This window comes from Chamaea fasciata, unplaced genomic scaffold (assembly GCF_029207755.1).
Source record: "Chamaea fasciata isolate MVZ Bird 193981 ecotype frontalis unplaced genomic scaffold, bChaFas1.0.hap1 SCAF_7, whole genome shotgun sequence".
Taxonomy (NCBI): domain Eukaryota; kingdom Metazoa; phylum Chordata; class Aves; order Passeriformes; family Sylviidae; genus Chamaea; species Chamaea fasciata.
The window spans coordinates 43784487-43856575 of NW_027094092.1; the positions used below are offsets into that span (position 1 = coordinate 43784487).

General features: G+C 34.8%; 1 long non-coding RNA gene across 3 annotated transcripts; it reads right to left on the reverse strand.

Annotated features, from left to right (window-relative positions):
• Nucleotides 1-5165: 5165 nt before the first annotated feature.
• Nucleotides 5166-52876, reverse strand: LOC136291791 (uncharacterized). Of its 3 annotated transcripts, XR_010721726.1 has the most exons (10): nucleotides 52791-52875; nucleotides 49353-49540; nucleotides 46041-46145; nucleotides 42586-42641; nucleotides 40315-40375; nucleotides 31297-31423; nucleotides 15322-15400; nucleotides 15179-15220; nucleotides 7591-7683; nucleotides 5166-5467 (listed from the first exon to the last, which is right to left on the reverse strand). It is a non-coding gene; the product is annotated as an uncharacterized lncRNA (long non-coding RNA). The 3 variants fall into 3 exon arrangements; XR_010721725.1 differs by lacking the exons at nucleotides 31297-31423; nucleotides 40315-40375; nucleotides 42586-42641; ... (1 more) ...; nucleotides 49353-49540; nucleotides 52791-52875 and adding an exon at nucleotides 24093-24182; XR_010721727.1 differs by lacking the exons at nucleotides 5166-5467; nucleotides 7591-7683; nucleotides 15179-15220; ... (4 more) ...; nucleotides 46041-46145; nucleotides 49353-49540 and adding exons at nucleotides 50821-51967; nucleotides 52265-52347 and having other exon boundaries at nucleotides 52791-52876.
• Between the last annotated feature and the right edge of the window lie 19213 nt (nucleotides 52877-72089).

Here is a 72089-nt window from a genome sequence, read left to right on the forward strand (position 1 = left end):
CCAAGTTTTTGACATTCCAAAGGCACAGTCCTTGATGCCCACAAATATAATTGCTGACATAGCTGTAGACGGCTACAACACTTTTGCTTACCCTCTGTTCAAACTAATGGCAAAACAGCAGTAGACTGCAATGACAAACCTCATATCCTGAGCACTGTGGAAAACATTTATCACTGGTCTAAGGCTTTTGGAGACAACACCTACATATATTTGGTTCAGAAAAAATTCTCCATTTTCTAAATTGAGAAATTAAGGAGGTAGTTAACAATATACCAAAATATTGATTATTATTACACTGATTGTTATTAATCAGTGAAATGCTGGTATATTTCAGCAGCTGATGCCTGATGTCTGAAAAACATGTTAAACATTTAGAAACAATATTTTCCTGCATCCCTTTCTTCAAATGGAGCCTACAAAAGAGTAATTTTTTTGTATAGTTTTGATTCCCCTTGTCTAAATATTTGTTAAGTATTGTCATGTACTGCTTAACATCTGCCACATTTGATTTCGGACACAGTTCTGTTTCAGTGATGAGTGAAAAGCTTCCTGGAGGTATATTTTTCAATCATTAGTATTAATAAGGAGCTTGGGGATGAGTGCCTGCCTGAGCATTGGAAGCTCCCAATTTTGTGTTTAATAGGGTTCTTGCTCAGAAATGCAAAATTTGACAGTAATTTTAAAGCAGACCACTACAATAAACAGTGTTCATTTTGATGTTTTCCATAGTTTTAAGACCCTTCTTACAGGAGTTACGTCTCCCCAAGAACAGCTGGTTTTGAGTTATCTATTATCTTTTAGTCTCAAAGGTCAGCTCCAGACCTAGGAGACATCTGATAGCTACCCCACTGATATGGAGAGAAATGGCAGTCTCTTGTGCAATGCCTGTGCTTCACAATAATGTCACGTGTTTCCCTTGTTCACATTTTAAAAAATGCCATTCTTATAACTTCTGGAATAGCCCTGCATAGCACACCTAATAGCATGCACACGGGAGAAGAAAATACCTCAAAAAGTACATGTGAAAATGTACTAAGAACTAGGATATTAAAGGAAACGTTTTAAGTCAAAATATATCTGAAATAGCTTGTAAAAGTATATGGGTATATGGTTCTAAAAAGCACTGAGCTACATCATATCTGTGGTTTTTTTTAAACTGTGTGACCTCTTTGTAACCACCTTTATACTTCTCTGCTAGTACAATATTGTATATTTATATAAGGGATTATTAATAGCACATCTGCAATGTAATCAAATGCAGGATTCAATAACAACATAGAAGTTAAAGTACCATGTTAATATAAAATTCCTTTTCAATTTTGGTCAGCCTAATTGACAGCTTCCCCTTGTTCTCTTTTTCATACTTTGTTTAAAATAACATATTTTTTCAGTTACCACTATGGCAAGAAAAGTGAGGAAGGAGAGACATAGCAGAGCAGGTTTATTTTGGTAACATTCTTGTTCATTTGGAAGAAGATTGCATTACATGCAGTTTGATCCCCAGATAAGAATGTTCAAAGAAACAGAATCAGAGGCCAATTATGAGCCTCCAGCCTTAAATCTGAAATCAAGGACTGTGTCAGTTTATTTAAGAAGAGAGCTTTTTAGTAAGTGAGCTGTGTTTGAGGAGTGATGCCCAATTAACTAATTGATCGGATAGAAAGCTGAAGCCTCTCATAAAAGAAAAAGGAAAAGCAATCACTTTGGAAAATCTTGCCACTTCCTCCTGTGATCATCCTAATTAGCTTCTGATAAAAATGATAAGTGAAGGAGGTAGTAGAAAGGACGGATGTGAGAAACTAAGAAGCACCTTGGAGCAGTTGGAATGTGCCAAATATTTTAACCCAAGGTGTAACTGCTTTTTATTTCATCTAAGTGCAATGAAGTTTAACGGAACAGAATTACATTTGACTTCCTTTACAATAACTGAAGCCTTGTGGCAGATTTTTATAAACAAATATTTAAAACTATTTTATATTTTATTTTATCATTCATTGTATTTAACCCCAAGCTAACTATTCGGTGAAAAATCTAGAATTGTTTGGTGGTTTAATTATTTAACTGTTTGGGCATTTGAAAATGTCCATTGTAAATGTGTTGATTAAGTTCCACATGAATAATGAATTCTTTCAAAATTCTTTAGCCAAAGTAAAGTGTACACATACACAGCAGTATCATCAGTTTAGAAATATGACTAGTGATTTTTTGACAGCCAAAAAAATGAAAATGAAAAATAAATTGTTCAGAAAGGAAAATAACAGAAAACAATGAATTGATAAGTCTTACCTGGGAGGAAGCAGGACAATTAAGGTTCTGAGTGTTGAGTGCTTTGGCCATTAAAGTTTACAAGTGTTAATGGTCTTAAAATGCCAATGGAAACACAAGATTATGATTGCAAAACCCTGGTGTTTACATTTCACACCAATAGTGTCACTGTTCATAGTGGAATGTGATGACCTTGATGATGAAATACTGAAGTTCCTTCCTAGGGCTTGGACTTGAGGTTGAAAGCTGAGAAGTGTAGATTAATATGAAGAAAACACATGCAGGTCAATTAGCTTGTCATGCTCAGTGTATTCACTTCAATGTACCTTCATAAACCATAATGCATTTTAAAAAAATCTCTTTTAAAACCTTATCAGTGATTTCAAGTGTTGCAGAAAAAAAAAAAAAGGACATAAAGCCCTACCTTTTGTATGAGTTGTATCATTTCAGAGTTCAGCCACATTTTGTATTTTAGTTCAAGTGAATCACATTAAACAAATGTGGTCAGATGATGAAATATCAAGATGGAATCTAAACACCAGTAGGCAGCATGCAACACTAACTTGGAAAATTTTTCTCTGCACCTTCAATTCAGAAATTCCTTGCAATTAAAGACTGAGTCATAATTTTACACAAGTATGAAAAATTATGTGTAAAATAATTTCCCTTATATTGCGGCTTACTTTTAATGTATGTGGCAGCTTTGCTTTGGCAGACTCCCTATAGCTGCAACATTTGTTTTCAGTTTTTGCTCACCAGTGTAAAACTGAAATTATTTCTGTCAGCTTATCAAGGAACAGTTGTTTTCCATTATAATTTTCTTTAATGCATCTGGAAGATTATTTTATATTGCTGTATTTTCAAAGCTTATCTTTTTGTGTAAATGTTTAAGTATGCATTTATGAACATCCTGAGAATGGTAGTAATTATCACAAACCATATTCTCTTCCTCTTTTTCTCACTCTATAAAACACTTTCCTCCAAAGAGAGCTGCACAATATTTTGTGGAATTACTATGGGCTAAGTTCCTACTCACTGAAAGCAAGGGATCAGTTCTGCTTCTCAAAGTATGTTGTGTATAAAATACACCAATATATGTTCATGTTTTTAATTAGAGATGTACAGAAAATCATGCTATGAAAAGCCCGTGTCCATAAAGGAGACATATTGATTTTACAGTCACCTTACACCAAATTCAGAAGGTCTCTGTTTATGTTCTAGTCTCTTAGTCTTATCCTTCCACCCAGCTTTGGAAAGCCAACACAGCATGCTTAACAGCTAATTAGGGGCCCTGACCTGAAATAAGAGAAAGGTTTTGGGTCAAGAAGGGGATCAGGAAGAACTGAAAGACACAGCATCCTTTTCTCGCCTGTGCCTTCCCCATCCACTCTACCCCCACTGAATTCTTGGAATGGAAGAATGACCATTTTTTGTGATTTTTTTTCCAGTATCATGAACTCTATCACCACACTGACTCCATCATCTTCTTTCATCCTTCATCCATTTGTTTGCTTCTAGATAAAATTGCAAAGGAAACAAGCACTATTTTATTCAGATTTATTGAATGTATGTAAGAATTGACAAAAGATTCCCGGAGATCCATACTATTTGTAAATTCATAAATCCTGTAAGACTGTACTGACAACATAAGTCATAACTGTCTTACTTTTTTCATTAATTATTTGATATTGCTATAGGAAATGTAAATCAGAAAATGATAACACAGTGAGTTTTAGATACTAGTTTAGATCACTTGTATATATGCTTTGTAATAAAATGTAATTTTTAGAGCTATGAGAGACCTTCTCGGCCGTTCCTTTCAAACTAGATATCTGTGATTTTTATCTAATTTTTGCATAGATACATTGAACATTGCCTAAACTTTTGAGTCATGGGTATAGTTTCTCAATTCAGATTTTTGTAGCAAAGCCACAGTGCACCTGATTACCATTCTGTCCTAGAAGCAGAAGCTACAAGCATATGTTTTTCAGGATATGAATGAAGAATCTCCTAGATTTACTTTAATCGTTTCCACTAAAACTCTTTTATACGCTTCAGTTTGCATTTCAAAGCTTCTCTAGAATAGAATTACATAAATTTAAAAATCTTATTAGAGGGATTAAATTATAAATTATTAAAAAAAAAAGAAAGAAAAAAAACCCAATTGAAACACTATGCTGCTTTTGCCCACTCTCATCAGTGTTAAAATTGTTAATCTCTGCAAAGGGAAAAGACTATGTAACTTTGTGAACAAGAAAGAATTGGAAACATTATAAGAACAAGAAGGAATTGAAAAAAGTCTTATTCAGGAAAAAGTGAAAGATCTGGTTTCCAGAAAATTGAGTGTTTTCAAAGTGTGAATTTAACTACAGTATTTGCAGATCCTTAGCACAGGGAAACCTGTACTGATTCTTTAAGGCACAGACAACAGCAGACAGGTCTATCTGGGCCAGTTTTTCCATGCCAGAAATAATAGAATTGTGAAGGTGTGTTTGTTTTTTTTGTTTTTTTTGTTTTTTTTTGTTTTTTTTTTTTTTTTTTTGTTTTTTTTTTTTTTTGTTCTATGAGAGAAATTAGACACTTACAGTCGAGCTAATAAGGTAACTGATGTGGAATATTCAATGACACAGTAAATGCTAAACAGAAGCATTTGAATCATTTTGTGTCTTTAAAAATCATTTCTAATTAGTACATGATGACTAATGTTTTTGCTTATTAATTTCCCCAAAATGTCTTGTAAATTCATGTTGTTAATATCTAGAACTGATGCAACCCTTACTTAAATGTCAGAGATGTGTCCACAACTCTGAAATAAAACACCATCTTGTAAAAGAATATACACTAGAGAAACAAATGATTTTAGATACAAGACTTATGAAGTAAAATATTTAATTGTTGGCAATGATAAATAAAACTACATTTTTTGTATGATCTGAAATTTTCCATTGAAGTGAAGATGGCCCACAGAAAAGAACACAAATCTCCAAGGCAGCCTAATTCCTCTACTTTCTAATGAATTTCGTGCTTAACTTCACACTTCAAATGTTAAAAAAAAACCTGTGTATGTGTTACTTAGCACTATATTTATACATATGAAAGTAAAACTAATACAATACAGTTTGCATTGCATATAAATTCTTCTTCATAGGCTGTCAGTACATCCTTAAAGATGCATTCAGTAGGTTGGTTCTCTCCTATGAATCTGCAAAGGAAGTGCTTTGGTAAGTTTCTATATTCCTTTCAGGAATATGTGTTACTCAAAATATAAACATATACAAATGTGTATTTTGAGTGTAAAACAACACATAGATAAAACAAAGAACAATTTTCAGTAAGTGATTCCACAGTGAATAAGAGTCTTTCATTCAGGAGTTTGAAACTGAACTAGAGCAAAGAATAGGGGCCCAGAATTTTTAGATGGAAAGGGAAAAAAGTAGTAAACTGCTTTGTTTCTAAAATGTAATTTGTTATTTTAAATTCCAGGTTCAGACATATATCTTTATCATTTATGTTCACTTTCAAATACTGTTGCTAATGAAACAATTGTCTGAATCCATAGTTCAGCTACATTGAAATATTGGAAAGATAAGCGTAAATTTTACATTTTTTTATACAATGGAAAATTATTATTTGTGAGTAAGGATATTTGATTATTTTTGGATTATCTATGAAGTTGTAGCCTTACAGTTTGTTTACTTTGTCACAAATTCTAGCGATGAAAGTTTTACTTAGATATTATTTTATATATATATATATATATATTTGGGAATAAAAGAGCAGTTGTCAAATTTGGTACTCAGGGGAAGTTAGCTTGAATTCAATCCTCTAAAAAATGAGCACCGACCAATATTTCTGGTTGCCAATTTCCCCTTCTTCAAGATGATACCAAGACTGAGTTAACAGTCAAGTGTTAAACCCTTGCTGGTTTTTTTTCATTATTATTATTTTTAAATGGCAAATGAAGCCTAACTGAAAATTTTATTGTTTTTATGTCCGCTTCCTACATGCATTAGCTCAGGAAGTGATAAAGCTGGAGCAATTACCTATGGCCTTTTCCGTGACTAATGCCAAGTGATTTCCTGAGTAGTTATAGACAATGGATCAGGAAATAAGCCTCGTGACCAGGAAGGTTTAATTATTTTTACAGTTTTTTCTTAAAACTAAGAGGCCTAAAACAATGGATGCAATAAAGTACCATTTAGTTCATTATTGTAATGCCTATAAGTAGTGATGGACAAAGATAAGTGTCTGAAACATCCATTTTAGTTGCAACTCTCTTGTCTGGTATTGATACTTCTGGTCTCAATTATTATTCATCATGGCCACTTGCACAAAAAATTTCAATATTTTTGGTTAAAGTACACCAATATATACCTTACAAAATGCATATTAATCATATGCAGAACAATAAACATACATTTCTATCTGCCCCACAACACCAATTTTCACAACCAAATAGAAGTTTTTTAGCAAAGCTTTTTGCTGTTGCTGTCATTCTTGAAGTCAAAAAAATATTTTCTCCTTGACTTCACCTTGAAAATTTTAAATAAAATCCCCATCAAAATTTAAGAAATCTCCCATTTTCTTCAATGGGGTTTGATGCTGGAATCATTTGGGCTGGAATACCAGCCCACGCCTCTTAAGCTTCAAATGATATTTTAGCTACTTCTGTTCATAACAGAAGTGAGGAAAATAGACCTGGGAGAAAATTTTTAAAACATTCCAAGTATTGTGATACACATAGCACAATTTAGTAGTTAGGATTTACTTTTTTTGTAATTTTAAAGAAGGAGGAAAAACTTTATAAATACATAAAATCTAACCTTTCATTTAAGCTAATAAAAATGATGAGCAGAATGGCTAGCAGAATCTAGTGGAACTCTTCTATGAAAATGTAAGCTATAGGAAGAAAGAACTAGTAAAACGTCAAGCCTGACTCCCATGGGACTTAAAGAATAAATTATAACTGGGAGCAGACAGCAAAAAAAAACATGTAGTAAAATTAATTAACAGAAAGGAACTGTATGTCCTCTACATGAAATAAAAGGATGATTAATGTGAAACTGTCCAACTTCCTTGCCTCAGTTTCCCTGGAAAGGTTTTAATGACATAGAATGAGTTTAATCTCCTTGTTTGAAAAATACTTTGAAGTATTTTTTCTTGGTTGGTTCTGTAGAAGTGCAAGTTGGTGTGAATTTTGGAAAAAATATGTTATTTGCAAAACCACATGGATAATTTTTTTTTTTGAACTGACTAGTCTGGGGGTTTGTTTGTTCAGATGATATTGTGCTCAATCTAACTCAGTGTTGCTGCTGCCTGACTCACCGGTCTCTGTTGGAGTTTTTGAAGATATGATGGAAGTAAATGGCAGTAAAGAGAATGCATAAACACCTTGACTATTCTTGTAACTCCCCCTCCCTGCCAAACAAAAAAGAAAAAATATATCATCAGTACCGAAGTTGTAGTCTTCTTAGTGTTAGGCCTTAAAACATCAAAAAAGAAGAAAAAACGCTATTTTCTTCACAGTGAACTCTGTTCTCAGATCAAGATGTGTTTTCTTTGTTTTTTTTTTACTTTTAGTAAACGTGTGTCTACTTTTACAGCTGTTTCTTTGAACTATTATATTTAAACTTAAATCGCACCACATGGGATTTCTGTAAAATTAAATAAATTCAATTTTCCTATAGAAAATATATCTTCATGTGTATTATAGATATGCACACAATATAATTTTTATTGAAACTATTATATATATAGTTGCATATATTACAGCTTGAAGGAAAATAGCCTTGTAAAGAACCAAGTTTAGGCCATTAAAATTTAACAAATATCTCATGCACTAAATTTACAATCTTTCTTGTATATTTGTGTTAAATATTAATATTTTTGCCTTGCAGGCTTGCGAATTTATCAACACAGAGAGGATGGACATGTCTGAAAAGTTTTCTGTCTGAAATAAAGATTAAAGATAACTGAAAGTTTAGGAAAGCACCAACTGTTTCAAAAGGTATGTTTCCAGATATTGACACCACAAAGAAATGATGAAAACATTTGAAACAGCAATGTATGTCTAGAATTTTTTCATGGATAGCATGACAATTAAATATGCTCTCAGAGAAAGACAGGGCAAGGGATGGTTCAGGAAAATTGTGATCAAATCTGTGAGTACTAGGATACAATAAGGACTTTATAGAGAAGACTATACAGCAGCAGAAGACACTATTTCATTTCACTTTCCCTGTTGTGCACAAGAAGTTTAATTTACAATGAATGTGAAATAATGGAATTTTCTACCTGTCTAGTAACCAGAAATAAACCAAATAATACCATGAAGTCTGGTGTCTTGTATTTGGATTGTATTGGTACCTGGTTTAGCACAAGATCCACTTAATGCTTATTCCATGCTTCCACAACATTGCAGGTAATGTTTCCCAGTTTGAACTCTGTACTATTTCATTAAAATTGAGATATGTCACAAAGTAATTTTTTTTTTCATTTTGACAATAATTTCTGTGAAATAAGTATGTGAAGTACCTCTGTCTCTGCCAAAGTTGTCCATTTAGCCAACAGTCTTAAACTCTGTCATATAGAGGTGAGAGCTGACAGACAGATACAGAGAAAGAGAAGGGAACAAACTATGATCTCATTTCCTTCAGAGAACAGACCATAAATGAAAAAAGCTTTTATAAACACTATCTCAACTTGCCTGAACCTATAGAAAAGTTCAGATCAAAATCTAGGCAAAACTCATGGCTGGATTGTATTTATTTTGAATTACTCCACTCATTTTCAATATTGTTTTGAAGCAAAAATTACTTTGAGAAACCCCATGCAGTATTTCCTATGGCTAAGCTTCCCAGGGGTTAAAGTTTCTACAATCTTGAGCAAAACATTTAAATGTTCAGTACTTCTGTCAGCACAATACATCGATTAAAGGTCCAAGCAGTGTCAGTTGCACTTGTTTATTTCATATATTATATTTATCTTTTCCTGGATTTCAAGTACCTTCTTATCAGCTCTCTTATCCTTTGAAAACATCTGTACATAATTGTTTCAAATGAACAGAAACTTACAGCAATATCTATTCAGTTGTCAGACAATCAAGGTCATACAAGGTGCAAAAATGCTTATCTATATGAGAACAGGCTGAAATCACCCCTTACATAACCTCAGTGACTCCAATTACAACTTTCTTTCCAGTGGGGAAAATACTTGGAACTTGAAGTGGATTTTTCAAAGGCATCTTTTCCAAGATCCTTGGCTATTGTGCAGACAGGAATGCATGATTTAGAAGAGACCACAGGAGAGCTGTGATTCCTTAGCTTGGAGGTTTATGCATTTTTCAGGGGGTTTGGTACTTCCTTATCGTCTAAGGACTGAATCCAGTTGTATCCATCAGCTGTACTGTAAATTGTATTATAAGTTCTGGGATCACAAATCAGAGCAAGAGACTTGACCCTTCCCTTCCCTCTCCTTCTCCCCCTCCTTCCCCAAAGACTTACAAAATAATTCAGAATTCTGCTCAAATCTACAGGATATACCATGTCATGTTTAGTAGAAACGTTGCAATATTTGATGGCTTTTAGCTTATTCACAGCACTTAGCTCACAAATGGATTTTAGCATCTAAAGTCATTTGCTGTTTTCTAAAATTGTACTTGAAGCAAATATTTGTTTTCACTCCATTTTATGAATATAAACAGAATTATAAACCAATAAAGATCAATATACATGCTAGGCAAAAGGTAAATATGGGACACATTCTGAAGTGCCTTTGCAATTCTAAATCCTCAGGTCAGACCATTGTAGGAGTATCCTACACCTCCCTCCAGAGCACATGGAGAATTTTCTTCTAGAGCAATACAGACATGCAGGAGAACATGTTTAATATGTACTTAGAACCTGAACAGGGCATGAACTTGAAACCTGGAGCTGGTGTTTGCCACGTTAACTTTAAAAACCTTGGTTTAGATTCAGCTGACTTACTAAAACAAATGGAAAATTCCTCTATAACTAGTCGCAAAAAATTAGAATATAAACTGTTTGGAATCAGGACCCAAAAAGCAGAAAGGGAAAAAAATACGTAAATGGAGATTACTTCAGATCACATTAAGTCATGTTTTGAAGGTGTTTGAAATGAAAATGTTAGCTAAAGTTTTGAATATATTTTTGAATCCTAGCTAATATGGAAATTTGAAGTTTACTTGTCACATCTTTCTGTAATGAAAAGGAAGTTTGATCACTAAATTTATTTGAATTAATCTAGTTTGATTATGTGTCCACATCTACAGCCATTTCAGCATACATAAGTACATGAGAAAAAACTGTACAGAGAAATTTAGCAAAAACAGAGGAAAAAGTCAAAAATTAAGAAAGCTGTTCACATAATGTGATAGAACTTAAATTGTGAATTTTTAAGCCACATAAATGAAGAGCACAAATTATTAATATTTTTTCCCCCTTATGCTTTTCTGGTGATCTCTTCAATCATTAACAATCTTGATTAACCTATTTATAGACCAGGAATAGAAAAGTTCAGACATGATTAGAAAGTAATAGACTCGTTCCTGACAGAAAAGTACTTAAAAAAAATCTCAAACCAAAACACTGACAAAATCTAACCATGAGATAAAAATATCCATGAAAAATAACATAAAATCTTAATTCTGTTTAGATCTTCCAGCTGACTTTCATGGCCTTATGCCACCGAAAAATAAAATACATCTTACATATCAAAAAGATAACCCAACTTTTTTTCTGGTTCCTTGAAGTGTGAGAGTTTAGAAACTCATACATAGATTAAAGAAATTGTCTTGGAACAATTTAGAAGAAGTTTTTTCTGTCCTGGGAATCCTTCCAAGTCTCTTTGCTCTTGTAAATTCAGACTCCTATTATCCAATTTTTCACACAAAGTTTTTGTTCTCAGACATGGAACCCATTTTTTTATATGACTTCCTGGTCATTTACATAGTTTTGCAATTGAAGATCTAATCCAGTCCTCCAAAATATTCTTATTGAACTTACTTCTTTAACTACTCAGTTATTTGCCAGCTTCCATAATTTCTGCTTTACTTATACACAGTTTATGCAGCTTCTTAGCCTCACTCAACATTATTAACATAAGGCCCTATGCGGCGGTGTGTGTCTCCTTATGCCAGGCTGGCCCCTGACACGCTCCCACAGGATAACGGTGGGATCTTTTTGGCCAGCTTCGTTCTGCCTCTTAGCTATGGTGGAGGGAATGAGAGACGGGACTCTCGGAGGTTTATGTGGGAGTCAGGCTTTATTGAGGGGTATCCTCGCCCTTGGCCCAGAGCCTCGGAGAGACCCAGAGCCTTGGGTGGCAGGGGGTTTAATACAGGAGGTGGAGACTCGGGGTGGGTACATACATAACCAATGGGGAGAGAGAGGAGGGAAGCCATTAACAGAACTGACAACAACATAGACTTATCACCAAAGAGGGAGGAGAGAGCCCTCCAGCCAGCCAGTCACCTGGAAGCTCCTGTCGAAGCTTCCAGACCTGTGGGACAGGCCCCGGGTGACTGGCAGGGAGGGGGATTCTCCCTGAGGGATGACAGACAGTTACACAAGGCGGGAAAGGGAATCCAATGGGGTGCTGTAACTGCGGAAAACCAGGAGAGGCAGAGGGAGGTAGAGGGGGAGGTTGTGACATGAGGGAGACTAAAAATAGGACTGGGGTACAGTGAACAGTGAACTGAAGTACATGAAACCAAAGTACATAAAACAACTGTAATAACTTAAAACTTATAAAATCTCTTGCACCGCCACATCCCTAATTCTTTGTAAGCTGTATCATTCTGGATTCTGTCTGCTCATCATTCCAAAAAAAAAAAAAAAAAAGGTCAGCAAAACTAGCAGCAGAATCAAAAGGAGATTCAGCTCCAGACAGAATTGTGTAAGATATCTCTTACTTTCCTTCTGAATTGTGCAGGGCCTTGCACTCATCTAAACAATTTTCAAGCCATTCATTCCTTCTGTTTTTCTTTTCCAAATTAAACATCCCTTTAGTGGTTGGTATTTTAATAAGTTACATTGAGGTAGTTACAGAAGATAATAAAGTCACATCTCAATCTTCTTTTAGATAAGAGAAATGAAATCCTGAAGTCTCTCACTCCCAAGAAGTTTTTACAGCTCTCAGAGAAGGTAGCTGCTTCCTACACTTAAAACAATCTTTAGATGCAGTCCCAAATAAGTCAAATTATCTGTGACAGTTATCCATAAAAATCAGAATCGTGATGAAACTCCACAATTAGGCTTCAGCCACCCATATGGGAGTTCCATTACAGAAGAATCACCTTGTTCAAGTCAGAATTATTATGCAAACTCCAAATGACATGGTGATTGAGAAAATGTGTATTCCTGTCCTATACCTTGCATATACTCCTCATCTTGTCTGCATGACATCAAGGCAAAACACACTGAAAAGTTTATCTCCCTCTTCTAGGCAATTTTCTCACCACAGCTTCTTTACTTTACACACCTTTCCTCCTAATATCTTCAGATACTCTATCTCATTTAAGGCCTTCTGCTCTTCAAAAGAAAGAAGCATCTCTAAGTCCAGCATGCCTTAAATCCCAACCCTTTGGCTTGAATTCATATAGAACTTTAACACTCATTAGAGGTGCCAGAAATATATTTAGATACATTGAGAATATGGATAAAGGGAGAAGTTATAAAAAAGAAGTGTTGCTCTTGGTTAAGGTTTTAGACATTTGGTATTCATGATAATCCAGTACAGTAAAATATGTGACTATGATCTGTTTCTTAGGTTACTGGACTTTGCATGAGAATTTAGTGATCCAATTGGAGAAATGCACAGGATAAAAAACTTATAAAAGCTTCAAAGTTGCCTGAAACATTTTGTGAGATTAATTGTTTTATGAAGTTTTAGGTCTGCATGACTTTCTAATACAGGATAACAGCACAATGAAAGGGAAAACAGCTATCAGAATTAGGCAGCAGTGGCAGCAATACCACTAGCTCTTCCATTGTCATAAGGCAAGTTCCATCATTTAAAGGAGCTCAAAACCTAACTTCAGTCTCTTTTAAATCTACCTGCTCTGCCCTTACTGGATAGACAGCTGGTAGCAGATATTTGTGTGTAGAAATCATGGACAGAAATGGGAGTCTTCTTTTTATTTTAGACCTGAGAAGAATTACTAAGAAATTTATTTTGCTGAAGAGAGGAGAACTATGTGGGTGTTTGCACATTTATCAGAAAAAAAGAAGATGTGATGAAAGACATGAGAATATATGTGAAAGCTTGTGCAGGGGAAATGTCTAAAATGAAGCTGAGACGTAGTTAAATCTCTTACTAAATTTACCGAAGATTAAAAAGAAAAAAATATGTGGTTGAACTGAATAACAGAATGCAACTGAATGCAAGTCACTGCTTCACATGTTTCCTTTGTATTCTAGTTTTCATCCCTAAGTTTTTGCATGTAAGCAGAGTTTCTTCTTGTCATGGTTGTCCAATTATGCACACTGAAAATAAATAAATAAATAAAATTGCATGTAAAGAAACCATTTCTAAACAGTTCTGGTGTTTGCAGCCATTGAATAGGCATGTGTGTGGTTCCCTGAAAGAGCTTTTTCTCCCAGAGTAACCTAAGAAAACAACCATTCTGTTAAGCAGTATCTTAAATTAGTTAGGGAAACATATGGTGTGCCCTCCTATAGAGGCTATATTTTGACTGCAGCTTTCTGATCCAAGTTTTGGCATGAAATATCTGCTGAAGGACATACAAGGTCTTAACATGAAATACAAGTTGTAATATGCTATCAATAATGATTTACAGCTGTGAATGATTAGATATTAGGTTTATCAGGGTAGGGTTTTTTGTAATTCGGAGAAATATTTTTCTTATGTAAAACTCAAAGTAGAATAACATCTGTTTTGGGGGAAGGAAACATTTTTCTGAGTCAGTGTTGGTGGGAGATGAAGCACATAGGTGAGGTAAGTGGAAGCAGAGAGAACCCAAGGCATTCTAAAAAATATTCACACTTCATATATTATACACTTTCATGTGAGCATGTTTACTTGTCTTTTCACACAGCTTTAAGTTGGTTGCAATGGCTTTCTCTAACAAAACTACTGCCATTGGGGAGGCATAGGTACAGGCACTTAAGTGGAGATGTTCATTAATACTTAATTTCTTTCAAAAAAACCAATACTGTATTTTCAGTTTACAATATTATATTGTCCAGCCATTTCTTCCTTTAAAGGAAATCCCAATGCTGACACATCTTTTCTGCTATGTTACAGCAATTAAATACCATAAGTAAATTTTTGTGGGTTTTTTTTTCCTAGTTGACAGGGTGGTAATCAGTCAAAGGTTAGACTCAATAATCTTAGAGGTCTTTTCCAGCCTGGATGATTCTTTCATTCTGTGATATGCAACTTGCACCATCCCTTCTTTATGAAGGTGCATGAGATATCAAACATAATTTTCTGCTCAATTTCCAATTAACCAGAGTGAGAACATAACTCCTGCTGATTTCTACGGACTGGAACATGTGCCAGAGTCAGTATCGCTTGATTCTATGCTGATTTGTCAATGCCTCATGGTGCAGGTTAATTAAAAACTACACATTTTCAATACATCTATCAGAAAAGGGTACGGCTAAATATGCACATTCCACAATGGAGCTCAGAGTTTTGTACGCTAAGATTAAGATTAACAAAACCTTTACAGTGGAATTAATTCAGATGCTGAAATGCACTACTAGGTGCTCCTGGATTTATTGTGCAACAACTTCGCATCATGGTAGAGTCTGCACCTGTAGCCAGACCATTCTTTCAGTGGTGCTTTAAAAGCAGCCATGGCAGAAGAATTTTGAGAAAGTGGAGAAAGAGGAAGCAAGAGCTCTAGATTTCACTTGAAAGTACTAACCTGTCGTTTTCTTGACATGAGCAGGAGCAAAACTTGCCTTTGCTAGAAAGACAGAGAACAAAATCTTAACTGCTTGTAGCAGACAAGTATTCTGAGCTAAAAATCAGCTTTATCTATGAGAAGAGGTAATAACATCTGCTTACATGAACATTTGGATGCTCCTGTTTAATGCTTCAGTGCCATCTTAGTTATTCAGGGCTTGTGTGTCTTGCCCATTAACCCCTGTCAGAAGAAGGAAAAAGCATTGCCAGCTAAATGAATTAAAAGGGAAATTTATATCTTCTGCTGCTTGGATGGTGTATAAGCATATAATCATACACACATATACACCTACACATCTATATTAAATTTTTGCTGTTAACATTTGTTTGCCATTTTTCTTTACTTAAATTTGTGCGAAGTTTACTATAGTTTACTTCGAGATAATAGTCTGTTGAGACATCTCATACACTGAAATTGCTATTTGGCTTATATAGTTGAAAGTTCTGTAATGTGATAATGCATCCCTTAAATCTCTTCAGCATTCCACCTTAGGGCTTAATCCAGTTGAATTGTATGCAGAGTGCTAATTGACATTTTCTGGTTTCATGACCCTGGTCAAATGTTTTACAATAATTACAGCAAACAACGTAAACTTGCTGTATAAGCATAATCTCTGCTGGCGTCACAAAGACTGGCTGCTGCCTTTTGGAGACTTCTAAGACAATAGAGACAGATATTTTTGTTCAGTAACTGTTTTTCACTTTTCAGCTGACTATCCTCCAGTGGTGTTAAAACACTTTGTCCCTGCTTGATTTTGTTTTCTTTGGTGTACCGTAACTAATGATGTTTCTACACTCATTTAACATATGCAAATGCATGTCTGCAAGTTGTTTGTAGTGACTGCTGCTATGAGGCTAATTTCTGCACATAATTGATAGGTTCAACGTACACCCATGGCAGTCAGAGCAGAGTTGCTTAGCAGCAGCCACTGAACAGGATTCTTTCACAAGGTAGTTCCTTAAACAATAGATTTAAGTATTGTGGTTTAAATAGAGTAAGTTTAAAATTTTAAAAAGGCAGTTTGAGGTAATTTTTATCAGGTTTTGGCAGAAGAAGTAGATACCTTCTTCTACTACCTCAAAATAATGCCAAGGCATTTTCTTTAGGTTTAAGAGCAGAAAATCCAACCGTGATTGAAGTTAGTCTTCAGTAACTTTGTGAGACTTTTCTTAAGTGATGAAAAGGACTGTGAAAAAGATCCATATTTAGCTTGAAAACCTACTGAAATGTGTTTCATAGCTAGCTTCTCCTGGTATGAGTTCTTTTAGTATTTTGACTCTAAAGTTAGTAGCAAATATATTTCAAAACTTCTCAAAAGTGGGAGTTCTAAAAGTCTTTGTACAGTTCTACTTTATTAGGCATTTCATCAATAATTCATTATCCAACTAATTGTTCTGATCCTAATGATAATAAATATTAGAGAGCATTTCAAGAGGAAAGTCTGCTCTACATCAGGAATGAATGCTTTAGTCCTGTAAAAATGTCCTGGTTTACAATTGTCTTTTCTGTCCATAATGAAGTTAAGCATATGAACTATAGAGGATTTAAGAAATCCTGTTGTCAGTTAGTTTATTTTGACTATACTACTAATAATAGAATATACATTCTGTAGATAAGTTTGCTTATTTTCATGTAAGTTGCACATTGAACTGATGAAGTTCTGCAGCATGATAGTGTTGCAGTTCTTATAAGGTATGTCAGGTCTTCCTTGTGATGTACTTGGACATAAATTTTAGTGTAATAAATGCTTGTTTACTTAGGTTGCCCTTTCAAATTACTGGTGAAAATAAGTGCTTACTCTGACCTTGGGCAGGTACAATGCTGGTAGCCTGTTCTGCCCCCTCAGACTTGCTATTGTGGAGCATATGCAACAGAAACAGCAGTTAGATCCTGATCTAGCTCTGAAGTAATTAAACATTTCAGCAGCTGTTTTCCTGCTTATTACATGCAAAGTTTAACTCTTCCTTAGCTGGAATTTAGAAGTCTGAAGAGACTGGAACACAGGTAATCAGATTTTGCTAGACAAACTCATGCCAATGCAATGCTTTATTTCTGACCAAGACTTTGTATCAAGTACACTCTAAGAGAAAAAAAATTGTATAATGGTCAAGTAAAACTGCATAATGATCTAAGTTTTCAATCTAGAGCAGCTGCCTTGAAAAAAAGAGTTTCTTCTCTCAGATGTTTAGCCCATAAGCATTATTACAAAGGATATTACTTCTCCATAGTAAAGCTACAGTCAGTTGCAGAATATCTCATCATGGCATAATTCATTAGAAAATGTTTCTGGGTGCTGATACTTTTATGGAAATCACTGATAGATACATACTATGAAGCACAATACAAATTGTTTGTCTAATTACAATAGCAGTTAGATAAAAGGGAAAAATAAACAAGTTTTGCTGTAACTAGGAGTACAGAACAGGTAGGCAGCAGATGAAACACAGCTATACTCTCCTCTCTCAGTCTGCTGCTTTCAGTCTCCATTTCTTCCCTCAACACTCATCACTCCTAGGCTATTTCTTCCATTAACTTCAGTAACATTTTACAGTAGAATGAATATTATTGGCTTAACACATGAATCTGCCCCAATAGGCACACATTCATGGGTAAAAAATGTTTGACTTCTGTTAGATAATTAAACTTAGGCAAAGATACCACATGCGAGGTAGTGTGCAGACTCATTGAAGTCTACAGATGAGATAAGAGGTACTGGCTTAGGGGCACCCAATCAGAATGATTTAGAAACTAAGTTATGTTGATATGGGTTGAAATTAAGGAGAAAAATTTGCTTTACATGGGCATGAAATTTTTCATAAAAGAGAAGACAAAGATTCAGACCCTTCTTGTCAATATCAAATATATGGCATGCACACTCATCATAATACTTGCTTATGGTTCTACAAATAATTTTCTTGGCACTCCACAGCTTCTCCACTCTGTAGCCACACAGCCCTTTTTCCTTCAAACTGGGCTTTTATCTGCCCCTAATACTTTCATTGTCCAATTGTCCTGTGTTTACTTTAACACTATGATTGGTTTCTGTCTTTTTCTTCACTTCCTCATTTCCTAAGGAAATAATTCCACTTGAGAGGAAAAAAGTTGCAGGATCACTAATATCTATCAAACAGCAACAAGCTTAGGCTAATTTATTTCCTTAATAGTATTAATGGCGTGAATATCCTGGATTGCATCACTCAGTGAGACTCTACAAGAACAGAGCAGAGTGGGGTTGTAAATGGTGTTACTGCTTTTTTCCTAGGTTTTAGACCTGCACAACAGCTACCCTTATTAAGAGTTGGGTTGGGGCCTGGGAAGGGGGTGGCATTGGGGTCTTTTCTTTGTTTTTGTTGTTGTTGTTGTTTGTTTTGGTTTTTTTTTAACAGATATCTTGGACAAACCATAGAGATCTAAGCATTTATGAGCTGCACAAGTGAAGTCAAATAGTTTTCTATGTGGATCTTGCCTGACAACTGGGATTTTAAAAGTTATAACTGGTTTCCATATCTTATGTTTACAAGGGTATGGATACTGTTTGCAAGATGATAAATGGCAAGTTTGCCCTTATTTGCCCTAGGTCCTTGCCATGGATGATGTATAAACTAAACCCAAGCACACTCAGTCACAAGACAGTTTGACAAAAGGAAGAAAAGTACAAACAAGATTTAACCCTAACTTGTTGGTTCCCATAGATGATGAACTGACCTCTGTGACTTTGAAGTGTAAAGTTAGCTAAGCAGCTGTTATCTATTCTTTGTTCTAGACTCCATTATTTTTATTCTAAATCCAGTTTCACACCTCATCTTTCTGCCACTGACCCATTAACAAGATAACTTTGGTCAGGTGTATTGCACTACTGTCAATGCATCACTATTTATCATTCAAGAAAAAAACAGGAATAACAGACACACAGTCACACAGTGCATCAACAGATTTGGAACTGCTTTTACTTTCCAAGAATAAACCTATCCTGTTTCTCATCTGAGGCACCCAACTGCTGATCAGTTTCATGGCTTATATTTCAGTCAGTAAATGCACCTTAGAGCAAGTTGTATTTCAGTATTAATTTGGAGAGCATATTTCAACAATAATAAAATTAAGACAGCCACAGACGTGATTTTTTTTTTTTTTTTGCCTCTTTGCTGGAAAACAATTCAATATGTTTCCTATTCCTTCAACAGGTAGGTACAGTTTGTACCTGAGCACAGTTATAGGTTTCCTTACAATCTTCCACAACTCTCAAAGGGAAAGTAATCCTCCTAAAGCAAAAGAAGCAATGTTTTCTGGTTTTTGTTTGTTCTTTTAATGTTTGGTTGTTTTTTTTTTTTGTTTATTAATGTAATTCAAAATAGAAATGCTCCCACATAGTTAAAAATATATGAAAAACACCACTTGCAGGTTACTTCAGTACAGATCAATTTAATACAGAAAGTTACATTCCAAAGTGGAATTAAAATATGTGTGGCAAAAAAAAGCTGCCTTTTTTTTTTTTTTTTTTTTTTTTTTTTGTGTGTGTGTGTGTGTGTGTGTGTGTGTGTGTGTGTGTGTGTGTGTGTGTGTGTGTATGCAAGGAATTTGTGAGTTTACCTTACAATTATAATGTTGCTGCTCTGGAAGGGGCCTGGTTTTATTGTGAAGCATTATGGGAAAGCATCAGAAGTGGCAGAGCAGATTGTTCTTCAAGAGAAGGCAGCCCAGGAATTAATGACATCACAGCAGCAGAGGCACGAATAGCAGGGCTGCAGTCCCACCATCCACGAGCAAGATGAACAGAATAGGTCCAGTGACAACAGAAAGGTGCAGTCAGTCCATGAGCACCAGGCTCAGCCACACTCACCAGGCAGCAAGGCGAAACAGAGTACAGCTAGAGCACAGCTCAGGCACGGCGAAAACTCTGAACTTAAATGCAGTTTTTGGGTCAATAGACAAATTATGTGTGGGTGGGGACCCCAGAAGGGCAGTTAGGGCCTGCTCCTACATGATAGATCTTGACAAGTACACGAATAGGAGGTGTAAGCAGTTAGGAAATACATTTAAAGGACCTGTACAGCTGACCCTGTTCCACCCTTTTTGAGCTGAAGGATTTAAAGGAAAACAGATAAAGGTTTATGTAGCTGTAATCTATTAGATAAACAGGCAATCCACATACATGGTTACTATGTAGGGGTTTGTATGGTTTTCAGTAAACAGAATTCACAGTACCATATACATCAAATTATACAGATCATCAGCAACACAAGTTTAGTAAGTCACATCTGTGTTTAGAAATACACCTTATAAATTAAATTATTGCCCAAATACAGATATGCTTCAATCAAATTCCTTAAATATCAAAACTGTGACTCATATGTCCACAGAGAATATATTTGTCAAATATTGAACTAGCAATATTCCTTGCATACATCTATTCATCCCATAAAACACTTGTCTACTACAGAAGCAAATACCCAAAGCCCAAACAAATCAATAAACTTTATGCAATAAATAATAAAATGTGTATGTATGTACATACAACTCAGTAAAGTTATTGTACAAGACTCTTTTTTCCTTTTTTCATTAATACCATGTTCAGCAATCTAATATTTGCAGGATTTATATGAATTATTATGGGGTTTTTATTGATGTAGTTTGCAAAACCTTGTTAATTCAGTGGGGTATCCTTCACACTTAGCAATTACTGGACCAAGTCTGGCCGATGTCACCATGCAGTGGCCAAAATAGCTATTAATTTTCATGAGAATCTCCTATGCAGGAGTCTTAGGTTCACTCTGTCCTTCTAGCTCCTTAAACTTTGGTGACTTTAACAACCTGCTCCCATTTTCTTATTGGTAGCACTTTCATGCTCCAAATAGTATTTGGAGTGCAATACTGTAGGATGTTTAGGCCAGAAGGTGCTTGGTACATAAGGAAACGGTACCCTGACATCAAGGTGTAAAAATTGGGTCAAGTTATTAGTGAGTTTAATTTCATAAAATCAGAGTGCACCCTCCCACTCCAAGAAAACAAAGCAACGCTCCGATTGTCAATTCATTTGGCTAGGTTTGGAAAAGCCAAAGAGTAAGCATATGATGCAAAACAAATACATTAAATACATGACAAGCAATTAAATAATCTATCCACATGAAGAATAGCAATTATTGCCTGATACTGCATATGATATTTCCTGCTCAACCATTATGGCATTGCTGATTTTGTATAGTTGTCAGTTCAAAATTTCACTGAAGTGAATTCATTAATCATAACTTCTGAAGAACCTCTGTGATATGAAAACTCAATCTTTTCCCCCTATTCTAGCATACACATGTATTTTTAGAGAAAAAATTCTGCAAAGATCAACACTAAGCCTGGAAATTATACTTTTTATTATTATACAATTATATATTTTAATTTTATATTTTATTCACCTCTGTGTGTAGTTTACTGCTAAGATCTTTGTTTCATCAATGCTATCTTGAGAGCAGTAAGGCTCGTTTTGCTGCTCCTGTAACAAGTCTTTGGACTTCCTTCACACAAGATAAGCTCAGCTTTGACAGGTGTATTTGGTACTCCCTTGTGGTTGTCAGACTAATAAATTCTTCAGGTTTCAGATGCTACTTTCCCTTTGGTCTGTTTACAGAACTAGTTAACCATAAAAAGTGACATTAACCTTTATTTTAATGTCCCCTTGATGATACTGCATGAGGCTTTCAGGAATTTACAGACAAGACCTGGAGTTATTGTAACACCACTCTGAGCTCATTTAGTATTGGCAACAGGATGACAGATGTGGTCAGTCACTAGTAACAGGAAGCAAAGTTGAATGGAACTACTTCTAGTGCAAATTTCACAATGCATATTTACTTAAATGAGATTTGATATTTTATTATAACCTTGGATTGTTAATTGTTATACATGTGGTTAGGGTGATTTCATCTCTAGACTATTATCCTTGAAGTAGCTCTGGAGAGGCAGACATAGCATCAAAAAATGTTATCCAGAAGCATTAGTTCACTCCTTGCACACTATAGGTATTTTAGCATAAAACCATACTGTATTATGAGTCTGAAAGCTGAAAGGTCTGAAATCCTTTAGTTAAGTCAGCCTTCACTTTACACTGGCAGTTGATAAATATATATTTCAGGCCTTTACTGTTTTTCAATAGGCAGATGAGTGACAACAGAAATAACTGAATTTTAATTAAAAAAATCTTATGGAAAACACTGAGATTTCAGGGCTATGTAGAGGGAACCTTACAAGACAAGGGTCTGTCACCTGAAATTTCTTTGCTCTTCGCAATTCTACCTTGCTATCCCCCTTCCACTTTATTTGGACTGCTATATTTTCTGTAGTTTTTCAAAGATTTGGAGCCCTGGATCTGACACTTTCATAATGCAAGCAAAACTCCATGGTTTATATTAAGATTTCTTTTAAAAATTATACAGAAATGCTAAAAGCATGGTAGAACATAGTTTCTGGGTTTGAATGTGTCACAATCAAGTATTAAGTAAAATTGTGTACAAAAATGTGATATTGAAAGAAAGTTTTTTTGTAAAATGTGAACAAATGCAACAAATTGTTATGACTACAGTGGTAAAAATTACAGCTGAAATTTATGGATTTAGGTACTATTAACACTGAAGGTAGTAATAGTTACTCTCAGAGGTTTTCTTTGAAATGCTTGTCACTTTTGCAAGTGACAACATATAAGCAAAAAGGAATAAATCCACAAAAATTAATAGTAACTGCATCTTAAGATACCAGTGCTTTATTATGAGTTTTATGCTTTAGTTCATTTTCTTCTTTTCTGCTTCTGTGTTTAAATTGTCCAGCACTTTTTTTTGTTTTCCTATAGATATATGGCAACGCAAGACATGGTCCCCTGAATTTGCTCTATCTGCCACTAAAGAGCTTGCCTTAAGCATTATCCAAATGCTGCTTGAGGCTTGTCTTCTGCCTGCACTTGTGGTGATTACTTCTGTCTCACCTGCATTATTTCTGCATAAAGAGCAGTGGCTAGGCCTGTGTCTGTGAAAATTCCTGTAATTATTTCTGAATATGAAGGTGCATTTTCATGCAAAATAGACATGAATTCAGATTGATAGATTAACAAAATCCATCAGCAACCACCAAGTTACTGAAAAAGTAACTGAAGGGAACATAGGAAAATAATGGCCCCGAATAATACTCTCATTAAATTATAATTATTTTAATTTTCATGTAATAAGACAACTAAATAAAACAATATTATTGTTGAAACTGTGGTTCATTTATGTTTCTTGTCTTCCAGAGAAAAAGAAATTAAGAGTTTTTTGTCTCTTCAAGTCCTAGTTACTCAACTAGCCTTTGAAAGATTAAGGACACTAATAAATGAAATTCCCAGTTCTGTCTGGATATACAATCTTACATAGACTTAATAGAATTTCAATAAACCTTTCCAAAGATGCCTAAATCCTATCATATCCAATTGCTCTTAACATTTTTAATGAAATCTCTCTAACTTTCCAGAGTTCAGTTCCCTAGACATAATAAAGTGTCCTAGGACAATAGGAAATTAACGTGTCCACATATACTTTATACTTAGTGAGAAAAGGATAAGTTCCTTAGTTTTTCAATTAATCTTTTACTCCCTTTCCTATCCTCAAATCGAAGTAAGCTAGTTTGAAAGTTGTGTTGTGGTATTCCTGTGTAGAATGTGATTTGGGGTGTGAGTTACTCGCAATAGCTTTATAAGTCTTAATGAGGTTCTAGTACATGAACATAATAAAAATTACTCTGCCCGGAGCTCTCTGAATAGCACTTGCTGTTTTTTTTTCTGGCAAATCATAAGTCATTCCTTCAGAAAATCATATAATGACCAATCAAATTAAGTCTGTTTTATACCAACAACACCTACCATGTGGAGAATTCAGTAGATCATGCCTGTTGTAGCACAGTAGCTTTTGTTAACACCATTCTTGAAGGGATGCCTGTGGGAGCCACTGAGCACTGAAATGTTTACAGTTGTGCAAGGTTCTTAACTACATGGGCTGGTTTAGGCAATCTGCACACTGATTACAGAAACACTGACAGGTGGTTTGCCTGATTAGGCTGAGGTGTCATTGGCTTCATAAAGACTGCCAGACACTGGGAACAGAAATACTTTCAGAGCTGAAATTAGCAGAGGAACTGAAGTTTAAGTTTGCCACTAAGCATTATATTTGAAAAGTAACATCATGATCATCTGGGGAATTGCACTGATGTAGTGTAGTCCTTTAGAGATAGTGATAGTGTTTGTAATTAAACCAGCTCTTGTGCTGTGTTCCTTTTTAGAATCTGAAATCATGAGACATCTACCACAGAGCTGTCTTAGATGACCAGTAGCTAACCTGTTGCTGCCTTCCAACTAAATTTAATATCTACTTTGGTCTTGTTACCTGCTGATTCCAAAAGAGTTTGTTGTTAATGAATTGGGAGGTCTTGACATTTTATGCTGAATTTAAAGTTAATATGTTTTCTTTGAAAATACACACAACTTCTGAAAACACATCCAGTGGTTGGAAGTAGTAAGGAAATGAGTTCTCTTTCATTAACATGAGACTTGAAGAGTGCTTTTGAATTTATTCTTGACACTGAGATTCATCCTTTTTGAAAGAGGATGAATCCTTTTTTAAAAAGGATCACTTTTTGAAAAAGTGAGAAGGATAAAGATTGCCATGAAAAGATTATTTCACTAGATTCTACATACAGTGATGCAGAGTTGGAAGAATTTTAATAAACCTTATTGGAATAGAAAGAAAAAGAAAAAAATTCAATTCAACTATTTCAGACTATACAAAATTTTTGAGTAGAGATAAATGTGCTCTTCTTTAAGATAAACTGCATTTGAATTAATGGTATTTGCTATTTATTTCTTAATTTCAAAAAACTAACTATTAAAAGATGTTAAGTCTAAAAGATCTAAATAGGTTACATTTAGTTTATAAAGACTTTTATAAAATCTGGGTCAACTTTGAGTGAAATACTTACTTAGAGAAGGCTGTTGCATATACTTATTTCCCTTAAAATGAAGACTATTCTTCCACAATGAACGAACATTTCACATTTCCTCATTGATTTTATTTTTTTATTAATAGTTTCTTAAAGAAAGAGTTTGAGGCTATTTTATATTTTAATTCCCTTCACTGTTAAACCTATATAGGATATTCTTAGGCTGAGCAGTTGATACATTTTATTAGTCCAAAATATGTAATGTTACACGACCACCACACCAGACAAGCAAGAACTAAACAAAACTAAGTAATTTGGAATTGCTTATGTAGTTAATCTTTTGTCTGAGTATATGTGTGAGCAAGAAACAGTAGTTAATAACATATATCTGATTTTGTTATCCAGCCCCTAACACACCTCTTTCCTTGTAGGTTAGATTTTTTTTCTATTTTAATGACGAAGTTTGATGCAACAGAAAGTGTTCAAATCTTCCTAAATTTCCTAAAACCTGTAACAGCTCACCACTTTAATTTTTTGTATGCCAAGTCTCCGTAAGCCAAGATGAATAGGAATACACGATCCTTGGCAGTAGACAGAAAGATCTGAGGTTTCTGTGACGCTCTCTATGAGAGGTCAAACTGTGTAACAATACATTGCAGAATGAAGTTAAATCAATCTGTGTATTTGGATTGCATCAATATGACCATAAGCAGCATTTATGGATGAAATTTTCAACGCTCTGTGTTACATACGCTGTGGTTTCATCCTTCAAGTTTAGTTTATATAGCGTGAAGGTAAAGCAGAGGTGAAAAGAGAATAGTTATTCTCTTCTAGCATGTAAAGTGGGAAGCATCAAAAAACAAGCTTAAAACAGAGTATGTGGTTTAACCTCTCTTACCATTTTGGAGTTCTACTTAAAGGTAAAAAAAAATAATAATAAAGGACTAATAAACTCAGAAGAAAAATCTCGTGTACCATTTTTAAATACAATGGTATGTTTCTTTTTTATAGGACAGCATAGTGGGAAACCAATATGAAAAGAATAGGAAATACTCTACTGTAAATATTCACAAATTGTCACATAGTGCTCAGTGTCATGGACTTTTGGTATGGTCACATTTGTTCTGTGCAGGACAAGACCAGGTACGTGTTTTAAAATACATTATTCTTCTTTATAAGTAAAAGACCACTATTTGAAAGACATATTTATTTTGTTGTCAGTTAGCATAAATCTGAGAAACATTATTATAACTGGTCTAGCAGAAAGCTTGATATTTGGACCTGTTGGTAGTAGATGTGATTCTGTATTCTCTTTGGCTCTCTTTTCCAGGGAAAATACATAAAGATTAGAGTTAGTGCATCATTATTTTTGCGGCTTGAATAATTTTGAGATTGCATATGTATATATGTATTGCATATCTGCTTGGTGACATGATATGCAATATCAGTATTTATCTATCAAAGAGTAGATGCCCTACCCTCCCAAATTATATTTAGAATGATCTCCTGGTACAAGAGGAAAATTGCATGCTGTGGGTCTGAACAGTCTAGATTAGGAGTCTGCATGAAAAAAACAAAAACAAACCATGGTGGCTTTGTTCTGGGGTGGTGGGGTTTTTTTTTGTGCTGTTGGCATTTTTTTGTTTGTTTCGGCTTTTTTGGTTTTTTTGCATGTGTGTGTGTGTTTTTTGGTTTTGGTTTTATTTTTCCTGAGGGCATAAGCATATGAACCCTACGCATCTAACATGTAAAGTCAAAAGTATAAAGCATTCTCCTGTCCACTGATTTGATTTCAGGCAAGCTTATTTATTTATTGTTTCAACAGCTGCTTCAGAAAATCTTAGGGAACCTGAGACTGTGGTTTAAACTCTGTTTTGTAAATCTGGGTTAAACATCCCGAAGCAGACAACATATGTTCTCCATATTCCGGATGTTCTGTGTTACTGTCTGCTTTGCTTGTATATACAGATTTTTGAAAAAAAAAAACAAAAAACAAAAAACAAAAAACAAAACTATGACAAGTAGATCAGATGAAGGTTTTGGAGCCTGGCAAAGTAACACAGCCTAAATCAACTCTGTACACTTTTATAATTAGCAAATTAAATCTATTTATAAAGGTGTTCCTTTTGGGACATTTCTCCACATTTCTGTATAAATAATATATTATTATTGTATAAATATATTACTGCTAAAATTCCATTAAAAATTCTTGTCTTACAATAGCAAGCCTAAATAGCAAGACTGCTATTTAGCTGTACTACCTACACTCTTTGCCATTTATATTGGACTCCATTTTCACTATGGTGTAATATAAGGGTTTTTCTTTTTTACAGCACTTTTCTTTGATGGCTCTTACAACAAACAGGACAACATTTTAGAGTGACCATCCAATTCACAGTGTAGAGTGCACTCACAGCTGGATGGATTAAGGAGTGAATGGGAAGCCCCATAGTGCCAGTGAGTAGTGTGCAGGTGAATAGCATTCAGTTTAGACTTTGCTGTCTTAAAATATTTATTTCAGCTAAATGAGAATCAGGAGTTCATAAAAATACAGGGTGAAACCTGACTGTGATTTGACATACCATCTAGGCTTACTTTTTCAAGCATACATCTGGTGTCCTGAAAATCTATGTTTTTGTTTTCAAAAATGCCGCAAAGAACTCACTAAACAGTCCATCTTTTTTTTTTTTTTCCTTTCTTTTTCTATACATAAACTCCTTCTGCTTTATCATGCATAAATACAACTAAAAGCACGTTCAGAGTACTTGGTCTCATTGCATTATTTGTATTTGCCCCTCCATCTGTAGAACTTGAGGCTTAAGTGGAGGACAAAAGTGACAGATGTACAGCAGTGCAAAAGGTACTATTTACTAAATGTATCCATCAGGCAGTAGAGAAGAGATAGGTTTTTAATGCCTGGTTTGTCTGCATTATTTACATACCCTAACAATGTGCGGGACAGCTGGGGGCAACAGGAAACAGGGGTTTGAGAGTGCACTGCACACATTGCTTCCTTCAGCACATTCCGCTTGGGAAGAACAATGAAAAGACTTTTGGAAGATTTAGTAACTGACTTGCAAAAGAAAAATATCAAAACATGATAGAGGTATGAGAAGACAGCCCTTGAAGGGGGAAGAGCAAAAACGCCTTTTATGTATTGTCTTGCCGGACAGTGAAGGCTCAGCACTCTGTCGTGTTCATGGAGGGACCTGGCATTTCTCTTAGCAGATCAAAAGATTCAGATAGCTGCAAAATGTTTCATATCCAGCTTGATGCAAGTTACTCCCTTGACAGGTCCAGTTGTAGTTCATGTAATGTATTCATCAATGTGGAATGAATTCCTTAAATAAAGGTTTAAATAAAGAAGGGGGGCTTGATCCTGCATAGCTTTTAATAACAATAATTCCTTCAGCTTCAGAGGTGGCTCCTGTAGTAGTTGTGCTGGAAGTACTCCAGGTAGCAGAAACAAGTCCTTTGTCTTATGTATGGAACAGAGAGAATGTAGTTGTAAACAATCTTTTGAATACAATTTTTCTTGTAACCACAGAGAGTAAGACAATTTTTTTAAACTGTGTATACTTAAGGAATCTCTCTTTAAAAGTGCTTAATTTACCTGATCCTACTCTAATTATTACCTTAGCCTGATAATTCTGGGCTGGAAAGCGTCAACTATTTTATGTGTCATTCTAAGTAGATATTAAGGATAAGAAATTATTTTTCTGGTTTAAAATAGAAAAGGAGTGTTGCAACATGTAGAATTACATAGTCCTGAGTTATGTAAATCAGAGTGAACTGTGAAGTCCAAATATAAACCTACACCTCTAAGTAGAAGGAGATTTAGATTAGGCCAGCTTTCTTAAAAATGCTTCTTCCTTTGATTATGGTTGTATTTAATATTTAATATGTACATTCAGGTAATGTAGCTGTTTGAACACTGACATATATGTATGCTGTGGCATTGCTTAAAAGAATCAAACCTGATAAGGAATTTGGAATTATCCAAACTTGTCTTAAACACTGTCAGGCTTGGTGCGGTGATCTCTGGGGAGCCTATTCCAGTGCCCAGCCACCCTCTGGGTGAAGAACCTTTTTCTGATATTCAGCCTCAACCTCCCCTGACACAACCTCAGGCCATTCCCTCAGGTCCTGTCACTGTCACCAGAGAGCAGAGATGGGTGTCTGCCTTTCCTCTTCCCCTCACAAGGAATTTGTAGACTGAGATGAGATCTTCCTCTTCTTGTTCTTTCAGCAAGCCACTTGCATCCAGTCACAGATTCCTATAGAACCCTGCTTGCTAGATATTATACAAAGACAGATGTGCAATGCAGAGCATGTGTTTTTCTTTTGAAATAGGTGAACCAGGTCATATGACCTCCCTATTATGAGTGATCTTTCTACATACTCAAAACTACTCAATGTTTTTCTTCAATTTTAGCAGACTTGCTCATGAACATTATAATAGTTAATGAATAGGCCACTATTATTTAAGACAGAAAATAATTTGAATTCTATGAAAATCAACCCCTAACCTTTCCAAACTACCTCAGATCAATATACCTGGAGATGTGCAGAAAACTCTGAAAATCAGAGAAATGAACTGCATTTTTTCACACCTTTTACTAAAGAGAAATTTCTAATTTTGCACTGCTTTCACTATTTAAATAAATAGCAAAGAACCAGAGAATATTCTGAATTGCATGGAACCCATAAGGATTGTCAAGTCCAACTCTTAAGTGTATGGCACATATAGGGATCAAAACTGCAGTCTCGATATTATCAGCATCATGCTTTAACCAACACAGCTAATGTCAGGATTGTTTTCCCACTAGTTCATGCTTTTCAGTTACTGAGCTTTGTGATAAGGAGATTAAGTCATGACTCATAGCAGGTTAAATATTCTAACCTGTAGTAAGAATCAGTAATTTGAAGATAAAATGCTTTAGTTTTGTATTTTCCAAGCCTATTTTTCTGTGAGATACAGACAGACATTTTTATATAGAGATGTAAGAATGTATCTTATGTATTTTAGTACCCTCACCTTTGTAAAGGAATGATGTTTAAAAAAATATTTCAAATTAACATCTAGATTTTGCTTTCAAACACCCCACTATGCAATTTGGATTTTGAATACTACATTTCCTCAATATACAGAGAGGACAGACAGAGTAAAGAAAGTGCAGCAAAAGCAATCTGTGTCTATTGGATATTTAACAAAATTGTGTGTCTCTGTGTTCATAACATAGAGCATCTTTTTGTTGAATTTCCTTTGATACATTTGCACTCAGTGGTGACAAACAAGAATCATGAATCAGTTTGAACAGTGCTTTAAAGTATTTTTCCTTTCACAAGAGCAGGTGTAGAATTGTTACGGAATGTGAAATATCCATGTCTTCTGCAAAGCCACAATACTTGCTTTTTTTTTCTTCTAATTTTTTTTTACTGTTACTTTTTATCCTTATATTTATAGTGTATTGAACAGTTTTCTCTAAAGGAAGAACTCTTCCTGAATCATGACTAGCGTTTCCAATCAGCCACCAATGATGAATTGTAAATAATTAAAATGAAGTCAAGACTAAACTGAGCTATATTCATACTTTTTATATATCAAGATGTGTATAATGAATATTCTGTGTAAGAATACAAAACAAAAATTTCAAAAGACAACTTGTGATTTTCAAACATCTGGAAAGTTGAGGTCTACCACATTTAAGTTATTTGCCCTATTCTTTTTCATCTTGATACAGGTATATGCTATATGCACAGAGTAGATGTAGAACTTTAGAAGACATGAGCACATTTGAAGAGATACTGTTAATACAAAGTGCAGAGCAGCTGCTTGACTTCATTTTTAAATCCTTCGAACAATTTATAGGACTTAAAAGACTCAAAGGGTGTGATATTTAAAAGATTTGATTTAACCATGAGCTAAAGGCTTTGACTACACAGTTGCTAAGATGTCTTTTTATGCATAATGTGCTAAGGATCTGTAACATGCACAAAAATGGGACATTTAAAAATAATTTGATACCGTTGAGCAGCATTTGCTGCTGAATAACTGGGTGCCATTCTTTAATAACATAGAGAAAGAGAGGAAATCAGACTCAAAGTATTAAAAACTTTTAATTACATACCTATTATTCTTCACTTTGGACAAATTTGTCATGCTTGTGGATATCTGGTAGGTCAATGGAGGCTCAGCAAGTTCTTTCCCTCATGTTTTGTCCTTAAAAGCATCTTTGTGTTAAATTTTTCATCTGCCTGTGATTAAAAAAATCTGTGAGATATACCATAGGAAAAACTTACTTTTGAGAAAAAAATTACTCTTTTGCCAAATCCATAGCAAAATATTTCTTAACTTGTCCAATGTCATCTCACCTTTTTAAATCAGCCATTTATAGCAATCACAATGATCCTCATCCAGAAAAACAAGGATAACCAAATTAAGCATCTTAGAGAATGAATATTTGTTCTTACTTTTGACAACTTTAGGGCCTGTAAAATTTTTTTATACTATTGACTATGCCAACCTTTTGGGCTCACATGAGAATGGAACATGAAAACAACTTCAGCAACATTAAAACTGACTCCAAGTCTTCTTTCCAGAGTTATCAAAACTCAGATGAGTTAACTAACATTTGCTCCATTAATATTTCCAAATACTGAAAATTTAAAAGTGGACATTAAAAGTTCAAAATTTAATAGCACTGATCTAAAGAAACTTGAAGAAAGATTGTTTCTTTTCCCTGAACTAAAAGAACAAGGTAGGATTTTTCTTTTTTTTCAAAATAATTTTTTCATCATGTTTTGTTTAGTAACACCATAATGGTTACGGAGCTGGAGGTATTATGTCTGTGGCAAAGTTTTCAAGCAGAAAGCTAATAAACAGATTCCAAATAGAGTCATTACTTTGCCTTCTTTACTGGACTGTTTCTCTTAATGATTGTGCTCTCTGCTCAGCAATGCCTAGCACCAGTTTTATCTTATTTATGGTAGAGTTAGTTAGCTTGGGACATGCTATAAACTACATCTCTTAAAGGAAAGAATGACAACATAAAATCTGTTATAGTAAACAAGATGTCTGAGGATTAAAGAGAGGGAGTGAAGACAAAGAATTAGAGGGACTTCAAGCCTTTTTTTTTGGAGATGATATGTGGTAATATATTTTCAGCTTGAAGGCAGTTCATTCGTTTTTAATTTATTGTTAACTTCCAGGCCTGAATAAGAGCAAAAATCTGAAAACTAGACATCTCCAAAAGCCAAAACTAAAGAACACCTCTGCCTAAAATTGATATAGAGTTTGAAGCTGAAAAAGTCTGTCCTGAAATAATTGATGAATAATCCTTTATCTTATACGTTTTTCTTGAGTTCTTAATATTTTCTTATTGTGTTAATCTTTGTCCCAATAATGCCAAATAGGTGCTGCACATGCCTTGTTCTCTGAAATCTAGAAAGGTCTAAAATATAATACCATCACTAGAGACTTTATTAATGTGTGGGCCAGAGACAGTAATATAAAACAAAGTTATAAAAAATCTAGTTCAGAATTTTGGATTCTTTGTCCAGCTATGTCAATAAATCACTGTAAAAGTTACAAAAGTTATTTAGGTTACAATCTTCCTTGACAAAATTTAAGTAATTAATATTTAGGAATTAAACTTCTACTTCAAGTGAGTCTGCAGCCTTTCTTTATAGTCAGTAGGGATATATGGGCACATTCTAAAGACAATTCATGAAGCTTCTTTGAAATACATTTATTGATATGTAGTGTGGAATCCTGACTGTAATTTCCTGGTTTTCTGCCCTACCTGTAGAATGACCTTATCCACCCAAAAGTTATGCAACACTAATTTTATCCATATTCATACAGTGCCTCTATTTTCATCCACTTTATAAGAGGCAAAATTACAAAAGAAGCAAGCTTATTATTCACTGCAGAAATGTTTGGATGTGCCAATATAAAAGTGCACTATGAATTCCAAAGCCTCCAGCCTTTCTGTATGAAGGAGGAACTGAGGTGCCTATCTATGTCAGAAACTGCCCTATGATCTAACCTCCACTTTATATCTGTACTTCAGATGTACAAGTACTTCCGAATCTCATTATCAGAACTTCTAATATATAGGGCCTGGGGCACCTATAGATGAGGACAAATTTACTGCTGTATCCAGATGCTGTCTGGAAAGACTGCATCTTTGCATTTGCTTAAGTTTCTCTCCTGCTGAAACATGCATTGTACATTTTCAGCCCTTCTTTTGAGCAGCACAGAACACACTGTATTCTGCAGGTAATTGTAGTTTAAAGGCACAAGCAGTATATTATTTGCTGTAAGTGCTGGGACTTATGTCCACATCTGTAACCAAAATCGATACTCATGCTTATCTATTCCTCTTTCCAAAGACCTCTTTATTTATAGGTGATAAAATTCGGCACTAGGTTTAAAAGGCTCTGAATCTCAAACTTAATTAAGGCACCTGTTTATCACCCAACATAACAAGCCATAAATTATATAGATGTTTCAGTTTATTTTGCACTACAAACATGTCACTTTGATCGATATGGATTTGGCTTCTCTTGTGAACAGGAACATCCTTGAAAGTGTCAGCTCACTTTTTTTTCAGCACAACAGTAGGAAAACTTGATGAATAATTGTCAAACATGATTGACTGGGGAGAGATTTTCAAAGGCACAGGTGCCTGATGCCTATTAGCTATCACTGGAATGTAGGTGCCTGGCTCCTGTTTGTCTTTGAAAGTCTCCTTCCCAGATATATCAAAAGCCTTAGACAGAGTTATTTATCTGAATTGGAAATGACCTTCCATATATTTAAAAGGAGCTGAAATTTATGGAAAATTATAAGGGACTGTGTAGTAGCTTTATCACTTATTTAAGTTGGAAATTCTGCTAGAGATATGGAAAATCTTGTTGCAGGGAATTCCTACTGAAATTCAAAAAAATATATAATATGGTAGAGCTGGAAGACAGGATTTAAAAGGAAAAGATTTAGGCCCTAAATCAGTATAGGGAAAACTAATTAATGGAGTTGATTCACTTCTGCTAACCCGGGAATAGGCCTTACGAAAATTGAATAAGCTACATAAAAAGAAAGCATAACCATATCTTGGAAAGGAGAGTAGTGTACTTCAGTTCCTTCATGATCATCTTAATAATTTTTTTAATGTGGGGACAGTAGGATATTATTCTGGAATAATATTAGTTCCTTGCTCTGTGAGCATAGAGTAAATAGATTGTACTTTAAAACTTGAAGGAATTAATAGCATATGCCTATAGAGTGACAGTAGAAAACCTTTACCTAAACTATTAAAGTACAAGTGAAATTACAGTGCAAGGCCTAGAATAGCCACTTTTGCATCCTAATTGCTCACTTTTCTCTTTTCCTTCATTTACCATCTAATAACTGCAAAAATGAAGGGCCTTGGTTTTGTGTAGATGGGTTATTTTAAGAGATGTCATCTATTACCCTTGCATGACTGAGAGTAGCTTTCATTCCCCCTTAGTATTTTTTAGTACATCTAAAAGGTTTTGGTCAGGCTTCCTATTTGGCAAGTGCTCCCTATTGAGAGTGCACAGCCCCGTTGGAAGTCTCACCAAACTAAGTGTGAATCCGACAGATTAGGACCTGATGATGAGGAGGAAATGTAGGAACACTTCATAAATCTGGTTGATTGAATGCAGTGAAAACAGCCCTCATTTAAATTCCAGGAAGTTTGGTGTTTTCTCTTCATCTCTGTTTACCTTTCATCAGTCAATCTTTCTGGACATAACATCTGAGTTCATTTTTCTTCATGAATTGAATGAATCACAATAAATTGAGAAGTGGTTAACCAAGTGATAGTAAGTATTGCTTTTTTAAACCATATTTTTCTCTACATTAAGAAAATTTTACCCAATCAACAAAAAATAAAAACAGTTCTATGTGATTTAGCTCCCCATCCATTCTCTGTGAGTAGAACTGACTGCAGTGATTTGAAAGTTAATTAAATTTAGAATTATTTATGAATATTAAGATTAAAGAAATATATTTACAGAACTTTGGTTGTATTCTTAAATAAAATTGGGAAACATAGTGCTTAACTGACTGATTCACTTTGTTAATTATGACTCATATGTTAGTTTTGAACTTTGTGGGTTAATATAGAGAAAAGGTTGAGATGAGATACTATGACAAGAATTCCTATACTTTGAGGATTATTTCAATAACTTCTAAATTTGTACTTTTTTCCTACTTAGAAAAGACCTTGTAAGTCTTCTTATATCTAATGTCATTGAAAATAACCCCTAATGAATAAGAGTGAAAGTGTACAATGTATTTTAATGAATTATGTAAATTTAATATCTAAATATTTTTCAACATAAAAACTTTCAAAAAAGCTTAGGGTGCTTTCACTGATACATACATACAGACTACTTACACTAAAGATCAAAAGTATTCTTGCTTGTAGTATTAGTAACTGTAACTCTGCTTGAAAGTTTTTTAAATTCTCACTGCTAAAATTTTGGGAGGATTTGTCTTCTTAATGTGATCATGAAATATTTTTCCCTTCTAGCTCAGCTGGATTGTGAGCTAACAGAAATTAGCAGAGACATGGACTTGTTTTGTATGTTTTTGAGCATGTTCTGTGTCAGATAAAGGTTGTTAGAAAGCTGGACATGTGATGCAATGTTGAATTGAGAAAACTCTGTTCTGTGACATTAGAGTTCCAAAAATGGCAAAAGCTATTTTGAGAGTTGTTTGTACAGTATAGGGTTTTATTCTCTTCCTAATATGACAAACTATGTAGTAAACTTTTAATTTTTTTTTCAGCTCAAGCATTTCAATTAGTTAAGTGACCCACAAGTTGCTTTTCAGCAGCATAATTTTCTTACCTTTATTTTTTCATGAAAACAGTATACCAAGGCTCTGAGTTCCCAACACCATCATAGTAGCCACTATAGATGCATAAAATCTAGACAATTTCTATCCTATTGGTCTTACAATGCAATAGAAGGAAGCACAGTAAAGAACTTTGAAGAGACAAATGAGAAAGCAAAACATGGAATCAGTCTATTCTAAGTACCACACCAATGGTGTGTACTGCTAAATCATGTGGTCTCTCTTGTCTCTCAGCCAAAATATTTACTCAAAATTGAAACCATATTTATTTAGAACTGCTTTGACATGCTGTGATTTCCAAATTAATTTTTAAAATATTTTAAACTTAATCACATGGAGGTGAGAGAGGCAGAAGAAAGAGAAAAGAAAAAAGAAGAACGAGCAACTGCTAGACTCTAACACACCTGGGCCAAACAATGGTGATGGTGTTTGAAACAGCAGTATATCTGATGAGTTTTATTCTGTCTTTTTGTCTAACTACTTGAAATGTATTAAGTGCAGGACCTTATGTTAAGAAACTGGCAAATAAACCACTTCATTTTTGTTGTTAAACAGTAGGCAATAACTTGGTGTAAGAAATTGTCTGAGGCTGACAAAAGATAAAGGCTTGTTAGGGTAGATGTGTAAATTGTTCCGATTTTTCTCTTATGCAGCTAATCAAACTTTGTCTTTAAATTGTTTGTTTGTTATATTTTTGCTGAGGCTTACATCCCTTAGTAAAATTCTTGTATTTATGAGATAACACAGCTGGTAGGCAAAAGGCACAGATTAAAACATGCTGTTGAGCTGAAATGAGGAAATCATAAAACAATAGTTTCTTATGCTCACTACACTGTGAAGTGTAATCCAAATATCAAGTGAAACCTTTAAGGGGCAGGGAGGGAGGAAAACATCACCAAACAAACAAAACCCCTCCACTTTAATTTCCTTCTATTATCTCAAGAATATCATCACATTTCCGTAAGTCTGAAATATGAAGTAAAGCTCTACAAAATGTTTCTTTTCAACTAAGCACAACCAGATTATCTTGAAATCATTGAGCTGAGCATAACAAAGATTTCTTACTAATTTACTGGAGTTTAGCAGAGGAACAGGACTACACCAACAAGGAAGTTATTTTCTCAGAGGAACATAAACCTGACAGATAAGCCAAACCATCCAAGGCCTTTTAAATATTTCATTCCTCTACACCTACATAAAGACCTGAATAATGGCTGCACCTTATCTGACCTTTTCTTTTCATCCTTATTTATATTATAATCTGTTGCAATAGCCTTTGTTTCCAATTTTCTGGTAGGATTTAACAATTTTTGTCCTCAATTTTGTATTCTATGCTCAGTAAACATCTGTGGATTTTGATTTGTTGGGGTTTTTTTTCTTTCTTCTTCTCTGCCCTTTGTAATTGATGGATGAGCCCTTACAAAGGAAGGCTTAGAGGAGATGGCCATGGACAATTATGAAATCTGGGAAGGATGTGCAGAGTCTAAACTCATTGCAAAGGAGACCATAGGAAGCCTTTACTCTCTCTGGAAGGCAATATCAGATATTAGCTAACTGTTAATCCCTTCATTATTAAATAATATGCCAAAAAAAAAAAAAGTTACATAGAGGACTTAAACTGAGAAACAAGCAAAAGACCTGTGAGGAGAGCAATGGTTTTGATTTGGTTTCATCCCATGTATCCTTTGGAGTGCTGGGGATGTCTGGTGTCTTGATGATGAGCTCAGGAGATTTTTGCTTTATTTTGATTCAAATGAATGCTAGAATTGCTTCAGTCTGCTAAGAACAATTTGTACTTGCACTCTGATTCAAACCTGTTCCTGCATCTCTCTGTTAGATCAAAATCCCATGTAACCCAACTAAAAAATAAGTAAATTCTTTATCAAACATTTATGCCCCATGTGCAGAATATCTAAAAGAAATTGGTCAGTCCTGCACTCTGGCACCACCAACAGTGCAGAAACTTCCTCCCTGACCACCAGATTCCCAGAGCAGAACTATTCCTCTAAATGCCTGCACTCATCAGAAAACCCTGGATTCCCTCTTGGTCCTACGTGAAGAAATAGTACAGTTCTTTTCATGTGAAGTTCCTCACAAAACACACTTTTGTTATCTCAGATAACTTCATAAAAGTGGTGGGTTGCATAAGCTAAGGAAGATAAGCTCAGCTTTGCAATCAGATGCTTGTTACATGAAGTGCTTCCAAATGTGTATGTGAAATCCTTCTAGCTCTCTTTGTCATCCAAGACCCTTAATGAAAAAATTATAAGTCAGCCTCTCATACACAGCTATGAAATCAAAGAAAGGTGCTGAACAAGTTTAATATCTGTGTCTTTATGCTTTCATGCAGAGTTTACATAGTGAAAAAGAAAAAAGTCTTTTAGAAGCAATAGGGTGAAATTAAAATCCAGCCAAACTTTAATTGAAATAATTGCTAACACTGCTATTGAATGACAATGAAGAGCATACAATAGTAGCACAAAATCTGAAGGTCTTTCCAGAATTTACTTCCTTTGACATTCTGAAGAAGATAAGCACTTGAATACTCAAGAGGTTTCAGCTTCAAGTGATAAATCTGCTCCTTGCTCTGATCACATGTGTTTCCTAGATCCTGCTCAGAAACCATCCAAAGGAGATTTTTCTTTCTGCAGTAGATGGCTAAATGAAAAGCATTCTGCCTTAGGATGATATTGGCAAAAAGTTCATAGAGGTTCTAAACCTCATTGGTTAAAGTGGCAGAATTCAAAGGACAGCAACTGAATTAAAGATGGAACTGCACCTTGCTCTGAGAGTCCATTAACCACAGATTGCTGGCATGTGGTGGAGCACTGTGGGAAGTACTTGTATATCCTTCTCCTGTTTTTCCAGAGCTACAAAAACATTTTCTATTGTCCATTTTAAGAGACAAATCTCAAATTATCTTTTCCCTGACTGGTTGACTCATTCATCTGCCCTAATGTTTTTCACAAGGCTCAGGAAAAAAGTACCTTTAACTATTGCAAAGATGTCACCTTTGACATATAGTAGTGGAGGGGGCGGGGGGGTCAAGCAAACTGCCTGAACTTACGGGATCAAACATGAAGAGTCAGCAGGCTTTTATTCCTTCCCTCCTACTCTGTTACCTCTAAATCTACTAATAAGAGTATAAAAATTCTTCAAACAACACTGCATAAACTCTGCAGATTTATCTGCCCTCTGAGCAGCGTAGATGTGTACTTAATTCCTAGAATCTATAGATGGCCTGCTACCATTAAAAAGAGGCCATGGAGAAGCAGGAAAGTAGATGGCAAAGACTTGCCTCCAATCACTTTTTCATCCAGTTCTAAATGTTTTGACTTTGCAAAAAAATATTTGATTATAAATCTGTGCTATTTATATGCAGAAACTAAACATGCCAGTAACAAATAGCTGTCTGTGAAAACAGTAGATGACCCCTTAATACAAATACCATGTGAAGGGTACTTAGTATTATAGATGATTTGTTAGGTGAGAGGATAAAAGCATTGCATGAAATTCCTCAGTGATTTGAATTTACAACAATATGTAGAAAGCCATATGGATGTTATTGTAGGGAGACGTGGAAGAGTTGGTATCCTTTTGAATTCCTAATGGTTCTTAGCATAAACCAGCCCTGAGTCTACTGAAAAAATACTACATTTACCAATAGGTATGTGACCCAAAAGTAGATTACTGTTTTTAACTCAACATTTGTCTGATCTACATTTTCACTTCTTCCACCACCATAATCACTACAAGGCAGTTCACTGAAAAAAAGATATCTTTTTAATATATTTTCCAGCTCCTGAATCTTATCTGGGTGTGAATTTCTTAAATAATTGTTTAGGGATATATCTTATGCTGGCCTGGAACATAAACTGATTCAGACCACTCATTCTCTGCATTTGCTTGCTGTCCTTAGCTGTTTAATTGTTCTAAGGCTGCCTCTGCAGAGAGAAAAACTAGAAAACAATTGAATGACGAAATTGAGACAATAATGTTGCCAACTATGCCCCAGAGAAAATCTGTTTTCTGGACTTTCCTAACCTCTAGCATGCAGTTTACACCTACATAAACACAACAATTCCTTTTTTAGACAAAATAAGATACATATTTGAAAGTCTGATGTTAGTGGAGATTTTTAAAAATTACCAGTGGTGATTACAAAATTGATTGTACATCCAAAGTACATACTAATATTGGGAAAAAATTCCAGTATGGGATTAGTGTAGGAAAGATAAAGATTAAAATTAATACTTACACTTTCAAATACTATTTAACAGGAAGTATGTCCCTTTACAATCTCAGTCTTGCTGAACACTCTGTTGACAAAAAATTACAAAGTTATTCTATTCTTGTGCAAGATGTTTTCTTCATGTCTGGCACGCAATACATTGAATTCTCTTAGTGCATGTAAACATTCTACTTGATAAACAAAAAGCTTAGTATATGTGATGTTACATATTTGAATACAGCGTTTAATATCTTATATTGTGAAGAATATTCTGTTCATTTATAAAGAAAATAAGCCAAATTCCACTGCATCTGAAAATTGCTATGAAAGAATTTGCAGACACAGTGAATGGCAATTGCTCAGCAACACTACAGACTGAGAGAGACTAAACTGATTAAGATGAACAATGAAAATTATACACCCTCACAAAAGGAAAAGCAGGGAGAACAAACTGATGTTACTTGACAGAAAATGAAAAGTGAAACAAAGGAAGGTGGGCTTTTTATACATATATACATACAAAACTAAACTGTGGAACTCCTTGAGAAAATATTGGGGATTTCTTGCATTATAAAAGAAATAGTAATTAAAATTTGGGTAAATTAATTAAAAAACAGACCCAGCCTTGGCTATACTAAGTAGAATGGTCCAGTTGAAACAGCAACTCTTTAATACTAAAATCTCTGCAATGTGTGATTTTAGGCCATGGAAGTATTATTTTATTCTTGCCCTATTTTTAATACTTTTCCTGGGCCCACATGCCTATTTCCAGTGGACAACAGTGTTTTAGACTGAACTGGTCTTTAAGATGATCAATCTTCTGTTCTTCTGTTCTAAAGGCAAAGATTTGAATCCCAACTCTTCAGCAGAACCTTCAGAAGGATAACTATACATGCAATGTGGTTTGTATCTTAATTTCAGACAGCACAATAGGTTGGGTTGTATTGGATTCGTCTGAGAGACACATTTTTTTAAATATGTGAATTTAAGTCTTTTAGATTTTAAAACTTAGACCTCAATATCTTCAAATTAGAGAGAAAAAGGGGAAGATGTTGATTTAATGGAGGTGGTAGACCTCTAGGAAGGCCAAGTTCAAGTCACTGGCAAGTACAGATTCATATCCCTCTCAAGTGACTAAACTGAAGAATGTAGATTTTGACTTCTATTTTGGCTTTGGTGTTCTGAGGTACCATAAAGTAGCAGAGAAAATAGTTCAAACAAGAACTGTAATAGCTTAATAAATTTGTATCTATGGGATGGGGCAACTTAGTGAAACTCCGCAGCTGTTACAATTTTATCACTTAAAAATCTCATTTTGTTTGCTATATTTAGTTGCTATAACTTCTCTTCTAGTCCATGTATTGATCATCTGTGCTTTTAAGTGCCTTAAAAGAATGATAAAGTTCTCTTTACCAATATTAGGTAGAAATCCTTAATCAAAAGATTTTATTTATTTAAGTGGTTTTGTTCTGTAGTAACTGTAAAGTCTTGTGTATGCTTGTTGTAGCAGTTATAGGTAAAGTTGCTTTGCTACAAGAAAATAAACCAATAACTTTACATGAAAGAGTTTGGCTGTCACACAGATCAGGGAATGAACTCACAAATTTTGTCAGTTTTCACCTCACTTATAAAATATTAATAAATAACAAGGAAATCCAGGACAAAATATTTACAGTCTTTTGTTAATCCTGTATGTCTTCATTTCTTTGTACACAGGCTAAGTTTACAAATGTTACCATCTGATTTTCAGGAATGTTTGGCGCTTCAAAATCCTCCAAGATAAAATCTGAATGGATGGATTTTCAGGCTCCCAAAGAGCTACATCAGTTGCAGTCAGGGGTTGAAATGCGTACGTCTGAAATTCTTTTGACCACAGATTTTTAAAAATATGTTTTCTGGTAGAAAAAGTTGTGAGAACCAAAATACAAGAGGGAAAAGTCAGACTTGGGGGAACCTGATAGTCTGTACCCATAAAGGTAGGAATCCCACCATGGAGATGGGCTCTGATCCTCTCTACAAAGTGCTCATCACCCTTGGCTAATACTTTTTGTTTTGCAGTGTACTGCTGCTACTGGTTGATCTTGACAAATTAGTTCATAAAAAGGATAGTCCTTTTAATGCACAGGGTATGCTGGGTCTGGCATTGTCAAGCATTCATTATTTGCACAGAAACACCTAAAATATTTTCTTGAGAGGGGAGACACCCTCCACTGCAGGTCCAGTAAAACAGGCTAATCAGGGGCAGGTTTCAAGTCTGTCTGCCAAGTTAGAAACAGAGCCAGTGAGTAAACCACATACCTCTGATGCATTCAAGTGTGCACCTGGTGTTAGTTAATTGGGTGAAGACTTTTTGCCTGTGGGTGGAAAGGATTTGTTGAAAGAAGGTTTTTCTATTCCCCCACTACCCCTACCCACAATGAGAAAAAGAATTTGATTGACTGGTCTATTTTGCAAGACTGTCTGGTTCAGGACTGGGGAATGTTCAAGGTTAAAAGCAGAGTTATTTGATTTCCAAAAATAAATAAGCAGGTTTTAGGATACATAAGACAAATAGAATTCTTCTCTCAAGTAGACCTTAAATTCTCACTGACATGGAAATAGAGAGTGGAATAAGAAGATTCATTACAGCGATTTTATTGCTGATTTCTCCAGTAGGGTGTTTGAAAGTGGGTAAAACACAGATGGTTTCTTTTTCCATTGCATGTGTCTACACAGAGCATAGGGGCATGGCTACTGGAAAACAGCATACCAGTTTCTGGCAAGGATAATAAATAAATGACGGTGTAAAAACTTTCCCAGATTTAAAGCATGCTAGAAATATTTAACAAATTCAGATTCACAGAAACCATCTATTTTGGTTCTCTTTTACAAGAGAGGGAATGGATCCACAGAGCCTTGAGGGCGAGATCCTGCACACTACTCTGTGCTGCAGAAGACCCTGTGGAGTGCAGACGTTGTTAAGTTCTGCTCAGAGACCCATTGTGATTTACAGGTCAAAGACATGCAGTCACATGGTAGCCAGCACAAATGTGCTGCAGCTCCTACTGTACTGGAAGGAAAGCCAAGGTACAAAATAAGTGAGTGAATATAAGATTATTCCTGATTCATGGCACTTTTCCAAGCATGTTTATTCATTCTCATAAATAGTGGGAGGCAATCATTCTGAGTCCTCTTGCTGAAATCAAACTGCAAAGCAGTAAATGATTCAGCACATTGACAAAATATGAAAAGGTGGGAAAGCTTAGTGTTAGCAAGAGAATTGCAATTTTACTGAAGCCTCATTAATTGTCAAGCTCATCTGTGAACTAACACATGGAGGAAAGTGTTGTAAGACAAGCCCATAGAGAAAAAAAAAAAAAAAATTTAAAAAATTTACTTTTTACCATTTCATGAGCAGGTAGACTACAATCATAAATAAAAGAGCTTGTTATTAAGTAACTTGGAGGGCTGTATAGGAGATTTAAAAGTAAAGTGTAATGACTGATGATACTGAAATAGGAGAATCTGTGGACTCCCTCAAATGTAGAGAGGCTTACTGGGACATCCGGAAAGCTTAGAAAGTTGGGAATTACCGGCTGTATAGAATTTAACAGAGAGTGCTGCATTCTTCACCCAGAATAGGGTAATCTTGCTAATGCAGACAAAGAAGGGGAGAAAAGGCTGTAAAGCAGAGAAAGAGAGCTGTGCTCATTCTCATCTCAAGTCCTGTGTGCAGTTTTGGGCACCTCGGTACAAGAACATCAAACTATTCATGTGTTCACAGGAGGACAACCAAGATTGTGACAGGTCTGAGGTCACTTGGCTTATTCAGCCAGGAGGAGACAGAAGGGTGATCTCATGGCACCTAGTGCTTCCTCAAGGGGGGGCTATGGAGGGGAAGACGCTGTGGTGACCAGCAATGGGAACTGAAAGAATCGAATGAATCTGCAAGGTTCATTACAAAGGGGAGGTTTAGATTAGACATAGGAGAAGGATCTTCACTGACAGAGTGGTCTGTCACTGAACCAACTTCACAGGGAAATACTGGAGAATTCAAGGAGCATCTGAACAACAATCTTAGGCATATAGTTTAGTTTTAGGTAGAACTAAAAGAGCAGGGAACTCGACTTGGTGATACTTATGGGTCCCTATCAACCTGAGATATTCTAGGATTCCAAGATTTCTGAAAGCATGGAGCCAATTTCAGTAATTTTAACTGGTTGCATAAGAGGTTCTGATTGGCCTGTGTTACTATGGTCTTCAAGTAAAAAACATTTTTGTCTTTTTTAAGAGGAAAATAAAAGTCAGACCCTACTGAAAAAAACTGATAAGTCAGCTCTGTTTGAAAAAAATACATTTATTTATAGAAGGAGGCACGTAGATAAAGTGCTAATTGAACAAAATAAGAAATTCAATTTCCTTTGAAAACAATATATGTTTTTCCACTGTGAGAACTTGGTGTAGCTCATAGTCTTGTACAAGTAAAGTTTCTCATATTTCTATATTTTTTCCAGTTTCCTTTGATGCTTTTTTTACTAGGAGGTGGAAAAGGTATTAAACTTTTCAAACGGAAAGCTGTCAGGATCTCGTCAGTATATTAAGGTGTGAAGATTGTAACTATGCATGCTGTGATTTTAGCTGTGGCTTAGGAAGGCAGTTAAAGAGCAACCTAAGTGTGTATCTGAGTCATCTCCTTGGAGTGACACATTTAAAAGAACTGTCTCCTATTTAATGTGTCCTTGTCACTGTACATGTTATGCATCATCAAAAATGAATCAACTTAAACTCTGTCCCCCTTCCTAAGCATTTGTTCTTCAGCCTAAGAAAAAACTAGAATTTATGTTGACTATCTGAAATAGTTATTTTACTTGTATGTGAAAAAAAAAATATTGAAAGAAATTGTATGAAATTTAATGTAAGGAGTTAAGTCTCAGGATCATTAAAATAACTACTAAAGAGTGAAACACAGTAAAGCCTACACATTTATAAGTTTTTAAGAGCATCACAGCTCTCTGCAGTCTTCCATAACCTTCAAATGGGTAGGTGTAGGAGAACTGTCGCACTGTTCAGGTCACTCCCACTCAATTAGCATTTTCTCTCCCTAAAGTGCCAGGTTGTAGTGACTAAGATCCAAGCTTGAAAGAGGAAGCCTTTTTACTTAACTGCTTAGGTCTGGTTCTGCCCGCTCATTCTGCTCCAAGTCTCCCTGTTTAAAGATTAAATCAGTTAAAGGAATTAAGTTTAACTTACTGTCCCTTCTGACATAGTTGGTAATATCCTTTTCCTGAGGAGAATCAAATGATTAGGAAAGTCATACATGTCTGTGTTAGCAGCATTCAGCAACAGGAAAAAGCATCAGAGGTTAAGATAAGGTTAAGATATTAGAGCAATTGTTGGGAGATTTTGAAATTAATTTCCAATTAGATATATTTTCAGTCTTTTCAGGTTGACAATCAGATGGAGAAAACTTCAATCCTACAACTGAGCCTGATGGGAGCCAAGAGGATCACTGTGTTGCAGCACTGGCAGCTCTCACAATCTTATTGCAGCATCCTAATTTCTTTCTGATCTTTCAGAGGTGACTGGGATAATGAGTCATTTCAGCAGTGGTATAAAGACACTGAAAATATTTGTAGAGGGAAAAAAAAACCCCACACTTTTTGAGGCAAGAGAAGACAAGATGTTGCTACGTCCCACACTTAAGGATGAAGTACTAGCAGTAGTTTGGGTGACTATCATGATATTTAGATAATAGGGTTTGAGGGACAACTTACACTGCAAGAATGAAGAGACAGAGACAGCCATCTCAGTATTCAGATTCCACTGGAGTTGTGTCCACTTTGAACTTAGTCATTCACTACAACAGAAAAAATCTAGCCCTGAAAAGATAAATTCCGTAAAATATTTTCATTAAAAAAATAAAATAATTAAAAAAAAAATAAAAAAAAATTGGTTGAATCGGGAGTCCAAAAGGCTTTGTGCGCAAGTTACAGTGCTGAGATACTGAATTATAACTATTGCAATTTGAAAGGTGAATTGCAGGATACAAGCCCTTAAGTCATGTATGTCATTTGTGAAAATGGATGACCTACAAATAGGAAGGGAGGCTATATATTGAAACTGTATTTTCTGGTGTCAGTGTTTCTAGTGTCACCTCTTCTATTAGATAAATTTTTCAGTTACAAATCCAAAGTTGAATTTGGTTTTAGATTTTTTTTGCATGAAAAATATGTTTCATGTTTCTTGTTTCTGCAAAAGTTGTGGTCTATGTTCATGCACAACCTCAGTGACCTCAAAGTCTTCTTGTAAACCTTGTTCAAGAGCAGTCCAGCAGAATACTTGGCTGAAAATTCAAAGTGGCATCTAGAGTTTGTGAGTACATGTATTAGTAATACATGATAAAATAAGAAATATTAAAAATGTCACCAATTAGAATGGTGAATTAGCCTTTGGAATTTTATCATTCATATATAAAAATTATTACAAATTAGTATGGCTAACCAAAAAGGTCTGTTAGACAGTTTGGTTGTCTCTAATAAATACTTAAAGTCAATTTTCTACTCTAGATCAAAAGGAGGAAGAAATAATATTATCTTTCCATCTTAAACAGGTTAAAAGCTATTTTTAATACCAGACATACTGAGGCAAGACTTGTTATTTTTGGACTTTCAAGTCATTCTGTTTTAATCTGTGATCTGATATTTTTATGAAGCACTGTTTGGCTTGGGGGAGGAGGGTTTCCTGTCAAACTACAGCTAGCAACTTTTACTTCAGCTTTGAAAATGAGAGGTCCAGCTAGAGTAATGCAAAAATTATTATAAAAATATAATGGAAACCCAGAATTTGGAATTCTGCAAGAGGATTTTTTCCCTTCCAAATCTTGATTTTGCTTCATTTCTTTTTTTGGATGTCATTTTCTGTTGATCATCATCAAACTGCATTTTGTCCCATGAACTTTTTGAAATAGCTCTCAACATTTTTCCTTTTTGTAAAACAGACTCTTTTTTTGAGGGGAAAAAAAGGTAGAGCAAGGACACAGAAACGTAATATTTATGCCTGATATACCTGGTATTAATCCGTGAAATTAATCCTGGTGTCAGACAAACAGTCTCTGGCTTTGACCCACTGATTCCAAAGCATAAAGCATTGTATTGTGTTTGTCAAGTACTAACTGCATAATCAGCACCTCTGTCTGTATTGTTTCCTGTGTATTCCTTCCTCGCATCCAGCAAAGTCATCATCTCCTTCATTCTTGAAATTATCAGCACTTGTAGCCATACCAAGTGGAAATTTAGGGGCAGATGTGTTAGATCATATCTTTCTCCTTCTGCATTGCTAAGAGCCTGAACTACCTTAGAAACCAGGATATACAATCGTGTTTTTTCTTTATAGCATCCATGGCTCAGCTGCTAAGGAGACAGTACTATACCCTTCAAAAAATATCTGTCACATATATTTCCAGTTGTTTCCGAAGGGTGCTAGAGAAGAAAACAAGAGCAAACAACGTGCAAGTATTTAGAGAAACAAGAAACATCATGATATATTGTTTAAATGCCAACAGTCAATAGATAAGCTAAAGTCCCAACGGTAGTAATTCCTTGTATAATGCACAAAGTTAACAATTTTTGATGTCTTGATCTTTGACTACAAGTGGGAAATAAAGCAGTTTAAGAACTAGAACAGGGGCCTCATTCAGGATTTCAGAGCTGTTCTTGAGTTTGCATTAATTCATTAGTCCAAAGGAAAGTCTTTGCATGCATGCAATGGACTTAAGAGGCCCTGCAACTGAATGTGTTGAATGACTAAAATTCTAGAAGGAAAGATGCTGTAATATTGTAAGGTAGTTTTAGTTACGAGCTCAAGAACATCGCTTTGCTCTTAACAGTCAAAGCTGTAATACAAACAGTCATAAAAAGCTCTTATCTCCCTTGTTTCTTATAAAATTCTATTTCCAATGGCTAAGACCTAGTTCTCAGGATGTTATTCTCATTGTATATTTAACTTACTGAGGAGAAAAAAAAAAAGAGAAAAAAAGAAAGGGGGTGGGGGAGGGGAAAAAAGAGAAATGTGGACATTTCTTTTCTATTTGTCTTTACAGAAAATAACACAGTACCCAGGTCAAGATGTATCTTGAAAAAACTTGTGAAGAACCATTAAGGAGTAAAAAATAAATGAAAGAACCCTCAGTAACTTTCACTGGTTAACATCAAAGCCATAAGAGCAACTAACTTTATAAAGTTTAAAAGTGCTAGATAAAATTTGCACTTAGGCTTTTCTGAAGAAGTATGAGATTTAGCATGACTGAGTTTATGAATTCCTTCCCCACTGTTCAGCATAGCTTTTAGATGCAAATAGGACAATAAGCACAGCATTGCAGGAGAGAACAAATCATCCTTTTGGCTCTACCACTGTTCCCTTCAACTTTTGTCAGACAAATAGTCATTTGTAGTTCTCAAGTCCAGATATCAGTTGATATGTGAAGGCGAAAAATATTATGAATTTAGTCCCTCTTACCTTGTGAACAGCTTGATTTTTGTGGATATAGCCACCTGAAATTTCATGTTTATCATCACATGATTTGAAAACTATGATTAAGGAACTGTTAAGAGTGGGTTGCTCCAAGTTTAGTGGGAAAAATGAAAAAATAACCAGTGTTTTGCTGAATAGGAATAAAAGAGGCTAAAAAATTCTCTATCAGAAATCCAGAAGATTATTTTGAATTGTATTTATCACACATGATGATAGAATGATTGGTTCATCTCATGCAAATATGAGGGAAAACAAGCTGAGATGAGTAACTCATTAATTCTTACAAATAACAATAAATCTTAGAAATGTTAATGTAAGATACTGCACTGGTGATCAAGACATTGAATTAGTGGTGCTGTAAACAGACTGTTTAACTACAGACCATGTTTTATCCTTCCTGCTCGGTTTTACCTCATTTTCTTCAACATCGTTTCAAATCATTGCCTGAAAAAGTGGGTTTATGGCTGACAGTAAGTTTTTATCACCATGATTTGTTATACATTTGACCTTTGTATAAGATACACCGGTGTTTAGTTCTGCTGCGGGTGTTTACTTACCAGGAACTCAGAGTGAGATGCATACAACCAAGTTTACATAAGCTGAGCAGTCTTTGGGAGATAATGACTTTCAGTCAGTACTCTTTGAGACTGGATTTGGAGCAGCATCTTTAGGGTCAAAGGCTTTGACTAGTATATCCTTTTCCTCTCCTTAACAATTTACCAGACTTTTATCTTGTTATCAGCAGCTGTTCAAACAAGAATAAGAAGACACATATATATTCCCTTGAAAGAATCAACAAGAAACATTGTGAGATGGTTCTTCCTTGAGATAGGTTTGAAAAGCTGGAAAAATAATATTATGCAAGTTTTTTTTAATTGACTTGAACTTAACAGTGATGAAAATAATGATGAATTCCTGAATATAGAGTTCTTGTATTTCATGATCATGTAGGTGTTAAATCAACTGTGGAAACCAGGTCCCTTCCATGTATTAATGAACAGCAGCAAAAAGAAGATTATCTGATACTTTTCCATTCATGTAACTGAGTTTTATCACAAATTCCCTATGAAGTCAGAAAAAGACTATGAATCCCCGAAGTCTTCCTAACAATGTCAGCAAAAGATTATCATATGTTCTTTGGCAATTGGTACTTTTTTAGTATTACTTTGGTGTAAGTGGAAAACTATTAAAATAGTTTTTTCCTTTGCTGAAAAAAAGCAGAGAAAGATAATACCAGTGCTGAAACAAAAGTATAAATTGTTTCTAATTGTCAGTCTTGCTCTATTTTTAATTTAGAAGCCAAGCGTTCAATGAACCAGTGAGCAGACATATCAGCAATATCCCATGAACTGGAAAGTTGCTTTTCTCAAAAGGAATAGTGATAATACCATTGCCTGCAACAGGATTCATATTTTTCTCTGTAACATGAAAGGATTTTAAATAAATATTGAAATTTTAAAGAAATATAGTTTTACATGGAGAACAAAAAGAAAACACTCCAGAATATCAGGCCCAGCCATGTTTACCTAGTGCATAGATCCTAGTAAACAGCTCTAAGTTTGTGAAGAAAGAACCTAATTAAGCTTATTCTGTAAGGCACGCAAATTAAATCATTGTGGATCAATCCTAGGATAGACCAAACCTACAATTCAATTTTGTTTACACTACAAAATATTCATGTGCTTTCATTTCAGTGCTATCAGAAGCAGTCACCTGAAAGTGAAAATTCAACATTTAATTTTATTAGATGCTTCCATTAGCAGAAGCATCTCTAAGTTGCAGCACGCAGGTGCCTCCTTACATTCTAAAGCTCTCTGAAAACCATACTCTTCGCTATGTCCCTGTGCTTATTATCCATCCCATTTCATTGCGTAATCCTTGCTTTCCCTGTACCATGTGCACACTCACAACTGGTGGTGTGGGGTCCAGCATCAGCTCTTTTATCTGTCTTTGATGTGTGTTCTATGTTCCCTTAAGTAGCTTTCCTCTAAAATGTTAAAACAGACTGATAGACTAGACAGGTGTTTCAAAGAATATGTTTTCATCGGAGGTAGTGCTTTCTAGAAACTGGCAAGAATACATCAAGCATTTTCAATGTTATACCCTTGCAATACAATACTTCCAGTCTGTTTGTAAAAAAATTGCCCACAATACCTTGAGTACAATGATGGGCACAAACACCAAAACTTTACAATTAATTCTTGCTCCTGCTATGCTATAATTGAACAATTCACCAAAAACTTGTTAGACAAGAGTAGGGCTCCTAACTGAGCCCAGCAGGTTTTAACTAGCAGTAACATTAGTAACATTAAGCTGTAAACATTGTAGCAAGTTAAAGAAAGAATGATCAAAACTTACAGAACTTTCTGTCTAAACAAAGATGGTAATTACCTTAATAAAAAAATCTAATAGCTTTCATTGGTGAAAATTTTAATTTGTTGGTTTCCAAGTACATAGAAAATCTTTAATTCTATAATTGTGAAAGGAGAAGAACTTTAATAGTCAGACATGGAAATACATTCCTCAAAATCTTCTGTTAAATAAACTTCTTTAAACTATTAATTTGAAATTCTAATTTCTTGAATTTCTTTATACATCTGATATAATGGATGTGACGAGTTTCTTTTAGATCCATTATTTTGTAAAAAAAGCAGTACTTGCAGCCTAAGAAGGAATGAAAAAGTAGGAGAGCAAGAATTTCCATCCATGAACATTGTAAGCCTGTTATTGTATTTATACATTAAAAGAAACATAAAAAGGCCATTTGATTTGGAAAAGATGAGAAAGAGTCTGTTGTACAAAGAGCTCTCAAAGTGGTCAACAACTCTAAAGTAGTGCCATATCAATAAGTAAAGGAATAAGCACAGCTGGGGAAGTCTGACTTCAGAATGGGTTGTTCTTGCTAGAGGACTGATCAAAGAGATTCCATTTGAATGAGTTAATGACACTTTCACTATTGACCAGGTAAACTCCAAGGCCAGTTGGGATCTCTGCATGTGTGTAGCTATACAGAGAACACACGCCTGGTTTGTAACTCTGTGCTGCTAATTTGCAAAGGACACATGCCTGTTTTTGAAACCTCAGTACAAGTCACTCCCACTCCTGTTTTTCTCTTCCTCAATGTCCTTACATTCCATAAGCCACTTTTCATTGGCTGCTTTTTTTTCCTCACCTAGGAAAAAAGAAATCTTCTTTTAGCATCAGTCCTTTTTTTTTCAGGAAAAGGGAGTTCTGTAATTCTTAAAGACATTCTGTCACTAAAACCACAGGTATTCTAGTTATTTCAGCAGAATAAAGTCTCCTGAATATACCATGCTAGACAATTTCTGTTTAAGGTCCAGTCTTTTATTCTAGAGAATAGTTCCTTTGTTTCCTTACAATCCCTTTTCCCCTAAAATTCCTTACAGCTTTTGAATGGTAAGCATCTTTCTCAGGCTCCCACTCAGAGGGGAGCAGAAGTTTGACTTACCGATCAATTGATCAATTTTGGATTCATTTTAGCAGAGACCCCATTAGAAAAAAATGACTTGATATGTTTCTGAGTCCTAGGTCCTAGAACATAGGAGAAGAGCCTTTTCAAACTTGACGTGTAAATTGCAGTGTTGAGAAATGACTACTGACTGCATTTATTACCCACATTATTGGCCTATTTGTCAGCTGCTGCTAACACCACTTGCTTGCTCTGCCATGTTGCAGCAGCCCTCTTGTTAGAGGGTAAAAATGAGCCCAGACACTGACACCTTGTTTATCACAGCATGAAAAGGGTCCTGGTTTATTCCTCTTTAAAACTCAGCCATCCTTACTCCAACTATTCACAGACTCTGGCTGCAGCAAGCTCCTACTGTAGGTTTCCCTTGCAGCCTCTAACTGCTATTTATTTCCTGCTAAACCATGACTGCAGGTATTGGTTTGCAGACTCTGAATGCAGGCTTTTACCTAGCTAGACTGTAACTGCAGGTTCCAACACCAGGCTCCGACTGCAGACCCAGACTGACCTCACAGCAGTAATTCTCTTTCCCCAGACACCTTTTTCTTCATGATTCCCTCTTCCTCGAGATTCTTCCTCCTTCATGATCCTCTCCACTTGCTAACCCCCCCTCCCCCCCCCTCCCTTTTATCACACTTATCTTTATTGGCTATAGCTGTGGCTCATCATGGGCAAGGATGAATTGGGTAATTAACACAGCTGTTACCAGGAGCAAGGTCACTTGTATTCTCTTCTCCTATATGCCAGAGACAGAAAGTGTCTCACATCAACAGTAGGGACAAGGTAAGCTCTGGAAAATCAGTTTGTGATGTACCTCTACAACACCAAGTGATGACACAAGGAAGGGACAGGAAGATAGTAATATCAAAGCCGTAGTGTATTAACAAGTTATTTATCTTCCATTCTCCAACTTCCTGTATATGCATGTTCTTTTGTGGAATGATCTGTTGCAGGCAGCTCAGTTTGCAAATTGATCCAGACTGAGGTACAGGTTGAGCTCTGGGTGTGAGCCTGAGACAAGAGGCTGTGAACTGCCAACCTTTGCATAACAAAGGGCCAACAGGTGAATGGACACTGGGAGACACAGCATGAACAGAAGATTTGGGAGTAGGAGTGATCAAGATTTGTGCAGTCTTGGACTGTGAGGGGATAAAAGTCCAGGGGCCCTTTGCTCAGGCTCCTCCATGGAGGTACCAGCTTAGGTGTTTTTGTGTTACTGTATCATGAATGGAATGGCAAGTAAGCCTGGTCTGAGTGTGAGAGGTGTGTGTGGGGGTTAAACGGAGACACGTCCAACCACTGGAGCTGCCCATGAGGTGAAGGGGCTTTGGTCCTAGCATTCAAAGTCTCTGGTGTTGCGGATATGACAGCCAGAGTCATGCTGGGAAGTTTCCTTAGCACTTTTATGGCACAGGAGCCAAATTCAACTAGGATGTTCAAGTACTCTTCTCTCAGTGTCTGAAAAGGAGAACAAAATTATTAGTGCAGAAAGGTAATTTAACCACTCACTATTTTCTACCAAAATTGCTACTCGGGAGAGTAGGTGTCAACAGTTGATGAGACATTTAAAAACTCCCCTCCAAGTAGCTCAAAACAGCAGTGAAACCTCAACTATGTCTCTGGCATCTCATACTAACAGGGCTTGCTTCTATGAAGAAGCCTGTTCACTTGCTTGATGTTTTAGCTGGCACTTGTCCATGCACAAAAATCAATCTCCAATTCCTTTTAATGTTTAGCACTAAATCCAGAAAGCGAAACAAAGCATATGAGCCTTGCATTTATTACAGCAGCCTCTTGTGTTTGGCTTCAGGGCAGCCTTCTAATCAAGGGAATGAGTAAACAGCCATTGACTCACTTTCAGGGAATATAGGAGACAGCTCAATCTTCCTGAAGGCCAGCACAGCGAAGGGAACTCCAAATCATACATCAAAACACTATCACCCTGTTAATTTAGCCTGGCAATTATTAAGATGTTAAAGCATTTGTACTACTGTCTTTATTGATGGAGGCTGAGGGACAAATGCAAACTTCCTTTAAATCTCTACCTTCATGGAAAATTAAAGTATCTTATGACCAGTATGACATTTTCAAAGACAGTTTTTGTGGCTTTTTAAAAAAGTTTTCTTATTGGTCACTCTTCATCTAAAAGCTGTAGAAGTATGAACTTGTTCTTGAGCATATGTGTGAGTGTTTCTGCATGTAAATAGTAATAATCAGGTATAAAATATGCTTTTTAAGACAATGACATTTCATCCCCACAGAGTTTTTTTTGCAGAGCAGATTCCCTGGATAGTTATAGAATTATATTTACTCTCATTCTTGCATTGGTTGTAAGAATCTTAACTACTGTGATCCCCTCAAAATGAGTAGTAGATTTCATATGTGTATGATCACAAAAGGCTCTAACCACTAGTCCAGGATACAAAAACTGATTGATGTAATATTTAAGTGTTCTTTTGACCAGTATTTGCTAAATGAGAAGTGGGGCTTGTTCCAGGTATACACAAAATGTTAGTTTATATTCTTCATGGTTTCAGGATCTCCTCTAGTCAGTGAGGAAAAAATGTGACCATTTTTATCTCTTTACTGTTGTTAATCATCACAGTTTTCATGGTCTCCTTTAGGGTTTTGGGGGATTTTTTAGTGCTTGAGGTTGGAAATGAGCTTAAAATGAAAAGAACACTTTTTTTAGTCTTCATATTTTGAAAATTTTCTAAAACATTAAATGATGATTTTTGGAAAATTCACCTGAAGTTTTATTTTTTTTTTAAAAAAAAACATGCAGTATAATTTCCTTTTACTATGTGATCTGCAATAACACAGGTCTGCTCCCACTAAAAACAGCATAGTTTCTTCAAAGTTGTGCCAATTTCGATTAGTGCAGCAACACATCAGACAACCGACTGCTACAGATACTTCTGAAATGCTGCAGTTGATAAAGAAACATGCATTACCTTCTCCTTAATAATTGAAAATTTAGATTTTAACCCATACAGAAAATGGAAAGATGAAAAGCTAAATGTCAGAGAGAATAGTGGAAGTTCAGTAATCCCAGATGGCTCATCAGGCTGAACAGATAATGAAGCACATGGTTTCAGGCAACAGAAACTTTTGATTTACCCACCCAAAGGAGGAAGACAATAATTCAAAATCTTTTCAGTTTGTGGATTTTTATATATTTTTAGTGTTTAGCTGCCTGAATTTGGTAGTTTTGAAAAATTAAATCAATTTTGTTAAGTTAGTCATCACTATAGAGGATTCTTAGAAGCTAACAAAACACATTCATCAACACATTCAGTCTCACTGGAAATTCTAATTTCTTGTAATGCCATAGAATTGTGTATCATTTCTTTTTCAAACTCTTCTATCTGTTTGTCACAGATTTGTCGTATAGTTTTGTACACAACTTTCTTTCATTTCTTGCTTGCTTGTTTACTTTCCTTTTTTTATTGTTTTCTTTTGCTTACTTTCTTTAACTTTCATTTCATTCTATTCCTTCCTTCCTTCCCCCTCCTCTGTTTCTTACTCTCTTTCTCCTTCTGTTTTTTTCTCTCATTTCCTTTCTCTCACTTTATAAAGTTCAAATAAAACTGAATCCCAGCTGAAACTTTCCAAATACATCTTCTTAAGATGAAAATATGATAGTCTTTCCAGTGTCTATCCTATTTAATTTTTTAAAAATGAAATAACTAAATGAAACAACTAATAGTTCAAATATGTCTCATAATGACACTTGTCCCAAAGAAAGATTATTTTATTTTAAATTCCATGAGCTATAATCAAAGCTAGTTTTCCCAATTTATAGAAATTTCTTGTATTTTGAATGATATAGAAAACATGAATCAAATTAAGATAATTAAAAAAGGAGAAAAAATTAAGAAGGAGAAGGAAGATGGAATACACCTGCTTAGCAGAATTTATAGTTCAACTCTCTTGGCTGTACCAATCACTTAGAACATTAATTTGTCTTTTAAAGGATTAATGTGTTTAATTAAGTTTATGAAGCAATTGCTTTAAACCTAAGTCTGTATCTGGCAGAATAATAAATTACTTGGAAAAGAAAAAACCCTACAACATAGCTTCACCCTAAACGAGTTTTTGTGTCTTTTTTCACACAATAAAACCTTCTGAGTAAATTTCAGCATAACAGATGGTTCCCTCCATTATATTTCCTCCTCATTCTGTGTTCAGATTATGTGTCTGAAGGAAATACTCAAGCTTAAATACTTTTCTCTGTTATATGTAGAGTCCTCACTAACTGTTGAAATCAGAATAAATATAGTAATTGTAAATGACGAAAATGTAGCATCATCTATTGTTAGATCTGTCAGTGGCTTACTTGGCAGGCATTTTCTTTGTACAAGTATGAAGACAATTCTTTCATTTATATTGGTTATAGAGCTTTCTGAGGGATTCTCAGCCTCTTAACTTATACAAAATGATTGTGAGGAAATGCTGTCATTGATGCCTCCAGTTTGAAATCAGCTTGAGTCTTAAACATTTTGACTGTGTCTATTTTCAGCTTGACCTAATGTTATAAAATATTAATATGTAACAATCTACTAAGTGCAAACATCTTGAAAGGATTGATTCAGGCCTAGAAGACCTCTGACAGTCACACACCTATCCTGTGATGTTTCTTAAGCTGTACTTCAGGCAGTTAAATTTACTCGCAATTGTCCCATTATTCTTTTGCTTATTCCCAGAGAACCAACTTACCAAACTGTTAGACAGCCATGTTTTCTGGTATCACATGTTATGTTTTCAGTCACTAATCAGCAGTATAAACCAGGAAAATGTAGCTTATGGGGCATGTTATCTGCAGGTGATATTAAAATTATATTAATTTTCTCTGTGTGAAAATAGTTGAAAGGAATTGAATTACTACATGTTAGTAAGTTAATATTATTTTTTAATGTGTAGTGATCACTTTACTCATTGCCTGCCAGAGCCAGAAAACAAAACCATTCTCATAAATAAAAATTTTAAGTAAGACTTTTGCATGTCAGATTACTACAAGACTAATATAAAAATGGACTTTGTTCCCATAAATTCTTTTGTCTGCATAATTGGATTATAGAGAATTGTATCTGTATCACCTTGTTTAACAAGGTGGACTCAAGTAATTTAGATAAGAATTGTATTGTTCTTTGTACCAATGTCTGTTATGGTTTTTGTGACCTCTCTATCATCATTTCTGAAGGAAATATTGCATTTAAAAATACTTTTCCATAGTTATGTTTTATGAAGGAAATATTACATTTAAAAATACTTTTCCTTAGCTATGCTTAGTCCAGTCATGTAAGTCAGTATTAAATGCACGTAAAGTTCAAAATACAAATGGTAAGATTATATTTTTTAAATACAGTGACTTGAAAAATTGTGCACTGTGGGAGCTAAAATGAGGATAGTGGATATCTCCATATGTTTTGTGAAATTTTATGAAAACATAAAATTCAGTTGAGGGCCAGTGAAATCCTGTGATGTCAAGAAGGGATTCTGTTGCTTAAACATTTGAATCTATGTCTGTTATGCTTGGCATGGTGTGCCCAAGATGTAGTTTTGGAGGGTTCATTGACATCCTGCACATTCTGAAATGACAGCCTTTGTACCTTTAGGTATTTGAAAAGGCACCAGATGTTGGAGTTCATTCACCTGACTGCTTGATGCACTGTTCATAGATTAGTTAGATTGTGTGTTGTTTGTAGAGTTCTAGATATGGATCTGGAAACTATTCAAAAAGATCAACTTTTCCTCATGAAAGATATTCTGTTCTACACTTCTTGTGGGCCAAGCTGTGTTAATTATCACATTTTTGCCCTTTTTCCTATTAATGCAAATTGCTGAATTTACTGAAATTAGGTGTTAAAGTTGCATTTATTTTAATATCCTTCTCATAGATGAAATGTCTCAACTTGGAAAATTTAAATTTGAAAAAAAAGGAATAGACTTTCTTAATTTTTGGAATAGAATTTGCAGTCCTTGGATGTTAAAGTTAAATGCTGTGATTTAAATCAAGCAAAAACTTCTGTTGCATTCCATTCTAATGAACGGAGCAAAATAGACTAGAAAATTCCCCTTTGGTGACCTCAAAAATAGGTATGTTGACATCTTCAGAAGTGTCTGTAGATAGTGGATTAATATATTAGATTTTTTTAGGTAGGATATTAAATTTATTCTTGTTACCATAAGAATAAACCATCATTTCTGCTTTTTAGAAAGTCATATATAAAATCAGAAGATAATATATGAGTATATTTCAAAGCAATTTACATTTTCAGAAGCCTGTTTGGAAGTAAACAAGAATATGAATACTTCAGAAGCATAAAACATAGGATTCCTGTACTATTTTTGTAGAATATTGTCCTCTGTTCATTCTTTTGCATAAGAAAGTCTGTTAGTACCTAAATTTAGCATAAGGAATGTGAGAAGGGCTCTGAGTGTTTATAAACACTGTATTTTAGGGGAAGGATTTCATATCTTCTGTGTCTAAATTATCTCTACAACAACAGGACATATACTTCACCCAGCCTATGACATTAACTAGAGTTACATTATTGCAGTTTCATACCCTGAGTATTTGGAAATAGCAGATGGTCAGATAGTTGACACATCTAATTTCACTATCTATATGACCAATAGAAAGAAAGCTATTACATTTCAGTGAATGATTAAAAGTATTTATGACAGTCCTTTCACTGAGTTAATATCTGGAAAAGACTTCCAGAGGCTTTTCTCTGCCTGTAAGTATTTAGAATAATTAATAATTTCTTATTCCCAGATGAGGGAATTTCTGTGGATTTCCATTACATGGTGTGATCAACCACTGCTGTTCCTCTGGAAACAGGTTAATGTGGAGCTCAGCTGGCTGATAGCACATGATTACTAAGAACTTACTGGGAAAAAAATGTATGTGAACTTTTTCACTGGTAATTTTGAGAAGGTTGGAAAGATTAGATACATATTAGAATGTCAAATTCTAACTTCACTTGTGAGATTAGCTCTTAAAGTTCACATCCCCAATTAAGTGAGATGGCAGAGCTCTTCTTGTCCCTTTTGTTTGATGTGTCAGTGTCACACCAGTGAAGAGTGAGACAAACATATGTTACAAAATCTGGGAGAGACAAAGCTGAAATACAAAAGCTCTCTGTTACATTTTTTGCTGAAGTATGGAAAGAAAAATAAGAAAACTGAGCTCCCAATTGTAAAATTAAATAATCTGAAAAAAGGGTTCGTGGCCTGAACTCTGACTGTTCTGGTGAGTCCTTGGCATTCAGATCATTCTCATTTCAGCAATGTTGGGATCAGTGCTTGCATATGTACTGTTTGTGTTCTGCCTATTTGGTCTTTTTCACATTGAGACACTCCTATGTTTTTTCTCTTGAATGTTTGTACTTAGTTGCCTTTCATCACTTAGCCTGACCTCTGTTGTTGTTAATTTCATGAGTTCCTAACAGCTTGCTCAAGATTTCTGAAATAATTTCCAGACTTTTTGAAGAATATATCTAATTCAAGATAATCCCCCATATTCAGTGCATTTTGCTAATCATAGCTGATATTTCTGCAAGAAAAGGTGTTACAGTCATAGTGATCCAGCTAAATTCCAGTTTTGTTAATTATGTCAAAGTGTCGGTAATGTAATTATTTTATGACCAATTGAATATTATGCTTTCTATTGCTAATTTGAAACACGAGTTATAACTCATCCCAGATACTTCAAGGCTATGTCTAGTGATTCCTTTGTATTGCTTACTCTGTGAGAGTGATAGTTAATCCTTATTGAAAAAGGTATTATTTATACTGACTCTCTACTGTCTTTTCTAACATATATCCATCTGTTTCAATAAAAAATATGAAAAATAACCTACAGCTGAAGTTTGGGTTAAATGGAACTACAGCTTTGCATGCCAGATGAGTACAAATGGTGTAGTAGATTTATAAAGTGTATTTGAGTCTCCAGCCCTGTCAATGCCTACTATGTTAGTAGTTTTGATATCAGATAGTTCAATGCCAATATTTAGAATGCAAATATAAGGAGGAACTTGGATTTTAAGGTTTACCTGCATAATGCAAGCTATCAGTCAATTTCTCAAGACAGTGTATGGACCATGAAAATGGAAATCTCCACCTGTTGTTTTAAGATATCTTTTCCCGTCACTGATGGTAAAAAGCAGCAAAAATCAGTGGATAATCACACTATCTTTGCCCACATTTTCTTTAGTCTGAACAAAATATTTCCCTTTCTAAGACTATCAGTTTCCATCTCTAAGGTCACTCATTATAAGAAACAAACATCAGACACTGTGGTTGATTCACTAAAAGACACTATCAGTTCAAAGTTGGACATTCTCTTCCTCTCTGTCTTTTTTTTTTTTTTCCAAAATCTACCAGCCCTCTCATCTCATAAAAACTTGTTAATAGAGATGCTTGTTCTACCTAAACATTAAAAAAAAATTCCTTCACTTACATGTGCAAATCTCTATCTCCATCTGTTTCTTATTCCATGTTTCAAGCCCGTCTGTCTTCTTTATGGTGTAGATGTCCTTTCTTGTAACACTATCAATGTGGTAACTATGTTCATTTTTTAATGATCTTGAGAAAGTTTTTGCTTGAGTTTCTTATTTTTTTTATTTTCCTCTCTATCTCAAAGGCTGATTTGAAAAACTTGTGAAGATCTTTTAGCTCTTAGCAAGTCTGCTTTCCTCTTAATTGTTCCAAAGAAGCTTCCTTAGGGGGGGGAAAAAAAAAAATCAGTATCATTCAGTGATACTATGAGAAGAGGAATTGAACACAGGTAACTCACTGTCCGATGTTCATTAATCCTTAGATTGTTAAATGTGACTTAATATGAAGAGTAATGTTTCCAAGTTTTGCAGTACTGCCCGTTGTCTTGTTCCCCACACCTGTTCCTTACCAATACCCCTCCTTTGCAGAATCTCTGGAGATAATTTTACATCATTTAAGCAAACAAAGAAACAGAAATAATGCTCCTTTTATAGTGTTACAAAATAGAGGGGAATGTAAAAATATATAGAATAAAAACAATTTTTTTTGATTCAGAATTTATAGATATATAATCATTTCTATGAGATTATGTTGCAATAATCCATACTTTATTTGAATGAGGATAGGATTGTCTTTTAAAAATTAGGCGGAAAAGATCAGGCAAGATGGACAGTGAGAAATGGATCTCCTCCTGCTCCACTGAGTTCATTGACTTCACTTCAGGAAAATATAATTTAAGTGATGCAAGAAGATAATAATTTAACAGAGGCCTAGAAAAAAATAGTGTTATATTTCATGATTATGTCTCCTAGCTCATCATAGAGCTTAGCACCACTGGGTTCCTTAGTGCAAATGTACGTAATAGTTTTTTGGTTACTCAGGTCATTGAATGTTCTGGTTCCAACACAATCTGAACTCAGATACTGATTCTCTTTAATGAGGTTGATATGGAAAACATGATGCAACAGCTGCAAGAAACAAAAATTCCTTTAGTTAGAGGCTATTTTTTGTCCTATTACTGGAATACAGTATCGATAAAGGTAAAAAAAAACACCTCAGTAAAAGCTTGCATATACTGATCCATGTAGAATGGATGGCCTTGTTATTATGGCATTTGCTGAAATGAGGACATCCATATTTTTAAAAGACAGTTTATTTAATTGGAAACAGATAATTGAATCTGTCTTCCTGTGAATGCATGGAAAACATGGTTAAGATACCATCTGACTTTCTAATAAAAATAGTAAATAGATTTTCCTTTCCCTGGCAAAAACATGGGGTTTTGTGTAGAAATATCACATTGTTACCTTTTTGTGATGTTTTGGTGGGTTTAAGTGCACAAAGTTTTCCTATGGAGAATTCCATGCCAAAGTCATAGAAATGTCACAACTAAACTGTAGTTAGTCATGACTGACTTCCTAGGCTGTGGTGTGGGTATATTGATGTTGATTACTTGGTTTTCTGTTATGGATTGCTGAGATACACTAGCCAGTATCCAATTTCTTAAATCAGCTCTGAGATGAAGGGAACGGTGCACATACATAAGTCTATGCTGCTACACTTAGAAATCCTTCAGATCATATGTTGTCAGCTCTTTCTTACTTCTGTAGGACCCAACAAATAGTTCTGTGATTTAGGTTACTAAAAAGTTCTATTGGTAAGAATGTAGAGTCTTAATTTGCTCTACATCATGCACTAAAGTACTTAATATCTGTCCTAATATACTTTAGAAACCAAACTTTTTATTTTTTATTTTCTGTCTTTAGCATGCTCTTGTGTCTCACCTTTTTTAGGGTTTCTGAAATAACAGTTAAATTCACTGTTTTGAAGAAGATATTGGCACATCCTGTTTTCCTCCAGGAGCTGCTCAAACCCAGAGAAACCTCCTCATATAAACAACATTCCACATCTACTTTGTTCTAATGATACCTCAGCATTTGCTAAACATAGAGACAAAATTTCACTGGTCTAATTGGCTAAACCTGATTCTATTGTGGTAAACCATGTTCAATTTCATAATGAAGACAAGGCGAGCCATGTTATTTTACCATGTGTGAACAGCCACATAAAACTAGTGTTCAACTGTCACTGTTTTCCCTAAAAAGTTCCTTCCTGCCAAGGCGCTGAAATCATCTGGATGTAATTCGTAATCTGAAGACCTGTTGTGTGGAGTCTTTTCTAATTAAAAAAAAAAAAATAGAAAAAATTAGTGTTGTCCTCCACTTTTTTGACCAACTCTGTAAACACTGTCTTTTGAAAAACAATTTCCCGTGCTGAAGAAGTGTCCAGAGATCATGCTTCCTTTAGAGACAGCATAGGTTCCTCAATACAACTTTAGAATTCCTTTTTTTATTTCCTCTGTGCTTTGTGCAGTAAATGGCAAGAAAAGATGTGAGAATCGCATTGAAGAGAGGTGTCTTGATAAATGTTCAAAGCTGGAGTGAATGTAGGTTGCAATACCTTGTGTACTGATCAGTTGTGGAAATAAGTATTTGTTTTTGCCTCTACCAAAAGCATTTTGAGCATACAGCCGTGAATTCTTTAGATACTGTCTATTAAAAATTTCAAGGGCATTAATTTTAAAAAGGAGAAGTGATTGGGCAGACTTAAGAAAACAACAATCAGAGTTTTGGTTATCATAAAGTCAACATTTTCCCTTATGCTTTTAGGCCTTCTTTCTTTTTGCTCCAGATATCTTATGCTCATGAATTTCAGCAGTCATTAAAATCCAGAAGAGTGTTATCACCCATTTCGAAGTAGACAAGATTTCATCTTGGGATTCTAGTGGGATAATTTCAGCATAAGGAACTATTTGGTTTGAATAGCATCAAACATTTGGTCACAGAATAACCTCTTGGGTTTTAGTTTCCTTTTGCCATTGTAATGCTTTCTTGTACTGTAAAGGTTATAATTAAAGGTTGTCCAAGACCACATAGCACTTCAAAAAGCAGCTGGATAAGGATGCCTCAACAGGTATAGTGTGAGTTACATGGGACAACATACGTGAAGGAATTAAAACCCACATTGCTTTTGTACAATGAGTGGTTCAAAGTTTTCATTTTCTTGGCAAACTGCCTCTCCTTCCCTTTTACAGCATTACACTTGTGTTTATTTAACATATGCACATGTCTTTCACAATTTAGAAAGAAATCTCTCATTTATTTACCTAAACTATGGCAGTAAAATTGATATACTCTATAGAGGTCTTTATTCTAAACTTCTTTTTCTCTGATATAAGGCTACTGTGGCTTAGTTTTTTAATTTTTTCATCCTGTTAAAAAATTACAGTCGTTCTTTTCATCATCTCGTACACACATGCTCCTGTCCTTTTCCAAACTAAATATTGTAACTGTGAAAGGCACTAGACTGATAATTGAGATTATCATGCAGTGGAAAGGAAAAATAAGAGTAAAGAAAATTTTCCTTGGTATTTGGAACCAATGACACGTTTCAGACAACATCTAGGTGGTACAGAACAAGCTCAAGTTATAGTTATTGTTAATTATCTTGATAGCATTATCAGTAATTCCATAAATGAAGCACAATGCCATTTGTGGTTTTGATTTTGATAGGTGAGGGTTTATTTACATTGAATTCAGAACATCAGTCAAACTCACAAAACCTTAGACAATAAAACCTCCCTGATAACAACCCACCCTTATTAATTCTTCTAAAGGCTTACATGTTTCATCTCAGATACATATACAACCTGATAAACATTCAACCTACTTTTTCTGTCTTATCATGCCTTAAACATCTAACTGTACAAATGTCAACATTTGCACACTCATATCAGCCAAGGCAGAATTTTTACACTTTTGCTCTTCTTGTTCATACTTTATTTAAAGACATAATATGAGCTATCCATTAGTATATTTCAAAACACACAATCAAAATAAATTTTTGTATTCTATAATGAAGAAAAGTATTAAAGAAGGATCACTGAAATCTCCATAATATCTAAGCACCTAAATATCTAATGAACAAAGGCATTCAAGTCAAGTGTGGATAAAAATTTTAGATCACACTTGTCGATGCAAGTTCAAAAGTGAAAACACTACATTGATCCACTCCTTAGAAGAAAAGACAAAACAAAACAGGAGATAAGGGTGATTTAGGAGTGTTTAAACATCTACCTTACTAAAAATTGTTAGGAAGGATTTTCATACATCAATGGTTTCTTTCAGAAAAAAATTGATCCTTACCTTTCAAAAGAATTTTAGATTCCTAGCAAGTCCAAATTCAGGGCAAATTTTCTTAAGGTTAATCTGGTGTTTTCATAGCAGTTGCAGAAGTTAGACAAATGGTATTGATGGATGAGCAGCATCTCTTAAGACACCAGAATGAAGGTAGAAATATTTGTCATTTTGTGTTTTAAAAGACTTAAATTCATTAACCAAAAGGAGTAAGAAAACCAAAACCAATATTCTGAGAAATGTTTTAAATACAGAATGGCTAGGTCTTGAAGGTCCACAGAAGCCACAGTCTGGTTATTGACAAAACACACATCAAAACACACGCACACAGACTGCCTTTCATTTGGAATGAGGAATTTGTGTGTTTTATGGTTTGAAACTGAGAAAGGAAGAGGAGAATTGATACTAAAATAAGAGCTAGGTTAGAGCAGAGCATTTGACACATTTTGTATAGTCATAAGATATATACAGACAGACACAAATACGCAGAGAGTAATGGAGGGCAGGGAGAGCTGTCAATAGCTAATAATGAAATCCTTATGCTGGGTGCTCGAGACTGTAGATAAAGTAAGTAATAAAACACCAGGAAAGATATGCATAAAAAAACCAGTGTGGGATAGAGAAAGACTGCAGAGCAACTATTCTCACTGTCATCCAGCGACATGACAAAAGCAGTGAGGCATACATGTAAATACAGGAAATTCCTTTTTTGCCTTTTAATTCATTAGAGCAGTGAAACATTGGAATCTGTTGCCTGGAGAGCTTTTTTGGTTGTCTGTCTCTGAGATAGTTAAAACTTGACTTGATAACAGTCATTAGCAACCTGCTATAACTGACCATGCTTTGGTGGGAAAGTTGAATTATCAGTCTCAGGAGGCACCTACAAGCCTTAGAGTTTCTGTGATTCTGTATGTGATCAGAAGAAATAAGATAAAATTTAATTTTAATATCACATAAAAAAAAAGAAATTCTTTTGATTGGTTTGGTCACATACCAGTTGGAAATAAAGCTATTATCAGTCCCATGAAGCAAATCAGAATTAAGTTATTCTGTGCTTTGAGAGCATATATTCATATCCTTGTTAAAAGGAACAAGTTTTAATCTTACAGTAAAAAGTGGTGCAAGTCTACATTGCTTTATATACTGATCCTGAATAATCACATCTTTATATCTTCTATCCAAGAAGAGCTTGGCTGATGATTTTTCAGTTCATTTTGAAAATTTTGGAAAGGTCCTGTCAAACAGGAAAAAACGTGTAACTATACTATATTTAAAACATCCCAGAGACTATCAGGTGATGACAGGGCTGTTTGCATCACATGGATTTCAAAATAGTGTTTCAGTGACATGAATGGTAGTATTTCAGAAAAAGCTGGCCAACAGCAGAATGAAAGTTCCCAGTATAATATTATGGTAAAATGTGATCCTCAGGCATAAATAATGGATTATTGAGTAGAAGTGGAATGAATATATTTATTGTATCTTTTGAGTCCTGTAGGGTTGTTACTATAACATGGCTCTTGTTTTAGTGTATATTATTGGGAAAAAAACCCTACAAATCAGAGAAGGTTCAACAAAGAGAATGTGTTTAATTATAGACTATCAAGGAAATGATGTTCATGCAAAGTAAGAAATGTTATTGGGCACTTAGGATCTAAATGTGTTTTGATGAAAGGATATTATTTAGTTACTGTGTGGTAAAATATTTAATTGCATACATTGTCTAGAAACCATTCCAGCATATGACAGCTGAGACTGAATTTTCAATTTCTCTTTTAAACCAACATTGAAGAAAACAATGCATGAGAATGTCTTTCTGGGAATTATAAAAACAAAAAAAAAAATATGTTTTTTCTTCCAGAGGATATTTTAAAATTAGATCTTTGCTTTGTGTTGTGTTGGGTACCAGCTTATATGAACAAAGTAATTGAGCATCATTCAGTGTAAAGACATCTGAGTTAGTTGTCTTTGAATTAAAACAGCTAGGTTGGCTGTGTGTTGGAAAACAGGCAACATCAGCATGAAAACAGACAGCTATTTAACAATTCCTATGGTACATATTTAATTCTTTAAACATAAAAAAACATGTAAATGTGTTTATATTTGTATTTATGAGTACACTTTTGTGCATACTGGTGCCAACCTAGTATTAACTATGATCATTGAGTTGCATTATTTACACCCAAAAGTATTCAGGTAACACTTGGATTAATCAAATAATTGAATTCTGAAGTATAAATTAATTATAACACAATAAGTTCTTTATGGGTTCATTCTGAATGAATGATAATTTACATATATGTATATTAATCGCTGATATCCTACCCAAAAGCAAGATCCTCAAATGATAGTTTTCCTGGTTAAGTATGATCTAATAAAATTTAGAGAATGTGCTAAATTGTGAGCTGCAGAACAAGTATATATTGTATAGATAAAAGAAGAAAAACTGAGTCTGGGTGGAATCTCAGCCCCTACTTTATATTCATGAGCCAGCATAGTTTGAATTCTTCTGTGTACATTTCAAAATAAGCAATCATTATTAGCATTCAGGAATTTGCTATGAATGTAGTCTAGCAACACCAGTTTACAAAGTCAGGACTCATTATCAAAACTCAGGATGAACAACGTTTAAGTCCATGGAATTAAAATTATTAATTTGCATTGATTTACAAACACATCTAGATTATCTAGGATTTCTAAGTTGGATTAGTTGGCATCAACTGGTTCATCAATTATGCTCCTATAAATTAAAAGTAGGAGACCAGTACAGAAATAGTAATAAATATCTCTTAGAAAGTACCAGATCTTTGATTCTAGTATTTTTTGAAAAAACTACTGATTAGTTTTAAATATATTTCCACATTTTAAAGGGTACCTAGTGTTAATAATTTTTTTTATGTTTTAATGTACCATAAAGTTTTGTTTGTGCATATATTCTGTGATTCAATGTGGGAATCTACTGAATCTCAGTCAGAAGGACTGAATGTACACTGATGGACAGAGACCTTCAGGAACAGGGAAGGTGTTGTAACATATAAAAATTGCAAACTGTTATAAAAAAATAAAAGTACTGGACTTTGTTTCAAATAATTTAGTAGAGCGACAATTTATTGAGCAAATAATTTAATAGAGCAACATTAATATAGAAATTAACCCCCTTTTCACACATCTTCTCCCAGATCTTTAAACAGTAAAACACTCAGAAGAAACCTAAGGAGAATTTTTTTTTTCCCCAAAAATGGAATAGATCAATAAGAATATGACTTAAAGCTACACAGATGAAATTGGTGATTTTAAACTTTTTCATCTTCCATCAGAGCTAGATCTTTTTTCCATTTAAAAATAAAGTCCAAAAGTTCATCATTCCCCAAGTGCTCACATGAGAATATTCACTAATTGCTTTCAACTTTTTTCCATTCAAAATAGTCAACAAATTCAGTTTTCTATGCTTTATTTCTTCTGGTTGTGCAGAGATTAATGAATTCTGACCTGCTAATGATAAATGCTTTGTAAGTAGTAACTTAACCAACACATTTTGTCTCATTTTTGTGGATATGGTTTTTTTTTGCCTGTTTGTAATTTGATTTATTAATTTGTTGCCATTCAAAAAAAATCACCTTTTCTTGGATTGAATTAATGAATTTTTATTTCCAAGTTACTAAATGATGAAATAGTCGTTACAGGCATTTAATATTAACACTTCTATAATATCAGAGTAAGATATATGATGTTAGCTCTTGGCCATTGTTATAAGTCAGTAAAACTACTGGAATCAGTTTGTTGATTAATACTTGTGTTGATGATGATTCAAAATAATCCAAATTTGTTTCCATCTATTACTTTGCAGTATTCATTCCAAAGATTTGTTTACCAAAATATTTCAGACACCAGACTTATTTTCCAGAGTATTCCTAAGTAAAGGAAATTAGAAAAGGAAATTGTTTAAGAGCTTACATATATATATATATATATATATATATATATATATATATATATATATATATGATGGATAGTGCTCAAATCAGTTTCTCTTCCAAAATGAAGAATCAGCATTTGTATCGGTCCTTTTTCTAATTTCCTGAATCTTATAAAAAACTCAAAACAGATGGTAACTGATCCAGTATCTTCCTAATTATTTGCAGACCTTTATTCAAGGCATCTCAAATGCACCTTGAGGAGCTGAGCATCAAAGTAGCTACTGTGCTCATATATGTGTGGTAGGATTTCAGAGATGCCTGTATTCTTAGGACTGTTCTTTCTTCCATGAAATTTGCTGTTCTCTAGTATAACATTTCCCTTTTTCACCACAGAAGGTGAAGTTTGTTGGGATGAACTTTGTCTAAAGAAATCTACATCTTTATGTATTTAGTATATCATGAGAACGACCAGGTTAAAAATGCCAAATTTGTAGATCCTTTTAGGATTATTAATAACAGCCATTTACCAGGGTTATTTACAAATATTTTTCTTGTTATTATAATGTTCCTATACCCAGTGGAATAACTAGGTATACATCAGGAAACGAACAGCAAGTGGGGAGGTCAAGATTTTTTTTGAGTGACTAACCACAACAAATTTTTAATGTGATTAGTGGATGCTTGTAGTCCATTGAAAACTCATAAGAGGAATTTTAGAAATCAGTTAAAAACAGTTAAGTTCAGATATTTCCTGTATCAGTCTATCTAAGTAAAGTTGCCAATGGAATCTGTCCTTAAGTCCCCTGAAAATTAGTTTTGAAATTTATAATCAGTTCAAAATTCTGAGTTAAATTAATTAATTAAACATTTTAAAGAATTTTCATGTTTGAATATAAGTTGTTACAATATATTTGACATCCCTACAGGAACAGAGAATATCACACAGACTAGAATGTATATGTGAAGGTTTGGCACATCAAAATGGCATCTAAAACTTGATGCCAAGCCAGAAGTCATTAAAAAATATGAGAACAGAGTGAAGACAGATGTTTACTTGAAATGTTGTTTCAGTGAGAAGCTTAAGTTTGAAGGAACATGCTATATGAGATTCAGAATTCACCCCTAAACGTAAAGACTTAATTCGACTTTACAAAGATGGAGTAAAGTTCATTTCTGTTTCTTAAAATCTGATTCCAGAAAGACAGTTAATTGCTTGCAGCATATATTTCTTGTAGTGATTCCTGAAAATAGAGCAATAACTGTACCAAAAGATCTAGGACAAAGCAGGAATATGCAAGAGTTCATCATGGTAAGCGATTACTAGCTTGTAGTCTCTCCATTTCCCTTATTAGTTTCTCTTCATGTTGAAACTGCATCAGCTCAGGCTAAGGAAAGCAAGACTTTTGAACTTTGGTGAATTTCTTCAAGCATCTCAAACTACTTCATTAGAATATGTGCACAAGCACCAGCAGTCCGCACAGTCATGTTTTAAGGGAAAATATCAGATACTGATGTTACTTTATGGAGAGCCTCATACTAAGAATGTAAAGATCCACTGGATTACAGACTGTCCACAGGAGCAATACCTGGTTTCTCTACCTTGATCAGGCTAAGTCAGTATTTAAGTGAAATTTGCTCAGACTGACAAATCAGAGGCTTTGCTTCCACACATGCTGAAATATACTGCTGTGGACACTTTTTGGAATTTAAAATACAAAGCCTGTGGCATTGAACCCATTTCCAAGAGTAAATGTGTACCAAACAGGGCTTTTTTTCAAGGTCATATTTTTCAAGGTGGGCAACTAAAATTCACCATTCTGCTGAAGTTCTTTGGATGCCACTCCTAGTAAATAAGCAGGGCTGCAAAGATGTGCTTTCTAATATGTGTTCCCAAGCATGCTTATGTCCTGTAAGCAGAAGAGCCAGATTCATGAAACATCCTGTCTTTGGCCTCATGTGATTTATGAGTAGAATTTCTGAAGAAGGCCAGTGCAATTTTCTTCTACCAGTTGCATGTGGTGTATTTGATGTAATTGGAGAATGAAGAGAGAAGTGCTGGGATTAACACAGTAATTTCCTGCACTGAACTGAAACCTTGCTAATCAATTTTAAGTAACCAGCTAATGCATTTATGTAATAAACCAATCAATCTCAAATGCCCATTTTACCATTTGGATTGAATTTAATATCCCAACATGCAATTAATTGACATTATTGACAATGGTTTGAACATGAAATTGGTGATTTGATATTAAAATTGGTGTTCTGTGCCTGAAAACCATTTTCTAATAAATTCACTATCATTAACTAATTCCTTCATATTATTCTGCAGGACAAGTAAAATATAAAATACTAACTAACTTGGAAAGCATGAATATCTGGGATTTTGACCACAAAATTCCTGACCTAGGTTCTGTTCCAAATATTTTGGAAAAAACCCCAACCAAGCAGAACATTTTAAACAAATGCTATCAGCAAATCTTTTCCTATAAATAAAAAGGCTAATAATATTTTGCAGTATATTCAACAGATATGAAATCTGGGCTGAGTCTATCTTTGTTTGAGACATTTTCTGTTACATTTAATGCTACTAAGAACTATGTACTTAAATCTTGTAAATTTTCACAACTAGCATGATACTAGCATTTCTGCAGTAAAGATAGAAAATGTCTAGAAATGATACACATACAAATGTGTGTCACAGAATAAAGCAAGCACTGTTATTTAGGGCAAACAGAAGTTTAGACAACCAAAACTTTAACTAGCTGGCCCATCCTGAACTTTTTTGTGTGTGAAATTTGATATGCTTCAAAGCCTCCTGGGTAGAAGAGACCTGCTTCACCAAGAGAGGGCCAATATTTCAGCTGAACAATTTATCTGTTAGACACCAAGATCCATCTACATCATGGCAGAACTAGCTTTTGTTATCAGTAACCTATCTTTTCTATTTGGTTAACTGTTCTAGCCATTAATAATCCCAATTATGGCAGTTACAAAACTTTCCTTGACAGCTTATTCCATTGCTTTGTTTAACTCCTCTTTCAGCAGTAAATCCTTTGTCCTAATATTTAGCCTACATTTTTCTCACTGAAGCTCAAGGCAATTATTTCTTGTACTGTCTTCCTTGACGATGAAGTACAATTAATCTCTTTCTTCTTTATACATCCTTTTATGTTTCTGCAGTCTTCC